This window comes from Gekko japonicus, unplaced genomic scaffold (assembly GCF_001447785.1).
Source record: "Gekko japonicus isolate JY-2015 unplaced genomic scaffold, Gekko_japonicus_V1.1 scaffold339, whole genome shotgun sequence".
NCBI lineage: Eukaryota > Metazoa > Chordata > Lepidosauria > Squamata > Gekkonidae > Gekko > Gekko japonicus.
The window spans coordinates 754,249-825,870 of record NW_015169182.1 but is presented as its reverse complement, the minus strand read 5'-3'; the positions used below and the strand labels follow the sequence as shown (position 1 = coordinate 825,870).

The window sequence follows — 71,622 nt, the reverse complement described above, 5'->3', positions numbered from 1 at the left end:
CTGTTTCATCTGGCGTTCCCTCACTGGTCCTTCTTCCTCTTTACGTGTTTTGTTTGATTGTTTATGTGTTTTGCATAACTGCTGTTCTTAACTATTTTTATAATGTTTATTTTTAAAAGCTTGTTATAATGTTTTTGATTGTTTAACACCTGAGAGGATTGTAAGTTGGGTGGAAAAATCACATTAAAATGTTTTAAATAAATAAATACTGTCAGAATGGACTGTCCATCTGTTAGAAGACTTGTGTGTGAATCTAATGCCATACAGGTCAGTCACCACCCTACATGCATGGGATGTGGCTCAGGGGTAAAGCACAAGCTTTGTGTATGGGAAACCCCAGGTTTATTTTCTGGTTAAGTGATACCAGGTAGCCAGGGGATGGGGAAAGTGTGCTTGGAGAGCTGCTGCTAGTCAAAGTAAGTAATAGTGAGCTAGATGGGTCAGTGGTCTGACTTGACATAAGGCAGCTTCGTACACACAGAGAGAACTTCCAGACAGTCTGCAAGGGCAGCCCCACATACAGCACATTGCAGCAATCTAATTTAGATGTTATCAGATCATTCACCCCACTAGCAAGATCTTTCCTACCCAGCGACAGATGCAGCTGACTCAGCAGCTGAAGCTTGTGACAGGTACCCTAAGACACTGCTGCTATTTATCCAACAGTAGTCCCAGGTCCAGCAGCACTCACAAGCTACAAATGTGCTCCATTAGTGGGACTGCAACCCTACCTACAACAGGAGATATCCCAATTCCTGGGTCAAATCTTCCCCACACCAGTAGCATCTGCATTTTGTCAGGATTAAGTTTCAGTTTGTTCATCCTCATCCATTCCTAAACTGCCTCCAGACACCTGTTCATATTTTCCACAGACTCCCTGGTAAGGTTGCCAGCCCCCAGGTCCCAGCAGACATTCCTCCACTTTCGGGGGCTCCAGTCCACCACTGGCCAGCTGGCCAGCAGGGGAAACCCCACCCTCAAACACGACATCACCTGGAAGTGACATCATCACATTGCTGACATCAGGAGATGACGCTCTAGTTTCTGTGCAGACTCTATGGTTTTGAAGGCAAAAAACCATGAAGTTTTGCCCAAAAACTAGAGGGTCACCCCCCACATAGGCGACGTGATGATGTCACTTCTGGGTGACATCATCGCACCAGAAGATCTCAGGAAGGGGCTGGGAGCCCCCTGCTAGATGCAAGGTAGTACCCAGCAACCCTGCTCCCTGGAATCTGCTGGAAGTGTGCGATAGAGCTGAATGTGGTTCTCATATTGGTGGCAACTCAGCTCAGATTTTTGGAGGAGGATGACCTCTCCCAATAGCTTTATGTCAGTGTTGAAAAATAATTGGGGGACAAGATGGACTCCATAGACCAGAGGCCAAGGGGAGGCACAACAGTCCACCAGCACCACACTCTGAAAACTACCTTCAATGTAGTTCCGAAACCACTCCGAAGCCTGAAAGGTCATGCAAAAGAATGCCGTGATTAATGGTATCAAAAGCCATGTAGAGGTGTCCAGGAGAATTAACAGGGGCACATTTTCCCTGGCCATCTCCCAGTGTAGATCATCCACTACAGTGACCAAGGTTATTTCAGTCCCATAACGAGGCCTGAAACTAGACTGGAATGGACCCAAACATTATATGTATGTATGTACACACACACATGCATATAACGCATGCACACACACCATTTGCAAATCCAAACCAATGTTATCCAATGAGTTCACAAACAACGGCTTAGAATGTGTGAACTACTGTCCCATTTATTTATTTTGGAAAATGATCACATTGTTTTTATAGTATACCATTCCCAAATTGATTTACAATAAATGAGATAACCCAGTTAAACTGATCTTGAATTTAAATCAATTTAATCCCATTGATTGCAATCATATTATATTGGTTTATTAAATTGAAATTCTCCTTCATAAACCAACTTCAGATATAGACCCATTTACTTTTTCAATGGTAGCATCCTCCTTTTTCAGAGCTCTTAGTAAGGATGCTCTACTTATCACCTTTGCTATATTTCTTATTATTTATTCTCTAATGCCTTTTGCGGCCACCGGTGCTATTTAGGATTGAACAGGCAATACCAGACAATGCTTGTAATTTTATTCTGCTATACAGATTTTTCTTGCTGGTTTAAGTGGGGCTTTGAAAGGATTGTTTTTAGTTTTAACTTGTATGCTGCTTGAGTATGCCAGTGAAAGTGTTGCAAAAGTGACTCATTAATTTCTTAAATTAAAAAAAACAACCCACTTTCCCGTAAAGTTTCCAGAAACTGGTTCAGATTTCCTTTTTTCCCTTTCTTTTTTTTAAAGGGTCTTTCTCTTTCACCTTATGTTAATTGGTTTCTCTGCTATTGTTCCATCAGGGACAATGCTGAACTTTATCTGTAGAATCAGTCTCCAGAAAAATTGCTGACGGGTCTGTTTACTTGAACACAGTGATGCTGTCCCGGGAGGCATCAAAATAAAGCTGCGAATGGAGAAGGGCTTGTGTAGCTGATACCTTGGGGGCCTGTTGTAATAAATGCTCGGCTCTCTTGGGAATCAGGAAAGACAAAGCAAGCCTGCAGTTGAGGCATCTGTGTGTGAATTTTCTCAGTGTACCTAAAGTCCATTGCAGTCATGTGGCCTTTGTTCCCTGTCCCTTTTCTCTTTTCAGTTGTCAATATTAGCACCAGAAGTGACTTCTGACTTCATGGGAACCAGGAGGGGAAGGGGTGAGTCATTGCTTTTTAAGCCACATAAACGGTCTCTCATGGCATGGTTTTTAAAAGCAACACAAAGAATTGGATCTATATGGGTTCATACCAGTCAGGTACTGAATCTCCCTTGTGGGAGAAACTGAACTTACTTTGTTCCCACAGAAATCCCAATGTGAACTGATTTCCCAGTGGGCTCTGGGTCCAAAACCCTGCAGAACATATTTGGCTAAAGTGTTCATGAAGGAATGTTACTATACAGAAATGTTGTTACAAATTTTGGTTTTGTGACATTTGCAAATGATATAAAACCACTTTTGCAAAAATTCTGTGATGTAAATTTTTCCTGCAAGGTATGTTTTACTTTTCCCTCAAACACAATTTCTTAAAAGAAAAGCTAATTTTAAAAAGTTGCCCCTTGCATTAAGATACAATAGTACATGAGCAAGAATGGTACATGCAAGTAGAGAAAGAGAAAATATACTGTCACTAAAGGGTAATGGGAATTGATGCAGCTTTAGTTAGTAGATGTACAATTTGCTGTAACAGGTAAGAGCTGACATGTTTAGCAAGACTGGATACTTTCTGGGTATCATTGCAGGTTGCCACAATACACACTCTAGAACTACCAAAAAGAACACAACCTTAGCTTGACGGAGGAAGATACTGCTTAAGAACACACAGTACTATTGCATCATGAATTACATTGTTACTTACTCTCCACTTCCCTGAACAGTGGAAAATTCCAGGGGCAGAACTACAGGATTTAGTTTCCTTTGGACAAGACAGCACTGGAGATGTCTTTGTAATATTTGCTTTATATACAGACTGACAAGAAAAGCATATTGGAAGCACTCTTTTTCTTTCTTTCTATTTGTGTGTGTGTGTTTGTGTGTACTTGAAAGACTGGAAGAGCGATGAGGATGATCAGGGGTCTGGAGACTGAGCCCTACGAGGAAAGGCTAAGGGCCTTGGGAATGTTTAGTTAGGAGAAGAGGAGATTGAGGGAGAGCATGATTGCTCTCTTTAAATATTTGAAAGGCTGTCATTTGGAGGAGGGCAAGGAGCTGTTCCAGTTGGCAGCAGAGGATAGGACCTGAAGCAACGGGTTTAAATTACATGCAGAAAGGTATCTGCTGGCTATTAGGAAAAACTTTTCCACGGTCAGAGTGGTTCAAAGGTGGAATCAGTTGCCTTGGGAGGTGGTTAGCTCCCCTTCACTAACAGCTTTCAAGAAGAGGCTGGACGAATATTTTTCAGAGATGCTTTAGGCTGATCCTGCATTGGGCAGGGGGTTGGACTAGATGGTCTGTATGGCCCCTTCCAACTCTATGATTCTATGTGACTTCTGGAAACCTTTAGTGGGGCCTGGACATTTCAGAGAGGTGGCTTTGATATTTCCTGCCTCTGAGTCCCAGCCCTGGTATTCCTTGGAGGTCTCCCTTTCAAGTACTTGCCAGGGTCAGCCTTGCTCGGCTTCCGAGATCTTATCCGGCTTGCCTGGGCTATCCAGATCAGGGCCAGAAGCACACTCATCTCTGAAGAACAGCAAACCCCCACAGAGAACTCCAGGACACCAGGATGCTTCTGCTCCAGCCAACTCACACCATTAAACACAATGTCTCTCATTCTCTCCAAATTCAGGAGGTCGTCTTTCACATGCACCTCTGTCAATCCCTTTGCACAAACCGCTTTCCTGCAGGTGAACTGCCCATTGAGGGAACCATTCACAGTAACTGAGAAACATTGGAATTCTTTTGTCATTTTCCTGCTCACTCATTTATAGGTTCTTTCCACTCAGAGCTCTTGCTCTGCATCCCCCCAGCTGCAGTCATTCGGGAAGGCTGCTTCTGCATGACATCATTATGCACTCAACCCGTCTCCTAGGGGTTTTCCCTGACTCTGCTCCACAGTTTCCCAAAACTTCCTTGAAGATGGTACTCAGAGTGAATTTGGAGAGTGTAGTCAAGAAGATACAGTTTTCTGCACCTCTCCACCCAAATCCAATGCCATTTCCACTCCATTTCCCCTTGTGCCTATCATTCTGCCCACCCCACCCCCAATCACTATTTGCTTTTTGCCCTTAAAAATTTTGGTATACCTATTAACAATTTTTTAAAAACTTGCAAAAACCCCACTGGTGAGGGGGAGTGGGCATGAGATAAAGGCTCAGAGAAAATCCCATGTGGGGCACTGCATTGTTGTTGTAAGTGCTTTTGCATGATTTGTAGTGACAATGAGAGTAAAAAGGGGAATTGCCCCCATGTGGGAGCGGTTACAGTCAGAAACCCCACGGACTGGGAACAAAATTCCAGGACACTCTGGTCACTCTGAGGCACATGGCACCCTGCAAGTCATGTGATTTATTATCATATGACATTTAAGTGGGACCCGGGTAGGGGAGGAGCAAAGGGAAACTTTGTATAAGGGCCTGTGGTGATCAGATTGGTTGTGATGTTTCACTATTCTAGCCCAATCTTAAATAGTTTTATGCAATGTTTAGCCTGGTTCTACTGGGGATGGTGGTTAATAAATTCAATAAATAAATAATAACCAAGCCAGCCAAACTTACAACAGTATCAGCAATATCAGAAAGGGGGGGAAGGCAGCAATGTAGTATTGTATGTCCAGATACAGTAGTATGTATGTGTGTGTCATTAGATGGAGAGAGAGGTAGGAAGATACCAGAGATATGATATTATTAGCATTGGATTCTACAGGATGTGTGTCTGTGTGTGTGCTCTACACCGACCCCCCGGGGGGTTTTGGAGTGAAGATGTTCTCAGCACACACAATACCACACCTGTCATAATGACAGGCAGTTTGCTTGTCATCACATAAACCCTATTAAGAAAAGTGGGAGGTTTGGCACATGGAACTCCTTGGAGAAAAAATTGGTTGGGAATCTTGCCACATATGTAGATCTGACAAAGACGCTCATCTAGATTATATTTATTCATTACACCATTAAGCTGTAATTCAGCTAATGTCTTTCTAGGAACCTACTAGTGTGATTGCTCTCATGTACAGTTTGTTGCCAATGCTTGCCGCTTCTACCTGGGGTAGGCTTACTTCTCTCATCCTAGGAAGCTTTGCCTATAATCAGCTAGTCTCGCAGCAGAGACTCAACTTCCCTCCAGTTGCCTATTGTGGCAGCTTGTCCTTCCAGGAGTCCTTACATTTTAAGGGAGGGTATTCAAGGGACAAGAGATGGGGCAAGGAATTGTATTTGGGGATGGAAATGTCAGGAGAGGTAAAGCTTGAGGCAAAATCCTTTAGTCCTAAAGAATATTGCCCCATACAGAGAGTAAGGAAAGCTCAACAGTAGCCTTCCTCTTGAGGCAATAAGATGAATGTAGACCCAACAATCTCTTGCAGCCTGATTAGCCAATCTGATTGGCCATTCATGATATAAATACTGCAGGCTACTTAGTTATCAGATAACCTGTCTAAGTGTAGTTCAGGCTGTTCTTTTTTAAAAAGCACAGTTTCCCTTTCAATTATTATAACAATCAAGGGCAACACCTGTGTGGATGTTGTAGGTGAAAGCTAGAGTAGCATCAAGTTTTCCATATTCCTCACAATTATCATCCTCAAACTAATCAAACTTTAGCAGTATCTTTGGAGAGTGGTGTACTCTTAATACATTCTGTAGTGTGAGTCCATGCCTTAAGTCAAGGGTTAAGTCAATATAGACTGAGTTACGTTAATACAGACTGAGGTATTATTTTTGCTGGCCCTCACTTGTTGTGCTGACAGACTTCAGAATGACTTGTTCCAAAATCCTAACCTGCTGAAACCAATGGAGCTTACTTCTGAGTATCCTGGGTTATAGGATTGGGCTGAAAGACCATACACGCACACACCATCTCAGTGGATAAGAGAAAACAGAAATACGAAGGTAATTCCTTTACTTGGTGGGATAAAACAGGCCTGCAGGTACCTCTTTTAACCAGGGGGAATTTGGAATTTACTCCCAGTGGTCCAGGTCTCAGGCTGACAGACCTCAGAGAGTTCACCTCTCTAGCAGCTCCCTACCACAACTAGAATTACTCTTCACTGCCACCACCAGGCCAATAGTCAGAGGTGCATTTGGTAACCTGGACTCCAGACCAGGGCCTGCCCACCGTTTTGGGTACCTTACGCTAGGGCACCCAAGGCACCACCCCACTGCAAGGAGACGGGAAGACAGTGCCCACTCTCCTTACCTCCCATGCTGCAGACTGAAAGGAAGACAACGGTTGTCCTGTTTGCCTCCTCACCTGCCCCCTGCTGCACTGAAGCCAGAAGATGCTCCTCTTGCCTCTTCACGTGGTGTGGCAAGGTGTGGGGGAGGGGAGATGCACATTACTGCCCGCCTCCTCACTCACCTGCAGCATGGCGTGAAAATAAGTTGTTGCCCACCTCCTTGCCCCCCCCCCAATGAGTCGAGGTACCAAGGTGTGGTGGAGGGCAGGAGGGGAAAGGCCTGCTACCTGCTTCCCCAACAGAGGGAGGAAGGATGGAGCAAGTTCCCTGTCGTCTGCCCACCCATGCTGAGGGCATCTCCCAGGGGCAGTGCCTAATGATGCAGGTGGATGGCCAGCAGGGGGGCAGGAAGAAACATGATTGGTTGGCACTCCTCCACCTCTGGTACCCTGGGCAATCACCTAGGACTGCTTACTGGACAGGCTGTCCCTCCCTACCTACCCATCCATCTTTGAAGAGACGTTTCTCCAAATTAAGAATCAGTCTTCTATTCCAAACCACCCTGGAAGTAGGAAAACCTTGGGATCTTCACACTGTACTGACCATTACAGCCAAGCCACTGAGGTGAACATGATCATTCCACATCATAGAAGACAACACTTCAGTACATATTGTGGTACATTCCCTGTTGACATTTTGTTACAAACCGGGACAATCGATCCAAGGATTTTCCTGCACTGTTTTGATATTGCAGAAGTTTCTGTATTTGGCTAATCTTTATCCTGTTCCTTTCAAGACAGATTTGGTAGCCCTGGATATTGTTTCCAGAACCTGCAAAACCTATTTGACCTTTGGGACAAAAGGAATGCACGTGTCCACTGTGGGAAGCGAAGCCTCTCTCAAAGCCCTTTCAGTTCCATTAAAACTATTTTGTCTTCAGGCCAAGGAGCACCTCCCTCCCTCCCTCCCTCCCTCCCTTCCCCCAGTTGGCCATGATCAATACTGGCATGGGAGACCAACAAAGACTGGAATTGCTATGTGGAGAAAGGCAGTGGCAAACCAGATCTGCTCATCTCTTGCCTGGAATGCCCCATGGATGGGGTTGTCTGGTTGCCGTGAGTCAGCTGTGACTCCACAGGACAGTGTGGTGTAGTGATTAAGAGTGGAGGACTGCAATCTGAAGAAGTGGTTTGAGTCTTTACTCCTCCTCCTCCTCATGAAGCCTGCTAGCGCTGGGTGACCTTGGGCCACAGTTCTCTCCGAACTCTCTCAACCCCACCTACCTCACAAGATGACTGTTGTGGGGAGAGGAAGGGAGACTCCTGCTCTTCTTCCTCCCCAAAGGGACCAGAAGAAGCCTGCAAAGGAAAAGCAATAATAAACTCAATTAACAACAATCTGTGTCTTGGGCCAGACTTATTGGCTGGCTTGTCTGATGGCAGAGGCTAAGGAGCCAAAGGACCCCAAGGGCTCACACACTGGCCATACCCAAGATCTCTAAAGTACTTGAGCCAGGTTTAAGCATGTGTGTTCTATGGCTTGTTGCCGTAATAAATGCCTGACTGAGTACTTGAGACAGGAAGGGAAGAGAAAATCCTCAGCAAGATGTAGCTGGTGCAGATGTTCCTGCCCTTCATTCCCTCCCTACCAGGCAGCCTTTTTGCCACCAGAGTCAAAGCAACAGAAGAGTTCAGCAAAACATAACTGTCCAGGAGTTCTGTTCAAGTTCTTTATCACTTCTGGCTTTTTACCGATCTGTTCTGAACTTCTGTTCTGAACTAATAACTGTCACCCACTGGTTTCCAAACGGTACCCAAGCAACTCATGTGGATTCGAATCCTATGGCCAAAGCATGTAAAGGGTGAGAAAAATCCCAGCCCTTTTCATCACACAGATTGCAAAGCACAACCGGATAAGTTGACGTTTTAAGGAGTGTGCAGCCTCCGGCACTGAGCAGGAAGGGGTGGCGGAGATTCCGCTTAGCCCCAAGACTGTCGTGCTTCTCTGAGGGGAAACTGCGGAGAGGACGCCAGGTGCTGTGCAAGCTCGCCCGCCCGCTCGCTTCCCGTTCCCTCCCGAACCCGACGGCGCTGCTCTCTGACACCAGCGGGGATTGTCCAGCCTCCTCCCCGGGGCTCCTTTGACTGGCGCTGCTGGCCTTTTCTCTACCTGCGGGGTGGAGTCACGCCTGCCATTGGCGCCTCGAGCCGGGACGCCGGCGGGAGGGAGAGACGGCCCCCAGGCGCGGGCTTGGGAGCAACAGCAGGCAAGTGGCGGGAAGTCCCAGCGGCCACGAGACCAGGGTCATGTTGCCCTCCCGCCCAGCGGAGGCCCCACTTTCTCAGGAGGATGCCGAGGGAGCGCTCGGAGTCGCTCCTCATGCCGGCTCCTGAGTCCTGCCAAGCCAGCCTTCCCCCGGCCCCTTTTTGGTTATAGGGGGCAGTGGTCCTGCTCAGGGAAGCCGGCCTGGAAAGGAGGGGGGGCTGAGGTAGCAAAGTTGAGGCAAAGCCAAGCGAGGGAAGCGACGGGCATGGTTTAAAACGGGGGGCAAGGACGGCAGGGAAGGTCTCCGGGCAAGGCTTCTTTCTCAAGGAGCGTGCGAGGTTCTGCTCGGTGGCGGGCTTAGGAGGGTCTTTGGAGGCGAATAGGGGGGGGGGGGGTGCCAGCCTCCGGAACCAGGCGCCTCGAAGGATCCCGAGAGGGCGCTTTGGGGTCGAAAGGGGAAGCTGCAGCTTGGGGGTGAGATGGCGCAAGGCTGGGCGGTTTCAGGTGCGGGAAGGGACGGGAAATTCCAGTGGGGGAAGCCGCGCTCAGCTGCTTCACCCCAGTCTTGCGGCCACGCAACTCCGCCTTGGGGGGCGGGGGGGGGAGGAGACGGGCTGAGACGGAAGGCGGCGACTGGCCATCGGCCGCTTGCAAAGGCGGGGGGGGGAGGCGGGGGGTGGTGGTAGAGTACGCAGGTCCTGCTGAGGCTCGGAAGGCAGAGAGAACCCAACCCGCTCACAGCATCGCTGGCCTGGCCGCTGGGCGGGGTGGAGCAGCAGCCTCAAGCAAGAGACTTCGGGCTCTGCCAGAAAGCCCGTGCCGGTTTTTTAATCTCTTCTGAAACGCTGGAAGAGAGGGGGTGTAACTTTTGCAATACCATCCTAAGCAAAGTTTATTTATTTGATGTATTCCCCACTTTTCTCCCCAGTGGGGGACCAAAAGCATTTACATCACTCTCATCTCCTCCATTTTAACCTCACAACAACCCTGTGAGGTAGGTTAGGCTGTTAGTGTGTAAGTGGTCCAAGGCCACCCAGCAAGGTTCTATAGCAGAGTGGGGATTCGAACCTGGGTCGCCCAGATCCTAGTCAGACACTCTAATCTCTATACTACACTGGCTCAGTCCATTAATTTCAATGGACTTAAATGGGTATAATAATTCTGCTGAGAATGGCACTGCTGGAACTCTTCCCTTCGCATATCAAAATGCCTAAGCAGGCCTCGCTTGGTCGTATTATTGAGGTGACTATTATTTATTTAGACAAAAACGTGTATCCTGCTGTCTGGCCTAATAGTATGAAGAATGATTTATATTTATAGCCAAAGGGGGGGAGGAGATAGCAAAGCTGTGGCAAAGGCAAGTTTTTCTTTAAAAACCTGACATACTTTATGGACAAGTTCAAAAAAGCCAAAAGAGCTTTATACTTGGTGCCAAGTATGGGTGGAGTGCCGGGGTGGCAGTGGCTGATACGTATGAGATTAGGAAAGGTTCTCTTTTAGTGGTTAGTGTGGTTTGTTTAATAGGAAAAATTTGGGGTTAAGGACAGTGTTTCTCAGATTTTAGGAAACTGCACCCACTCTTTCTAGACTTAGTAGATCTTTGACAGCCTTCTTCCAGCCCAGACACTTTGTTTGCTGTGATCATCATGATTCTCTCGTTAATACTGATGGGCCAGTCTAGTGCCTAATCGAAGGGCAGTGAAAGGGGGGGGCTATTCAGGGATGAGTTGATGCATACTCGGTGGGGGGTCTGACCTGTTGAGGGCCGTTGAGCATTAGTTAAAGGTTGGGGAAGGAAAAAAGAGGGATGAGGAGAAATTTGGCTTGCTGATCCCCCTTACAGTATTCTTCTGGGGGGAGATCTGGATCTTGGGGCGGTTTCCACGTCCTTTATTCCCTCTCCCCACTATGGTGATTCCTTGGCTCCTGACTTGTGCCCCCTATTGCTGGTGGTTGTTAGGCCCAAACTAGACAATATGCTCTTGCATGAGTCAGGGTTCTCCTGACCTTACCCCACCGCCAGACAGCAGCTGTGGAGAATGCCTCCCTCCCATGTGCCGCGGGGCCTAACCCCCCCCCGCCCCGTGCTGCAGTCCCAATTGGGGGGGGGGGGCATAAACAGAAGACAACACCAGCCCTGACACTTTGTAAGAAGAATACGCCATTGAGTCACAATCGACTTGCATTCCAGATAAGAGATGAGCAGAGGTGGTTTGCCATTGCCCTCCTCTGCTTAGCAACCCCCAGTCTTCCTGGGTAGTCTCCCATCCAAATACTGACCATGGCCAATCCTGACAAACTCCCCAACTCTGACACGCCCAGGCTAAGCTGTCAGTTGCTTTGATGGTTCATAAACCTCTTGCTAGACATCCATAACTGTGCCATCTTCCCCGCTGGTGCCTCCCATTGAGAAGCTCAGGCCTAAGGCATCATTATCCTTTTTTACATTTGCATCTTGGCCATCCCCCAGACCAGCCTCATAACAACCCACTGTTGTAGTTTAGGCTGTGGAACAGTAGCGTACCCAAGGACAACCGCTGAGTGAGGATTTGAACCAGGATTTCCTTGCATCACCATGGATCTTAGGTCAGATGAGTTATGGCAAGACACATGCGCACAGTTTGGGAAGTTTAGAAGTTAGTACACATTGTGGTGGAATGTAAAATTGTGGGAACTGTGTTTGAATCCTTGAAAAGGTTTGATGGTGTGTTGGATGCAGTGGGTATGTGACAGAATACTGTATATTCTGTTTGTGAGAGGACTGAGTGAGGACAGTGGGGGTAGTTTGTGGGAGTAGGCCTGCAGTAAGGAGGCCTGCAGTAAGTGATTAAGGAGGGTTGGTGTGGTAGGGACAGGAAGTGGTGTGCGCAACTTTGTGCTCAGCTTTCTAAAATGAAAAGTGCTTGTGCCAGGGTTTGAAAGACCTGTAGAAGGTACAGGTGGAACAACTTGGGTATGTGTTTGGTGATGGTTCAAGTCTCTAAAAGTGGAGTAATATGGAAGGCTGTTGTGGACACAGGAGGGCACATTAGGCCCCACCACAGACTCCACAGTATGCTTAGGTCAGATTGGTATGCACGGGAGCAGACTATGTGCCTGACAAGTAGACATGGGATAACAGGTGGGTTTGAGGTGTTGATGGCATGAATGACTGTAGAACAAAGACTTGCAAGGGAGCACATGTATGTGTGTGTGGGGGGGTAAATGGGGAAAGAATGGGGGGATTTGAGAGTGGGTAAACTGAGTTTGGAAATGAATGTTGTGGCCAGAGAGGAAGCAATCTGTGGCTGGGGACAGCAGAAGAACAGGGTGGATGGGCTGATGAGTGTGGGAATGGCTGTAGGGAGACTGGACCACAGAAGGTAACATACATTTCCCAGCGCTGTGATTTGTGGATGAGGGAATGGGTGTGGCTGCTCCCTGTGAAGGGGGTGCAGGGTTTTGTGGTGGGGATGCTAAGTGAGAAGGGGGTGCAGGCTGGCCTTCTGAGGTGAGAGGGGAATGTTGCCTGTTGCTGAAAGTGCAGCTGTGCAACTGACAAGGTGCATTCTGGCCCAGGAAGGCGCTCCCATATGTTGCCAGTCTGCCCCGGGAATTCCAGAGACAGCCGAGTCCCTTTGTAGCTTTGCTGCTTCCGTGTTGGTTTGGAGTGTGGCTGGTCAGACCACGACCGAGCTCAGAGCGCCGGCGGCAGAGACGCTTTCTGTGTCATAATAATAATAAGCAGCCCCACGGCGGTGTCTCCAGGAAGCTCCTGGGGACAGCGGGCGGGCGGGCGCAGGGCTGTGGCAGGCTGGTGCATGTGTGTGCGCGGCTCTTTTTCTCGGCTGAGTTTGTAAACAGTGTCCTCGCGTTGCGGTGGGCGGAGCGGGGCCGCCCCTGGCGCGCTCGGATTGGCTTCTCCATGCGCGGCGGGGAGGGCTCCTTCTCCCGGGCTCCGAGGCCAGGCTGCAGAGAGCGAGCGGGCGAGCGCCGTGCTGCAGTGTGAGCGGTGTGTGTGCGCGGCGGCAGGTTCGGCAGCCGCGGAGCCAGCGGAGAGCGCGCCAGGCGCGCGCGCGCGTGGCTCTCTGCCTGCGTCTGTGCGGCGGGGTCAGTCCGGGGGAAGTTTCGGGGCTGCCTCGGGCGCCCGAACGCGTAAGTGGCGGCCCGGGGGATGGGCTTGCGGGCCGGGGGTCTCTCGGTGTGTGCCTCTGTCTCCTCCCCCCTCCTTCCCCCCTCCCCCTCCGAGTGTGTGTCTCGGTCTGTTATTCTCCTGCCTCCTCTCGCTCTCCCTTTGTTGGCTGCCCGTGAAAAGGGATTCTCGGTCTTCCACGCTCCTGCGCCCCCGGCTCCCACGCTGTGTCGCTTGGGCAGCGCTCTTCAGAGGCGAGCGGAGTGGCTCGGAGGGACTCGCAATTGATTTGTTTTCAAGTCGCGCGACACGGGAGCCGCGCGGGGAGGGAGGGAGGGAGGGGGATCTCTCCACTCCCTCCCCCTCCAACCCTTCCCGGGCATTTGCTAGACATGACTCTTTGCTTTTTGTTCTTTACTTGTGATGATTTTTGCTAACTTGGTGCGTGTGAAAGTTGGCATTTAAAAAGAACCCTCTTGTCGCTCGTGTGTATTAACCCGGCTGCGATCGAGCTGTTTGCTTAGTCAAGCCGCATTATAAATTTAAAATAAAGTAAATAAAGGTGAGTGTGTGAGAGAGAGATTGTCTCCTGTATCGCTCTTCCCGTGGTCCGCTTCTTGACTGTCGCCTTTCCCCCTCTGGCTTTGCCGTCAAAACAAACCTCGCTCGGGCTTCATGCCTCCCCCCCCCCCCCCCCGTGTAGCAAGGAGAAGGATTTGGTGGCGAGGCAGCCTTAAAAGGATGAGGGGAGGAGGAGTGAACTGAGGAGCACTTTGCAGTGTACAAACTCTATTGTGACGCACTTTACTACAACCGATTGCTCTTGCCAAACCTTCCAGACTTGCTGTGATCAGCATATTCGGCAGAACAATGGAGCGAGAGCCCGGCCAAGTTCCCTGTCCTGCACAATCACGGCATCGACTCCTTCAGTTAACATTTCAGCACTGTATCCGATCCTCCTTTCTAATGACTTGGAGAGGGAGAATCCGAGTTTAATGCCTGCTGGCTCTCTCCCGTCCTCTCTCTGCCTTTTAAAAAAAACAAGTGGACCAATAGTTGTTTTGTTTTTTCCCCCTTCCCCCCCCCTAAATATGGTCATACTTGGAACAGACCTGAGTTGGCTAGCAAGTTTTGTTACAACTTTTCTCCCTTTTCAGCAGCTTTTCTTGAGTGCTGTTGGACTGGATAGCACTTGACACCTTTAGCAGTGCTTGATTGGGGGGGAAACAGTACTTGAAATCCTAAGGGGATGTAAAATGCAAAGTGATTTGCACTGTTAACAGCCTAGTGAGTTCTTAATGACTCCCTTTCAAGTCATCATTGTTAATACAGCCTGACTAGACCTTATAATGTAATTTGTGTTTCTCTCTCTTTTTTTTCCAGGGAGAAAGACAGACCAAATGGCAAAACAATATTCGGATTTGAATTCTGAGTGCGATAGAGAAGGCAGACAGTTGCAACCTGCTGAAAGGCCCTCTCAGCCTCAGCATCTTCGACCTGGGGCCCCTACCTCCTTACAAACTGAGTATCAAGGTAATCATTCAGGCGAGCGGGACGGCGCTTCACCCAGTAGCCCTCAGGGATCGTTGGCACCACCCTCCAGCCCCAGCCCGTTTGCTACCAGATCCCCGTTGTTCATGTTTGTAAGAAGATCCCCACTGCTGTCCAGATCCTCCAGTGGGTATTTCTCTTTTGACATCGACAGGAGTCCTGTACCTATGAGTTGCGACAGGGCCACGCAGACTCCAAGTCCCCCCTGCCAAGCCTTCACTCATTATTTGAGCGCAATGGGTAAGCAAGATCATGATGGTAAGAGAATTTCCCTCTCGTGTTCTGAATACACGTTTCACCCCCTGTGAAAACAGGCGTTCCTTTTTTGGGAATCGGTATTACATGGTGATATGTCCATGCCAACCTAGCAGTTGGAAAGCAAGAAATTGCAAGTAGATAAATAGGTACCAAATAGGGAAGGTAACAGTGTTCCGTGTGCCTTGGTGTTTAGTCATGCCGGCCACAGGACCATGGAAACGCCTTCGGACAGCGCTGGCTCTTCGGCTTTGAAACGGCGATGAGCACCGCAACCCTAGAGTTGGACTTGACTGGCTTTCAAGCAAGGGAACCTTTACCTTTATGTCCATGGTGAAGGAGTTTATTGGTGTAGTGTGTGGCTGAAAGATGGGAGTGAACTATGAGACCCCTTAGTTCAAGCCTTGGCTTCTACCATGAATTTGCTGGGTTGGTAATCTTATGCAAGCCACTTGCATAGCTTCATCTTTGACACAGGGGCATTTAATATCGATCTGCCTAATGGGCTGTAGTGCAGATTGTTGGAATAACATATAGGGAGGATTTTGAACACTGAAGTGCTACATAAATGCTTGGTATTATTAGTCTTGGTATGCTTTAACAGCAAAAAAAAAAATGCCATGTGCATTATAAGAATATGGCTGCGTGTCCAAAAGGGAGTGCTGCTGTCTGGTCATATAATGATAGAGGCTGTAATAGGTGTGTCCTCCTACTTAGAATATTTCTATCAGTGGTAGTGGGACTATTATGGAGGAAGCAAGTTGAAGATTGTCGCCAAAACATCTAATTTGCTTCTGAGGCTGTTTCCAGACATTGCTTAGGAGTGCGGGAAGACAGCCTGTGGCTGCGGTCACACGGAGCATTAGGCACGCTAGAGGGGACGGAAGATAGGCGGATTTTCCGGGCGCGATCTCACCGCCACATCTGGGAAGTGTAGCGCTCCCATGGCGAACCCGAGGCTTCCCGCCGAAGATGCGGGGTAAAAAACTAGTACCTCGGAGGTACTAGTTTCCGGAAACCGCGGGGCAAGGGCAGGCGTCTGATCGCGTTTCCGGTGGTAGTTCCGGCGCCCGCCCATGCCCCCTCATATAAAGGTTTTTTTTTTCAACTGTCCATGGGATGCACACAAACACCCAACGGGGCATGCGCACACTTTGGTGTCCGAGAAAAAAACACCCGTTTGCCGCGGCGCTTCTTTGCCGCGGCGCAGGATTGTGGTGTGCTCGGCACCTCCCCCCTACCACGGGACCTCCATGGGATCTCCACGGTATGTCTGCTGGTACAACCGCACGTTATTTTGTCCCGGGGCAAATAGCCACCCCCCCCCCCCCCCCCCCGCATTTTCCTGCCCGTGTGACCCAGGCCTATGATGCAGAAAGTGCCCCTTTGAAGGGTTACTGCTGCAATGTTTTCAGTAGGAGTCCTGCAACTCAGGTGTGTCCATGCACTTGCACTTATTTGTATTGGGAATGCCCTCCTTTCCCCTGTGTGGTTTGATCAAAGTCTCCTTGAGAGTGCAAAGCACCCACAGGTTACAAGCTCTGGAAACACTCTTTAGGTTTTCATACCAGACTGATCTACCATTGTTCAGTCTGATATATACAGCTAATGTGAATACTGTCTTGGTAAAAGGGGATCCTGGCAATGTGATGTTGAACCGAGTTAAGACCATGTTGTGTTAGGCTCCAGCATAGGAGCTGTTATAAGCTGTTGCATGCATCTTACTCCACACCTGAGGTGCTTTGCATGACTGGCTTCTTGCTTTGAGTGTTCAGGGGGGGAAAGGGTATTTTCTTGTCTTGGGATTCTTCTGCAATGCTTAATTATGGTATATTGCACTGAACTAGGAACATAGGAAAACTGCTAGATGAGCATACTGTTATGCTAGTTTACTCCCAACTGCATATGCATGCTTTTAAAGTGGATCTTGATGTAATATTGCAGACATGTTTATCTTCCTGTTTTTGCCATGGAAACTGAAGACACTTCTTGAAAATTCCACCAATCAGAATCTAGAAAGAAATCCATTGGATTGTTTTCATAGGCTCTGCATTGATGTTTTAAAATAGCCTGTAGAATTTATTGAGGATTTCACAAGGTGGGGATTTTTTTTTTTTTTTTTTGCATAGCTCAAAAGACATTTGGGGAAATATCTGTGCAACTTATTTATTCGATTAGGGAACAGATTGTAATGAAGTATCAAAAAAAGAAACACACATTGTGGCTTACCTGCACATTCCTGTTTGTAGGATTATTGCTAAAATATGTACAGATTAGTTGTCACTTCTTTTCCTTAGGAAGGTTTCATGTGATATTACAGACAGAAATTCAACAGCTTTCCCTGGCATGGAGAAGACTGGAGAAAACTGCACCTCTCTGACACGGACCTTTTAAAAGCACAGTCTGGGAGGGGTTGGGGACTATGTAGCAATCCCAGCAAAGAATTTTCTTACCGAGTGAAAAGCCTTTGTATATTATTGGAAGTAAGGCATGTTGCGTGTGTGTGTGTGTTTAATTGGTTAAGGAAACAGCTTGATCAGAAATTACTCTACCCTTGGAATTTGTTTATTTTGGTTTATTTCTGCCCTGTTCCATGGAATGCAACTACATCTTATGAGATGGTAATAAAACATTACATACATAAAACAAAAATACATTTTGTTTGCTTAAATTCTGCTACTAAATACCTATCCAGGTGAATATTCTAACATTCTTATGGCAGATGGTCAGGAGGTTATAGTCAGCCTCCTGTGAGAAAAAGAATTACACAGTACTGGAGCAGTGACCAAAGATGCCTTTCTTAAGTGCCTTTAGGTTGAATGACTTGACTGATCTTTGGTTACAATGTGAGTTTGCTCAAAATACGTTTTATGATGGTGTTACCGCATGCATGGAAGGAGATCTCACAGGGTGAGACTTGTTCCAAGGTAAGTATGCATAGGACTGCGGTTTTGCATAGGACTGTGGGCTTAACAAATACACTCCTAAGCAGAGATGCAGCCTTTTGTGTCCATTGAAGTCAGGTGAGTAGCTGTGTTGGCCTGCAGTAGAGGAGCTAGATTTGAGTCCAGTTGCACCTTAAAGACCAAAACGTTTTCCACGGCATAAGCTTTTGAGAGTCAGAGCTCCCCTTGTCAGATACTAGATGTCTTGTATCTGATGAAGGGACATCTTGTATCTGACAAAGGGTGTTTTGATTCTTGAAAGCTTATACACTGGAAGTCTTGTTGATCTTCAAGGTGGTGCTGCTCGACTCAAATCTAGCTCACTGAAGTCAACTCTTCCTAGATTTGTGCTGTTAGTCCATTTGGCATCCCTGCACTTTTTACCCAATGGAAGAGTTCTGCTGCTGGTTCAGCCCCATTATGCTGTTGCTTTAATTATTCTTCCTTCTCAGAAGCTTTGTTTTTTATGTTTCTCATAATCTCTTCTTTTTATTCCTTTTAATTCACTTTTTAAGATCTTGTGGCTTTTTACTGCTTTATAGTTCATTGTCTAGAGAAAATGTGCTTCTGGGGAAAGTTAAATTAAGGAGTGGGGGCAGCGTGTTAGGTGGGCCTCTGTAGGTAGGTGCTGTCAAGGTATGAACTTCTGTGCAGTGCCGCTCCCATCTTCTGCATGTATGCTTAGAACAAAACAAGAGGCTATATTTTCAGTGGAATTTGTTCTGGGGCTCAGTATACCAAACTCTTCCCCCCGCCCCGCAAGATTGGCCTGCGCACTGCCAGGTGAGCCCTTTGTCAGTGGTACGTGTTAATACACTCTGGGTTGCTTACTGTGAATTTGAACATTGAGGTACCATTTTGGGAAAATCTGGCAGTCATAAACTAGTTTCTGGCAACATACGTCTGCATAAGGTTCCCAGAGGTACTTTTATGTGGCCTGCAGCGTCTGGTTAGAATCCAGGGAATCCAATATCTGACTTTTATTTTTTATTTTCTTAATGTAGGTTTTTGGCTGTAATGATTGCAGGGAAGAGAATAAAGACTTGGATTCACACTAACGTTCTTGAGGGCAGAAGGATTTCCACTCACCAAGTGTGACTCTCTTGCTTCCCCACTTCCATAGCAGCCTGAAATGCTACCTGTAATGCTGAGTTTGGGGAGTGTTTCAGGCTGCATAGGAGGTGGGAAATCGTGGTGGGTGGGTGGAAGTCCTTGTGCCTATAATAATATTAGTCTGGAACCAGCCCCCCCCCCCCCCCCCCCCCCCCGGTAAATAAAGAAAACTGAGAAATCTGTTTAAGGTTTTTCAATGTAGTTATAATTTTTAAGTTTTAAGAACATATTGTATGAAGGTAATACTTTAACAATGCTGTAGAGCATGTGTTTTATTTATTCCTTTATTTTCCCCATATATATATATTAGGGCTGCCAAGTGGGGGCGGGTGTGGGTAAACCCCTGCTTCGGAGGCCCGATTCCCGCCGCCACGGAATCGGGCCCCGGGGGATCTCTGCCCTCCGAAGCGCAGCATGGCTGCGTCACCAGAGGTGACGCAACCACATCAATTACGGTGGGGGCGTGGCTCCGATCGTCGGAGGGAAAACTCTATGGTTTTCCCTCCGACGATTGGGGCCACGCCTTCAACGTGATCGACGTCGCGTGTCCCTTCCGGTCATGTGCTGGCGGCGCGCGCGCGACGCACCGCGCGCCTCGCGGCGCTGGCGGCGCCCCCCCCGCCGGTAAGAAAAATTGACTTGGCAACCCTAATATATATATATAATTTCTTCACATGTCCACATAAACTCCATAAGGCAGTTTGGATTTGCCTGGGTTTCTGAAAATGATGCACAGTAAGACTCATTCTGGGGATTTGCTTTCGAGTAGACATCGAGTAGCTGCGGTGGCTCAAGTGGTTAAGACGCTGAACTGCAGGCTGTGAAAGGTCAGTGCTGTAGTTCAGCAGTTCGAGACCCGGGTGCCGCATGACGGAGTGAGCTCCCGTCTCTAGTTCCAGCTCCTGCCAACCTAGCAGTTCGAAAGCAAGAAATTGCAAGTAGATAAATAGGTACCACTTCGGTGGGAAGGTAACAGTTCTGTGCTCCTTGGTGTTTAGTCATGCTGGTCACATGACCACGGAAACGTCTTCAGACAGCGCTGGCTCTTCGGCTTTGAAATGGAGATGAGCACCGCAACCCTAGAGTCGGATTCGACTGGCTTTCGAGCAAGGGAACCTTTACATTTTAGACATCTACATGATTGGTCTGTACTATGTGCAAACCAGCTGTCACTTTGTGGTTTGTTATAAATGTCAAGTTTTACAAAGCAGTATAGAAAGTGGTCTTGGAAGCACAAGGCGATTTTGACTTCTGCTCTGGCCATAGTGGGTGATATTTTTGTCCATTTGCTTATGAAAAGTCTCATGTTCCCTTTGTGGATACCTTTTGCAAGCAGTGCTACTCTTAACAGTAAAAGTTGCTCACAATTGTTGTTTACCATCTATGCATGACAGATCATGCAGAATGAACCATTCAGAATTAAGTAGGCAAGTGAGCCACAAAGCTGCTATCAGAAGTAGTGGCGTTTATGCAGCTTAGTTTAGTGGTCATTTGTGATGACTGTAGCCATAGCAGAGATTTTACTTAATTGCTTTTAAGGGTGGCTTGCCCTCTTCAGGACAAACTTGAGGGTTTCTCTTTTTCCCATGTAGCTTCAGGCAGAGTTTAAATCTGAGTTTACAGTGAGAGAGTGGAAGTTTTCTGCATTGAGCAGTTTGTATGACCACTTCCCTTTCTTCATATTCCAGGTGAAAGTTGATTTTAAGTTTGACTTGTTTTCAGCACAAGTCCACTTGTTTACATATCTATGCTTAAATGAAAAATAGTATAATGTGCATGAAAATGGGATATTGGAACGGTCCCTTCAAATAATGACAAGAATGAGGGTTACAGTACAAATATATGTACACAACAGCTGCAAAGCTACAAATTTTTTTGATAGAATGCCCCCATAGAAACATTTTTTCCTGGAATTTCAATATTTTTGAGAGATTAATGCAAGTTTCCCAAGTTCACTGGGCAAATGCTGACTTTAGACAAGAGATGCTGAGACAGAGGATGCTCTCTCCACAGAACTTGAAGTTAAAATGTCAAATAATTCTTATGAAACCACCAAGAGCTATTGATATTCCATGGTCAGTACTAACAGTTTTATTGCGGCATATGTTTTCAAGAACCAGAGCCCATTTAATCAGATGGAAGATAATGCATGTACAAAATTATATATTTGTACACAACATACTGTGCATTTGAAAGGGGGGAAGTCTGTGTTGTCATCTTGTTTTTGATTAAAAAAATAATAATTTGGGGAGGGGGGCAGCTGGTTGGCTCCAGACTAAATTTTTCAGTGGCAGAATGGAACTTTCCTGCCTCCTGCTTCTCACGGCAGCCCATTGATCTCCCCAAAATGCTGCTGCTGCTGCTGAGGAATAGGGGACACTGAGGATTGACATGGGGGGAATCTGCAGTGGGCAGGTGGAGTCAGTGGAAATTGCCACTTTAGTCTGGATCCAGCCCAGCTTTTTGAACATGTTCTCCTCTTCCTATAATACGAATTATTGCTTGATGCTAGAGGTTCTAACACATGGCTGCATTGTCAGAATGATTACGTAGAGACCTTTCAAGTAAAGCACTTCCTTTTGTCATAACAGTGACATTATTAAGATCTTGCAGGGAAAGCAGAAGTGCAAGTGGCTCCTGCATCCTCTTTTTGCAATTCTGGTGTAACATGCAAAGAGGGAACTCGCGCATCTCCCCACGATGCGATGCATGCTCTGTACTCACATCTGACACCCACACCTAACTGGGAAACAGACGTGTGGTTTTCTTTGGATGTTACCCTTCATTATTGTAAGGTCTGAAGCCACATAGTGATTGAATTAAAGATTACTAGGTAGAGGCCCAAAATTATGTTTGAATTCCACCTCCTCAGAAATGTGATTTATTTAGATTGGAATCCATCAGAAGGTAATTGGGGAGAGACAGTGTGAGGGAACTTAGTAAAAAAATTTAAGATACTTTACCATGGCGTAATAGCTCTATGATATACTTTTGTAAAATGGAATGACAGAAGACTTGTTCTCTCTGAAGTGTTAAACTTGTTAGTGGACTGTACCACTTAAGACTGCAGCGGGTGGGTGGTGGGGTCAGTTAACTAAATGCTCCTTCATTTTTTTTCCATTGTGTAAATATTCATTAATGTGAGGTTCCACAGGCAGCCTAAAATGGTATATCCTTGGACCAATGTTCCCTCTAAGCTGTGGAGTCCTGTGAGCACAAATTCTACTTTCTGAGCTACTGGCATTAAAGTTGTGAGCAGGTGATTTGGCTACTGCATAAATTAGTCTGCTCTGGAGCCGTCCCTTCCTGGACAAAAATGGGTGAGCCGGAGGCTAAAAAACTGTGAGCTAGCTCACACTAACTCAGCTTAGAGGGAACACTGCCTTGGACACAGGTTTACCCTCTCATTGGTAATTAGGTCTAAATGCTTTGTTTGTCAAAAACTATTCTAAACAAAATGTATGTTTATATGGACTGTTAAATAACTTCTGTACGTATTTATGGAACTTAACTTGCATCTAATACAGCTGGAGAAGTGTTTTCCTGTCCCAGTGGTGAGCTGCTGCTGCTACACTTCCTGGAGTTCACTAGAGGTCCTTCTGACTCCAGTCCAACATGTGCCGGCAGTTGGAAGCAGCCACGGTTGTGCTCGCTCTGTAGGCAGCTAAGCGGGCCTCTCTGCCAACTCTCTCGCTGTTTCTTGCTCCTTCTGCTGCCTTGTGCTGTGGAGAACAGGGAAGAGTCAGCATGAGACAGAGAGCTGGTTACTCCCTATGGGCGGCTGGCTCAGCTGCCTGCACATTCACCCCTCAGCACACAAAGAAAAGACATTTATCCTTCTATCACTGGCATGTTCATACTCTAAAATCTATTGGTTCTTTACGACACAAGCTTGGGATGGGGCAAAACTGTAATGTGTGACTGATGTTTACTAGTGCTGGGTTATTTGAAAAATGGAAGTATGTGTGTTTTTGGTTTTGGAAATTAAAAAATATGGGTCATGTCTGGGATCTGAGTTTGTATTCTGAAACATAGTGAAACTGAAAAATACATTGTAGCTCTAGAAAGGCAAACAGAATGCATTAGACCAATATTATAGTTAAGCAAACATAGTATGTGTTGAAGTATCTGCACTGCTAGAAAGTGGTGCACAGTATATTGCAAACATTCTGGCCGTGATGTCAGAATTAATGTATGTTAAATTCTATGGGGAAATCATATGGCGGTCCTACCTTGATCTATGGGGGGAAATGAGCATTTTTTAAAGAACTTGTGTGTTGTTTTGAAATGTTGATGACATTGAATGTTTGAATGGGGTTTTTAATCCTGCAGGCTGAGTAGTTTTCCATAGCAAAATAATTTTTTAAGGAGAGGAAGGGAAAACTCTTGCTTCTAGAAAATAGCATTTGGTTGTTGTGTCGATTTAGAACCATCTTATGCTATCCTTGTCCTTCAAGTGGTGAAGGGAGTTCTTCAGGCCACTTCAAGTAGTGCTTGCAGAGGATGTCAAGCGGTCTCTGAAGCATTGAACAAGAAGGGGTGGGCTCTTACTTCCCACAGTCTGTTGAATTTAGTAACTGATAGCTACTTACAGAAGCATCTGGAGCCAGATTGTGGACCTGGTACCACTGTGAGGAGGTGTAAGCAATGGTAGCTGTTTGTGGCAAACAAGAATCCTTTTTGGTCTTCTTTAATGTGACCACAGACCAGGCTGACTTGAATACATTACTTACTTCTAGCAAAACAGGCAAAGTTCTGAGCTACTTTCAAAAAGGCTTTCATAGATTTGTATTTGATGTTAACATCTTTGGTGCTTCTTTGCCAAAAAGGAAGACCAGCATACATCTGATCATTTCTCAGCCAAACATAGATATTTGTCAGAATTCTGTTTAAGCATTTGTTTATTTCAAACTACAGTTTTGTATGGTATGCAAGGTTTTCCAGTATGGGCTAGTTTCATACCGATACTGTGCTGTCAACCTCAAATTTTCAGAAACTATGAGTCAGGCACACTACGAAGAATGAGATTATATTTGGTTTCTGTGTTGCTGAAGGCACTCTATGGTCTCTTACAGTAATTGCATGATTTAAAACTTTTTTGTTTAAGTGTAAGTTGAGATTCTCTTACTTTCCAATCAGGGATTTTGAAAGTACCAAATATTGCAGTCATTGTGATGGCAATGTTGTGAGATTCTGTAAATGCTGCCAAATAATATTTTGTGAACCTGAGAATGTTTACTTACTTCACGTCTCCTCTGCTTTTATTTTGCCACTAGTTCTGTGAGATTAAACTAGGAAACTGATGGAAGTAATTTGAAGTATTAGTAAATGCAAGTAAGCAATTCATTCTGGAAGCATAAAGGGCTCGGCTGCATTACTCAGGATTTATTACCTATGGCATCATATTCCAGCAGCTGTTCTGTGTGCTGCTGTCTTAAATTAATGTGACTGATTGAATTGTCATGTACTCATGTACAAGTACACTGAGAATGTTACAGGCTTCCTGACATCTCTTTATTTTTCTTCCAAGAATCAAAAGCTCCAATATCCAGCTGGAGTTTTTTGGTGGGGTTTTTGGTGTGTTTTTCTAATCTGATTAGGAGCAAGTCTCGTTGCAGCAACAATACAATGAGCTCTTCCGGGGGGGGGGGTGCTGAGGGGAAAGCCGCTCTCTACCTGCTCCTCAGACCTGGGGGGGTGGCGTGGTGAGGGGACGCCCCGGCAGCGGCTCCCTGCCTGGGCCGTCTCCAAGCACACAGAGGCCCGGCCCCGCGTTTCCTCCCCCCTCACAAGACCTTGGTGTCGAGGGGCAACTGCACGGGCCGCCAGTGGCTCCCTGCCTGACTGCGTCCAGCGACCTGCGAAGCGTCTCTCCCACGGTCTGCCCCTGAGCCCGCGGACCCTTTTCTCTCCAGTTTCTCCCCTTGGGCCCGCAACCCTCTCCCTTCCCCTCAGCACCGCCTGGCCGTTCTGCTGGGCTGTTCCCCTTGGTGGCGTCCCTGATTGGCATGCGATGTTCCTGGGGTGGGGGCAGCGCTGCCACTGGCCCCCTCCCTCCCTCCTGGCTGTCTGCCGCTCCTCCCTCCCTTCCCTCCTCTCAGCGGGCCATGCCGGCAGAGAGGCGCTCGCACCAAGGTAGGCCATGGCGCTTTCGGCTCGTCTCCCTCGTCCCCCTCCCTCCGACTGGGGCCCAGCTCACCACCACCCTTGCTTAATCGGCTGCGGGAGGGAGGCGCAAGGAGGCCGTGTCCAGAGTCTGGCGAGGAAGAAGGTGGTGGCGCAGGCCCGGGGCTGGAGGGTGGCAGCAGGCCGTGGCGAGGGCAGCTGGGCCAGTCCTCCTGTCTCCCTGCCGCCATTGGGCGCATAGGGAGTAAAGACCTGTGTGTCTCACTGCCTCCGCCTGCCGGAGGGTCCATCCCGTCCGGCATCTCCCTGTAGACTGAGGGCGAGACGCTAGCCAGGGCTTCTGTGGGCAGGACCTCGCCACGCACCCAGCCAATGCTGGCAGCGCCTTCTGAGTGGCGGTTCAGGCTGCCAACTGATTTTGGCGTGCATAGAACATTGCCATTCCAGAACGCTTTTATATATAAGGAGAGATTCCACCCCCCCTCCCCATGGGAGTTGAGTTGAGTCCATGCTCTTTTGTTTTGCCACTATCCTAATGGGAACTCCCATGATATGTGGACAGTGTCTTGAGGATTTCTTTCACAAGTTCCATTTTATTTAGGAATTTTAAAAAATCGCACTACATCTTACAACCCATTTAGAAAGTTCTGCCTCAGTCTGAAGTTTACAGAACTTCCCCAAATTTGCCATTATTAAAAAAGACCTTTACTGTCTAGCTTGTATTCTTCAGTTTAAGTCTTTTACAACCACATTCCAAACATATGTGATGATGTGTCTGGTTGCAATGTGAGAGTAATGTCTTTGTATCACTAGTGTACTATCTTTCATTTTGCCAGTAAATTGTTCATTTGTGTTGGCACAGCAGGTTGTAGGATTGGAGAATTAAGCTGTTTTGAGTTCTGTTGCACACAAATGACATTTCTTTTTAAATGGGAGTTAAGATGTGAGGGGTTTTGTCATTTAATAGGGAAAAAATCTAGTAGTTATTGCAAGACTGCTTGATATTAAGAATTGGCATTATTGAATATGTTTATAAAACATTGCTCCATAGCACAAGTTAAGCTTTCTGATCATATAAAGGTGAAGGCTTCCCTTGCTCGAAAGCTAGTGGAATCTGACTCTAGGGGGCAGTACTCATCTCCGTTTCCAAACCTAAGAGCCAGCACTGTCCGAAGACATTTCCGTGGTCGTGTGGCTGGGATGACTAAATGCTGAGGCGCACAGAACACTGTTACCTTCCCACCAAAGCGGTACCTATTTATCTACTTGCAATTTCTTGCTTTTGAACTGCTAGGTTGGCAGGAGCTGGGGCCAGAGACGGGAGCTCACTCCGTCACGCAGCACTATGGTCTCGAACTGCCGAGCTACAGACCTCTTGGTCTGCAGCTCAGCATCTTAACCTCTAAGCCACCATGGCCCTTATTCTGATCATATGGTGTTGCACAAATAATTATTTAACTACCAGCAAGTCTGAGCACAAGGCGCCTCTGGTGGGAAGGTACAAAATAAATGAAGGATATAGAAAGAAAACCCTTCATAAGGGTGTAAAGGTCTGAGCAGGGCAGTCCAGCATTCTGTTTCCAACAGTGGTCAGGCAAATGTAGTCTGATCTAGCAGGGCTTTTTTTGTGTTTGTATGTCTAAGCCATGTGCACTTACTCAACCAAGTCACATCGGTTGCTCTAAAGTGTTACTTGAAACCTGTAATTTGTTGCAGATTTGAAAATTAACAAGGAGATCAACAGAAGTAAATATGATCTAGAAAGCATTCTGACTGGGAAGGTACTAGAGTTGATAAGGTGGTGTATGTCTTATGAGGAAAGGATGAAAGAGTTGGTTATGTTTAGCCTGGGAAAGAGAAGGCTTAGAGGGGACATGATTGCAGTCTTCAAGTATTTGAAGGGCTGTCATGTAGAAGATGGAGCAGATCTATTCTCTCTTGCTCTGGATTGCAAGACTAGATTTAATGGATGGAAATTACAAGGGAGTCGTTACCGGCTAAATATCAGGAGAAACTTCCTGACTGTAAGAGTGGTTGAGCAGTGGAACAGTCTGCCTCAGGAGGTGGTGGATGCTCCTTCGCTGGAAGTTTTCAAGCAGAGGCTGGACGACCATCTTTCGGGTATGTTGTAGGGCTATCTTTCGGCTATGCTCCTGCAGAGTGCAGGGGGTTGGACTAGATGACCTGCAAGATCCCTTCCAACTCTAACATTCTATGATTCTATGACTTGAAACTATTTCAGTTATGCTTTTTTAAAAAAAGGTTAATGAATTGATGATACCTTAATTGGGTAATTGGGGAGGCTAATACTTCAATTTTCTAATAAGCCGTCTCCCCTAGAGATGTAAAATTTCCGGAAATTTTGAAGCTCAGGAAAAAACCCGTTTTTTCCCCGGGTTTTTCAGAAAAAAAACGGAAATTTTCGGAAAAATTGAAAAAAATGCTACATTAGCATTTCTTTTGTCTTTTCTAGATTGAAAGTCATTCTGTTACTTTAGGAACATAAAAAATGACTATGGACATTTTTACTTGGCATGAAATTATCACAACTAGCATATTAAAAATATAGTGTACCCAAACAATTATTACAAACAGAATACCCACCCACATGCAAAAACAAAACTGAAACCTTTTTATTTTCTTCTGACAATCGCACCTCCTAAAGGAAGAAATGCATCTTGTTCTTGCATTGGAGAGTTCAGTTTGTAACCTAGGACTTGCTTGTCCTCAGTGCACAGAAATTAGATCAATCTGATATCATTATATATTTTAGAAATGATTTGGAAAATATTTGAACACCTTGTCTTAAAATATTTTATTTATCATGTTAAAATAAAACATTCCATAATCAATTTCTTTTCTTTTCTTTTCTTTTTTCAATTTTTCCAATTTTTCGGAAAAAAACAAAAAAGCTTCAGGGAAAAAAATGGGGGAAAAAAACGTTTCCCCCCCGAATTTTTCCGTTTTTTTTCCGGGCCTTCACATCTCTACCTCTACCTAGAAGTTAGAACTGCATTTTGTAGTTACTTATCTAGCCAATCTTGACTTATTACCTGATGTAGCATTTTAATTTTTTTTTTCTAATTCTGTCCCTGATTTGATGGAAGTTGTAGTTTGTGATTAATATGTTGGGTGGGTCAGGCTTAACTGTGTGACTACCCTTGAAATGTTTTACAGAGTATTTTACCTGTGTGATTGAGGCTGTGTATGTTTCTTATTTTTGCACTTGCATTTATTGAGAAGCCCTGCTTGCACTTCTTGGTTGATGGTAGTTAGAGGATATAGTGACATTTGCAAGGAAAGCTTCTTTCTGTAGGGAGGCTGAAATTTCTGTAGTCTAATTGGAAATCTCCCCAGATTTGTTGCCCTTCTCTTGACTTGTAGAATTGCTCACTGTTTCCTGTGTAGATTCAGGTGGGTAGCTGTGTTAGTGTGAAGCAATAGAACAAAGTTTGAGTCCCGTGGCATCCTTAAGACCAACATTTAATTCTGGAGATAAGCTTTTGTGTGCATGCACAGGAAAGTTTATACCCAGAATTAAACATTGTTGGTCTTAAAAGGTGTCACTATAAGTAGTACTTTATACTGGCCTTGCTCACTGCAAAAGATACCAGTACTTCACTCTGAAAGATATAGATCAAGGGTGGGCTGATTTCACTCCACTTCTTGTGATTTGACAGTGTGGATCATATTCTTCCAAATAAGAAGGCATACTTAAGAAACCCTTAACAATTAAGACAGAGCTAATCTGTGTAATTTTGAACACATGCTCCTGTTTAAGAATACAAATCCCTCTCCAGATCGGATCAAAGTTCCCTTAGTTCAGCAATTCTTTACAAAGATCAGCAGGCTCACCAGAAAATAAATGGTGATCCATCAGTGGACCTCAGTAAGACACCTAGTACCTCTTAAGGGCTTGCTGAGAAATGACTGAGCAGTTTTTGAATGCTTACAATGGGAGCTATGACTGTGGAAGGATATTTGTGGCTCCTTTTGTTTGAGTGGTGCTAAGGCTCAGGGCTGGTAATATGTTCAAAGGCTGGTGAAAAAAATACTGCAAACTCCATTAGAAGTAATGGGAGCTGTACTAGAGCAATGTCATGTTAGCTATATTTACTGGCCCTTTTAAGTCTCTTTGGTCACACTTCAACATTCTTTTAAATTTTAGAAGACTAGTATCTAGTAATTTGAAGATTAGTAACTAGTAACTTAGTGTCTAAAAGCGAATGAGATTTTCAGGGTTCTGCCTAAGAGACAAAGTGCTGTATGGGGTGGATGTTCAACATTTTTAATCAGCACCAACAACCATGTTTAAAAAGCTTTTGTTTAATAATAACAGTGAGGAGGGATTACAGCGTGATGAGTATTATTTGGACAGAGCTGAAATTGTTGATGTTTGGAATACAGAAGATGTGAAATACAAATGTTGAAAATATATCTCCGCTTTGCATAACTAAGTTACTTGATGCTCCTGATCTTTTTGATCTTAACAGTACCACAGAAAGTCCTTTCTGAAAGCCTCAGATTGATTTCACTATTAACCACATGAAACAATATTTTAATTTCTTGACTCGCAAAATTTGTCATTTGAAATCAGTGTAAGTTTTTACGTATGCAGTCCCATAGGTCCCATTAGAAGTTTATATGTTTTGGTAGCTAGTTGCACAGTTCTGCTTTTGGGTGCATATGTGAAACTAACATCTTGTTCAGCTTTGAACAAAACTTGTGCAGGTGGTTCCTTGATAGAAGAGAGAATGTCTTCATGAGGCTTTTTAGTATTTTGTGATATCCATGTACTATGCAAAAAAAAATTAAAAATCCCACTTGCTAGAATTCCCTGATATAGAATTTAATTAGGAGGAAAAGAGCATTTCTTGAACAAGACTGTAAACATTGATTATCCTCAGTCTTGTCAACTCTGTACTTTTGCAAAAAAAACAGGAGTTGTTTTGAAGGATTTGAGATTTCTTATAACGAATGGGGCTTCCAGTTATATATGCAAAACATAAAATACCAGTATGCATGAGCCAACACATGTCAAGTTTTATGAGATTTCAGTGTAGAAAACTTACTTTCTGTTGACGTGGTCTCCGATCAATGAAATAGCATTTTGCAATCTTTGGTGTAAAAAGGCAATGTTTCCTTGTCCTAATTAGTAAGACGTTAGTCAGAAACTTTTTGGTTAATCCTAAATAGATCATGGGAGAAGCTAGTCTCAGTCCTTTATTTGCCAGGCTTGAGAGGCACCATCCATGTGTGAGGACGTTTCCATTGGCAGAAGTAGTTTTCTTCTCGGCTAGGTTGCTATATGATATAGTTCTGCATGGTCCCCTGGAGGGAAGCACTAATGATAGTTTGAAGTCCCTTTTCACCACATTTGTGGCTATGTAGGGCCTATCAGCCCTGCCATTTCACTTTTGTCCCTTGGGCAGGAAAACGTTTTGGGCTGGCACCAATATAGTGTATGTAAGTTGCATGCTGCATTGGATGTCAGGGTTTACTGGAGTGGCATTTGTGGTCTTTCTCTTTTCTGCTTTTTTCGAGATGGGCTTTGCCCTGCTATTGAGAGAAATGGGTCTGTTGAGTGGGCGTGGGTTTGAGTATGGGTTTTTTTTTAGTCTTAATTGGTACAAGTGTGGTTTTTGTGCTAGATTATTGTATTCTCCTCTTGCCTCCTCTCTATACAAAGCTGTACAGGGGTGTCTAGTGCTATATTCCCCGACCCCTGCATATTTCTGGAGAGTTGCCTGGTCAGATATGCCTTGTGGTGGTGTAACATGTAGTGATCAAATTAGGGTAAGTGGGAGAAGAAATTCTTTAGCTTTGCAAGGTGCTGTTGTGGGGAGCTCTTTCTGAGATACACCATCGCATAGTCAATTCTGTTGGTTGGTTTCCCGCTCCCGCTCTTACAATAATCAGAAGATTAGTAATAGAGCAAGCCAAGTATTGAAAGGACTTTGCTGAATGAAATTCAGCAGCTAACCAAGTGACTAAAATTGGGCCTGATACAAACTGTGTTTTGAAAACTGATAGGGCCTTTCACTACTATAATGTGAAAACAATACATTTGTAAGCCAAGCGAATGTGAGTTTGGCTCTGAAATAAATTTTCCATCCAGATTGGAGCCAGGCACATTTGCTTAACATTTTCACTGCTCAGCTAGCTTTTGACTGTTGTGAGATTGGAAGCTGTATGTATTCCCCTGTGATTCCTTTGCGTTTTAATGCCAAGTTTGTGGAATACTCTGGGTAAGAAGTGCTGTCATGCTTGCTTACATTCTCAGCTCATGTTTGTTGAAGAGGAAAAAAGTCAGCTCAGTATCATAAGAACTGAAAAGCACTTAAAAGTAATCTTGTTAGGCCCCCTGCAGTGGTAGTGTTGTGTAGACTGAAATAATCTCTGATAGGTGTCATACAGTCTCTTCAGAATCTCCAGGAGAATGTTGACATTTAGAAGTCAAAAGTTCTTCATTGCACTCTCCCAACTGTGCAGTGTAGCTCTGCACTGGCTTATATTAGCAGCAAACCTTGCTTCTTAAACTGGATCGTGATTTTTTGAGTGTAAAATATCCACTAGAATCCATTCTTTTTATAAACCAATAGGGTTGCCAGGCCTAGCAACCATCGGGAGATTGGGGGGGGGACATGGAGGAGCAGCCATTAGCAGTGGTGTGATGTCACTTCTTGGTTTTCATGGAAGTGCCATTGCATGTCTCTAAGAATGGTCAGAAATACTGTTTTTACCATAGAGTTTCCCATTTTTCCTAGAGGGGCAAGGCATCACTTTCAGGGAAAACCCAGAAGTGATGTCATGCCATCACTGATGGTGTTTTTTATTTTTATTTTTTCCACTGGCCACTTGGAGTGCTAGTGAGCAAGGCTCACTGGGGGGTGGGAGATTCCAGCCTTCAGCAGACATATGGCGACTGTACATTATTTTGCTGGAGTAAAGATTATTTTCATCCCACATTAACTACAGACAAACTATAATTCCAGTACTAAGAGATCACCTAACCTGGTGGCCATCCCAGCTAATAGAATTCTGTTGGAACCAAATTAGATGTGACAGGAGCGGACACATTTGTTTGTTTAATTGTCTGCTCTCTTAATTTATAAAGTGGGTGGAGGGTTAATATTTATGAACAATGTGTGTGGAGAAACTGAACTCTGCCACCTCCCATGCCTTCTGCAATGCTTTATAGCTTTACATAGTGTGGTGCTGAATACCAAAGGGACAATCCTGTGTAAACTCAAGCAGCATGGTGCTGCTTTTCTTTTTGAGTAAACATACTTGTGTAGACACAGCAATACACTGCTTGAAGCAGCACACTGGTGTGCATTCTTCGTAATAGATCAGCTTGAGAAGCAGCAGCAACACACTGCTTAACAGTCACGTTACAACACCTTGGAGATTACTAGTAGAAAGATGCAAGATATGGTAAAAAAGTGAGTATCAATCTTTTGATGTACCAACTTTTCAAAAAGGAAACCTGGCAGTGAAACACTAAGCTGGGCTAAAAAGCAGGATGAAGTACTGAATGCACTGGCTGTTCGTTGTACAGTAGATTTGTGGGTCTACCATGCCAGAAAGAAAGACAGAAAGGCAGTCTGGTGCACTTATAAACATTATGTAATCCAGAGAATTAGTTGACACTTTATTATACATTGTTTTGATACCACTGGATCTGAACCATCAATGGACCCACCCACCCCCGCTACTGTGGTACTGTTGGTTCTGATAAAGTTAACAGAAGTTCTTTTTCAATTGCTTAGCCCTCAGTGGTGAAACTTCTTGGTGAAGCAACAAACCTACCTATGGTAGTCAAAGCTTCCCCTTTTGAGGAGATGATTCATTTACCAATATTATTTTCATCCATTTGGGGTCTGTCTTAGACTACAGATTTGTAACAGCAGACCTACAACTCTCAGTTTGTTTCAGTACCTAACACTGTTTAAATCTTGCTTAGTTATTAATTGAGCATTTTAATACTGTGTTTATATCAATGTTGTCAGGATAGTTTATACTTAAAAAACTAAAGCAAAAAATGAAGAATAAAACAATGAAATACTGATGTTTTCTTAGGTAATCTCTTCAGGATGTACTCCATGACTCTGGATGTTAGGAGTAGATGTGAGAAACCAGATTCAGATGTCTGTTTGGCTATGAAATTTGCTAGGTGGCCTTGAACATCTCATCTTAATTTTCCTAGCTGCATTGTTACTCATCAGATACAGTAAAGACAAGATGCAAATGTAACTAATAAAAGTTTTGTATGTGGGTCAGACTAGACGTTACTATAAACACACATCTGTCACCAAACATAGCAGAGGCATGTCTAGTTCCTCCTCCTCTATAACATCTACTACACTTTTCTTGTGTCCAAGTGTCATGATGTTCTGTGGGTCCCCTGCCCATTTCCATGACTGCAAGTGCTGTTGGCTGGCGAGGGAATGTCGTGACATAGAGGCACTTGGAGATGCTTGCTTGCTGCATCTTCAACTCAACTTTATCCGTCATAATTTCTTTTGTAGGATATGATCCTCTAGTATTTTCATTTATCCTTTTGAGTGTTTACAAGTTACAAGTCATAAATATTCTTGTCCAGTTAGCTTCTTTTGGAAGTTAGATCTTCTGTGCAGCTGATGTGAAGGTCTGGGGTGGTTCGGAAAGCAGCAGTTATACTTTGCCAGGGGCGAATGGCTAACACAGGCAGGCCGAATAGCTCTCCAGTTGCTGCTACCCACGGGCAAAATTATAACCTTAAGAGAATGACAGATCCACTAATGTTACATTCAGAAAGCTTAAATCTGAGAAGTAGATTTAATAAGCAAAGAATTAGGAGTAAATCCTAAAACTATCTCAGGTTCCTTGATGATTTTTTCCAATGGGAAAAAAACCTGTTTATGTTTTATTATGAGTTGTCATTCTTATTTGTTTAATTTGGACAGAAAAATATAGGCCTATAGTAGGAGGTAGGGGTGGGGAGGGAGAGATTCTTTTTGGGAACTTAATTTTTTAATGTTGCTTTGTTTCAGCTTCCAGGCAGCAGTCACAATCCATCCCTGAAGATACACGGCCAGAAATATGGATCGCCCAAGAATTACGGCGCATTGGAGATGAATTTAATGCTTCCTACTGTCCAAGAAGGGTAAGTTTTAATATTTTTATTTTTCCTTTTTTGACTGTACCCAAACAAGGGGCTCTTTCCTTCTGGGTTCTGCAAGGTCCTCTTAGCCTTTTTTGTAAGCTCAGACCTTATCTGAGTGTGTTAGGTTTCAAGAGAGCAACCTGTCCCACCCACTTAAATTGCTCATTCTTTGTACAGCATTGTAAAAAACTCAGGGAAAGTTCTAGGTAGATTGCCATGTCACAGGGTCAAAGGAAGAAGAAGAGTTGGTTTTATACCCTGCTCTTCATTACCCGAAGGAGTCTTGGAGCGGCTTACAATCATCTTCCCTTCCTTTCCTCACAACAGATACCCTTTGAGGTAGGTGGGGCTGAGAGAGCTGTGACTGACCCAGGGTCACCCAGCTGGCTCCATGTGGAGGAGTGGGGATTCAAACCCGGGTCTCCAGATTAGAGTCCTGCGGCTCTTAACCACTACACCAGATTGGCTTGCAATATGCAATAAGTGGCACAACAATGCATTTCGGGTATATGCTGCAGGAAGTGTAAATCATGTTAATCTCTTTGGCCCTCGCTAAGGCCTGATTTATGCATTTTGTGAGCCTCAAAATCTACAAGTGGTCCAGGCCTCTCTGGGCCTCTGAGAAGGCCTGCCTTCTTGCTCTCATTCAAAGCTTCATCCCTGGAATAAGAATTAGTCTTGCTGACATTTATATTTTTTACAGGTTTATATTGATTCAAAACTTTTTTATCATTGTGGTTTTATTGTTGGGTTCTTTTAATTAGTTTTAAGATATGTGTTTGTTTACATTACTATTTTGATGTATATTGTCTTGAACATATTGTGGAAAGGTTATTTATAAACAGCACCTGTATATAAAAGTATTAAATTTGCCTTCAGTTGGTCTGATCAGAATTCTCGCACTGATCCTCTTTCTGTCCAGTTCCTGCCCCCTTTGCTGTTGCACTGACCTCTGTAAATGCCTTATTGATTTATTTTCACACATGTTAAACCTGACCACTTTGTGTTTCTAGAATCTGCTTACTTCCCAACATGGTTTGATGTTTCTACTCACACCGCAATTTTTGCAGCACACTGCAGTCAATGTGTGTAGAGAAGCATACGGATGCAATAGCCACAAATTCAGTGTCATTTAGATAAAAATAAGTACCAGGCTTTTTGGGAAGAGAAGTCGCATGTTTACAGGAAACACGTGAAGATAATACTAGGACAGTGGGTGACAAAACTGAAATAAAATGTGAACAAATGCTGGACTGTCCAGTATGCATTTTATCATTTGCTTCTAGACACCTTTTCTCAGATATGCAACATGCAGAACATGGAAGAGAAAATGTAACTTAGCAAGAAAGAAAGTACTTTCCATTTTGCCTCCTCTGATTTTAATACCTTTTACATAAACATCAAGCCATTAAGTATTACCATATTCATAATCATAAAGTATTTCATACTTTATACTCTTTCTCTTTATACTCTTCAGCCCATAGTAATGTTTTTAGTTACTTAGACATTTTAGGACCAGCCTGAAGATTCATTTCATCAGCATTTCCCTTTCCCCTCAATTATTCTTTCTTTGCATTTAGTCAGTGGTAAGAAGTACATTCAGTCTTAGAACTGTTTAAAATGGGGTGGCTCAGAAGATTAGCGTCTGATTTCAGTGGAGTTAATTCCTGTTGGGAATTATGAATTGAACGTAGTAGCCTCAGACTTGGCAGGAAGTAATGCAGCAGTCAGCTCAGGCTATTGGGCCAGGTGAGTTCACAGCCTAAGGCTCCAGTGTATATGGGGATTAACATGCGTTATGATCAGGGGAAGAGTGGAACAGGAAATTAAAATAGGGCTGAATCTCAGTAATGCATGCAAATGGGAAGTATGAGGGTCTCTCAAAGGAAAGAACACAGTCTGATGATGAAATGACTTCTTTTTTGGTTTAAGATTAAAAAAAAATACATTCAGAATGTTTTGAAAATCATGTGTTATTATACAGTTGAACATTATTGCCAGTTAACCAGAGAAGGTTTAAACTAAGGTCCCGTTCACACGAGGGAATTTGGGCCGGCAGCAGGACAGTTCGGGGGCGGTTCAAACGGCCGCGATCACACCACAACATCTGGGAAGCGTGGTGCTTCCGTCCCCGAACTGTCCCATCCATGCGATAAGGCGCATCAAGTTGAACCACCTACCGAGGTGGTTCATCTCCTTGGTGCGCCTCAACCCGGAAGTCTGATCGCCGGCGCGTCCTTGCGCCGGCGCATCCCGGGCTCCCAGCTGAACTGCGCATGCTCCGACATGCGCAGTTCGGCTGGCCTGCCGTCAGCTCTGTGTTTATTCCCCGGCGTCTGATCGTGCCGGGGAGAAATGGCGGCGCGGCCGGGGGATCCGTGGGATCCCGCCGCGCCGTGTCAACGTTGGCGCGGCTTTTAAAAGCCGCGCCTTCAAGCGCCTTTTCCCATGCCGTATGGCAGGGGCCTTTGATGACTAAATTTATTTCCAACCATTTTTAAGGGACAAAACGATTAGTGCAAGATTAGAGTTACAATGTTGAAGTTCCCCTCTATTTCACTTGATGTTTTTTAAGGCTTACACATTGTGGCGATGTGTAAATAAATTGAATCATAATGTAGAAAAACCTCAGTCATGGCCCTAAAGGAGGAAAATTATCTGTGCTCTAGAACTATGTGCCAGAGCATTTTTGGGCCAAACTAAATATTACAATGGAGTATCTGTGCATGTGGAGCTGCAAAACTGCGGTTTTCACCCAGAAAAAATGCCTTGGGGGTGGAGGAGTCCCCCAGCACCGCCCAAAGCCCCTTTGACTCCCCCTTTAGAAGCTGTTCTCTGTAGCTGCTGGGTGGCTGTGGGAAACACAAGTTGAGTCTGGGAACCTGAAACCCACCTCTAAAAACTGTAATGTTTGTTTTGGCCCTCTGCCAGCTGCCATTCAGAACCTTTCTGAAAGAATCTTTCAAACTGAATTTCAAAAGCTGTTTAGGGTCAAAGTGGATGTGATATGGGCAGACTGGCCTTTTGTCCCCTGCCATTTAAATTTTTTAAAGAAATAATCTCTGCATAGGGCTACAAATTTGATTGGAGCAGTGGTGAAACAGAACATACATCCTAGAACTTCTGGATCAGTTTCATCTGCAGCTGCACTATTTCCAAACTTCTAAAGGCCAATCTAAACCATTCTTGTGAGCAGTCTCCCAATGTTGGGCCCATTCCCCCTCCCCAAGATGAATCTAGAGGGATCCGCGAGTTTGGCTGGTACACTGGCAAGAGGAAAGGGTGGTTAACACTTTCCCATGGGCTGTTTTTCTGATCAAGCTTCCCCCCCTGTTTCTTTTTCAAACTAATTCTCCTATATTGTCCCCCTTGGTGGGCAAGAAGTTGAAGGGAGGGGATTTTATTAAGAAAAATAGCCCATAGGGAAATGGTGAAGCCCTCCCCCCCTAGCCCTGCCCAGTCTGTAGCTGACATTTATGCTGCAATTGCTACTATGAGACTCTTGCCATCCAGCACTGCAGTCCCGGGGGGGGGGCAGCACAGTTCCCCAGTACAGGGCATGAGGCAGTTACCCCAGTTGCCCCATGGCTAAGACTGGAGCTGGCCAGTGCACCAATCAGACTTGCAGATCCATTTGGATGCATTTTGGGGGTGGGGCTGAGTGCTGAGAGATTGCTCACACTTCTCAGATAAATTTTGTTTAATCTTTAGGGGTTTGGTATAAGCATAGCTGAAATGAGCATAGTTTCTAGGGTGAATGTGTGTGTGTGTGTAGTTAATGCATGATGCATCACTGGAACTGGAACACTTCAGAAAAAGTTTCCAATATCTCTGTCAGATAGTGGCATCTGCAAAGGAGAGAATTTGTGGTGGCCAGCCACCAACATAATAGCAGTTGTGCTGGTTAGATTCTTATGAACACTCCACAGGGGGGGGGGGGGAATCAGGTACCTCCAGACAAGGTGAAGGCCACAGAATGAGGATGCCAGCATTTATAACAACCCCGGCAACACCCACCAATCACACAGCAGCCAGTAACCACCTTGCTGATGCAGCCACTGCCCTTCAACATCACCCCCCTGTGCAAGCACTAGATAACATGGAGGAAAGACCCAGCAACAGTGCAACCCCCCACAGAAACACGTGGCTTAAGTGTCATCCCCCCCATAGTCCACGAAATAAGAGTGCCTATGCAGTGGACAGGATTTCTTCCCATCCTCCTAGCAAGGGTCTGTCTGGCAGCAGAAATGCTGCCCACACTCCCCTTCCCCAGAAAAAGGGGAGCACGTCCCTGCTCTGAGCCACAACCCCCTTTCCCCACCCAAAAAAGTGAATAAAAGGTAGAAGCTAGCTCAAACTCTCAGTCTTCATGTCCACGTCCAACAGCCTAACCACTAGCCCAGAAGGGCAAATGCGAAGGAGGTATTAGAGACTTCATTGCAGCCCTGGTGTCGCCACCAGCCATACGGGACCAGACCAACAACATTGCACAGACAGGCGTGGCTCAGTGGAAAGGCACTGGGACAGCCTGTCCAGGACTTCTGATCTCTAAATGGGGAGAGCCCAGAGGCAGACAAAGGTTTTGCAGCATGGCTTATCAGATTCCCGCAGCGCTGTGGGGAAGTGTGAGACCCTGAGACCTTCCCCCCACTACAGCAGACATATCTCCCCCTCGGACCACCCCTAGCTTGACTCCCTGTGTGGGCTGCACACAGCAACCAGCGGTCTGTGAGTGGAATGGTGGTGGGGACTACAGAGGGGTGACCATGTCAGCCTGTTGAAGAGACTAGCTGCAATGCACGAAAGCTCATCTTGAACTATGTTTCATCGGACTTTAAGGTGCCACTGGCTAAACAAAGGAGAGGTCCAGTGGCATCAAGACAAATTGACAACACAGATCCCACCATGACCTTCCCTGAGTCAGAGCCCACCCCCTTAGATGATTAAGATAGATCATTCCAGGAGGCGCTATGGGGAAATAACAGAAGGGGACAGAGAACGGTGTGCTGTGAACTGAGGGGAGGGGAGCAAACCCCATTGGCTCCACAGTGAACAGACACGGACTGCGTTGTAGATCACTCCAGACCAATGTTCCCTCTAAGCTGTGGAGTCTTGTGAGAAAAAATTCTACTTTGTGAGCTACTGGCATTAAAGTTGTGAGTGAGCGATTTGGCTGCTGCATAAATGAGTTTACTTTGGAGCCCTCCTTCCTGAGCGAAGGCAAAAATGTGTGAGCCGGAGGCTAAAAATCTGTGAGCTAGCTCACACCAACTCAGCTTAGAGGGAACTATGCTCCAGACTTTATTGAACAGCAGCAGGGAAATATGATGAGGTGTCCAGTATGGACCCCCTGCCTTTGCAAGCTGCTCTAGGAAGCCGTGGGTAGATAGTGTGAGCCCTCCCTATCACAGCATGCCTGTGAGCAGGGTGGACTTGCCCGGTGGGTGGCTGCCTGAGCTGGAATACTGCAGGGGCTGGGCTGGAACCAGTGAGATGGTAGCACCATGACAGAGCCATGGGATCCACACTGGTCAGTGCAGGCATCCCATGTGGCACTGGGAATGTCATCCTCTCAGGTCTCCTCCCTGTTGAATCACCACCTTCACAGATGCCAAACAGAGACATGCAATGATGAAAACCGGCAACAGGGGCCATCATCACTACAGCCATACCAGTGGGGCCCCAGTAGGTTCTGTGTTCCCCTCCCCTTGAGGGGTGTGTGTTTCCATTTGTCTGGATACCCCCTGAAGCTCATGCATAGCCATCCAAGCAACACTTACTCTTCTGGCATGTTAGCTGCACCTCAGCTGTGTGTACTCGATATGCTTCTGCTGCTGCACAAGGCTCCAGTCCTGTGAGGCAGTAAGTGCCATGGTTGCTCATTGGGGCAGCTGCCAGACACTGCCCAGACTCCAGTGGTGCCCACTCTCTCTACTTGGTGGCAGGGGGCACCCTGGCAAGATATCATTGCCAGCGCTCATGGTGCACTTTTCTGAAAGTGTGTTCCGTTGCATGACATGGGGCATCCAGCTCAAGCTGCATCTGGTTGCCCTCATATACATGCACTACTAGCCTCAGCTGTGGGAGCCTGTCGTGGTACCCCCCGGATGTGTACGAGGGGAAAGGGGTAGGTGGGTACTGAGACTCCTGGGCCGAGTCTGCTGGATGCCCACTGCTGCTTACCTGTCAGTGACTGGTTAAATTAGATCACTGCTAGTTTTAAGGTCACACACACCTGAAGTTCAGGAGTTCTGAAGACCTGAAGCGAATCAGTCGAAAAATTTAAAACGGCAATCTTTGGAAGATTCATTTGATAAAGGTTTTCTGTTCACATTATTCCTCAGGCTGGAGCTAACATCTTTACAACAACAAAAAATGCAAAATGTACTCCAATATGCAACACATACAAACAAGCTCAAGGTTTTGAAATGACAAACAAATTTAGTGAGGTTTGGAAAGGTATATCTTTGTTATTCAAAGAAATAGCAGGCAGAACTAAAGTGTATATCTCTTTCCAAAAAAAGAATTTTTTTCATCTTTAATAGGCTGCCGTTAAGCAGAAGAGCAGGGCCAGTAGCAAAGCTGGCAAAAAACCAGGCATCTAGGTAGTTAGCAAAAGTACTCTTGTTTTTACTCAAAGGGGAGGACAATATCAAATCTCATGAAGCTGGCTGTGACTTACAGTGGCTTCAAGTATGTGAATTCTCTGTCTTACTGATACAGTGGTCTGGGGTTAATAATTCTGTGTAATTGTTGGGGGGGGGGATTAAGAGTCCAGGAGCTTTTCCTAGGACTCCCATCCCCACCAGGTTCAATAAGAGAGGGGGATGGAACTAGCAGGACCCTGTAGTTCCAGAGAGAGAGAGAGAGAGAGACAACTGTATCACAAAGGCTAAAGCACTATCTGAGCCGTAAAGCATTTGGGAAACCAAAGATTCAGCTATAGAAATAAATACAAAATGGTTTTGCAAGGGACTGAGGCTCAGTTGTAGCCCCAATTCTGCAACAGTAATTAAGGGCAAAAAGTTCTTTTTAAGACTAAACTGGAAACCAGTGCTTGGATCCAGAGAGCCACAAGGAATACACTGCTGACAGAACAGATCCTTCATACCTCCCCACAATCCACCTTAAAAACCCTGCTCCCGAGGGTCAGGGAGGGCCTTGGAGATGGTGTGGGGTGCCATAAGTGGGCTGTGTGGAAATTCCAGGAAAACCACAAGAGTGAAAGTGCCTTCTGTTCATGGAAGAGTACCTTTGAATCCACCCCCAAGTCTTTTGTACTGTTCACTGTCTTGTGCGTTAGCACTGTCTCTCTCCAGAAAGGCTACAGCTCCTGCTGCTGTGCTGGACATGTACAGACATGTACACCCTGGTTCTTTCTGTGTTGCAAATAGTGAACCTATTGCACTGTGGTTCCTTTTTGCAGAAAAGATAAAAAAATTTTAAAAAAGTTTAAGCTCTAAGAGTTATTTCCCCCCTTTTTTAAAAAAAGAAGAAAAAAAAAAGAGTATACTGTAAAATTATCTCAGGGCCCCATAAAACTCTCTCTTTTGCTTTAGTGTTCCTCTGGTCTTGTGTTTTTGTGTTGGTCTGTCTTAGGCAGTGCTGCCAGACATCGTAATAACTGATAATGGAAGTGACAGTGACACTCTCTCTCTCTCTCTCTCTCTCTCTCTCTCTCTCTCTCTCTCTCTCACTCACCCCCCACCCCCAGGTTTTTCCTAGTCTCAATGTCTGGCTCAGAGAAAAATGGGAGATGGGGGGGGGGTTGCTTGAGGCAAGTGGTAGGTTGGGGGAAGGGGCTAAACTCCCCTCTGCTGCTGCTTCCCTACAGGTGCCCCCACATTATTCGCTTCATTGGTTAAACCTTTTTGAGTTAAAGCGCTCCCTCTCTTTTTTTTTTCCTGGGCTACAATTTTCAGCTTAAGAAATATTTCCTCAATACTGTTTTGCTTCCCGTTAGCTATTTGTTTTGGCTAAACCTCTCTGGCTGTTTGGCTTGTTTTATATTTAGCTCTTTCCCGTTTTTCACGCCTTTATTTTGGACTATGTGACTTTTCTGCTCAGCTGGCAAAGCATCACACACCTGATTTGTCACACAGCAGAGTAACGTGCAAAAGGGTTGTTCTGTAGTGAAATGTTGTGATGAGTCATTTAGTTTATGTATGAATTGGGTTTTAGACAGCTTTTTGGTTTCATCATTCATATCTGGAAAGTTAAGTAGAAAGCGCAGTGAAATGTTACTACTATAACAATAGTAAATTCACAAGAGACTTCAGAAAGGGCAAGCTGCTTGTCAAGGTCTGTTTTGTTTCCTATGCACCTGCTTCCCTGGATTGAACTCACAGATTGTTTTGATTTGGGCATTTCTTCATTCCACTGTTGTGGCAGTCCAGATGCTTGTGTCCGTTCATGTATCGTAATGATAATTAATGTACAGAAATAATTAACCCATGGGAGGCCACTTACTTAAAAAGCATTAAAACTATTCTAGTGTGGAGTATGCGTGTATTTGGGCGCCCCTACAGCATCTTTAAAATGCCTATGTCTCCATGCAAATTCTGTATAGTCTGCGTCACCTGAGATTGCCAGGAGTTGTTATATCAGCATAGGTATGTAGGATGTGGCATGCCAACAGCAACACCATTGTAATGTCTCAAATACATGGTGTTATGCTTTGGAGAGACATTGCAGTAGTGTCTAACCAGACGTGACATTTTACACATGAATATTACAGGTTAAGTGATCTGATTTGATCCACTGCTGTTAGTGAATGTTAGAAACTAGGAGGGCAAATGCATATTTGCTGAGTACTTCCACTGCCACTGTTCTACCCTCAGCTTCCTTCCTGTCCTCCCCCCCCCTCCCCTTAATGCTGTAAAGTAGCCATAGAGGTCTGGGCTGGTACATGGGGCAAGGGGAAGGAAAAGGAGGAGGGCAGCAAGAGAAATCACCAGAGCTCCTTTAGTTGGGGCTGAGAAAGGTGGAGAGGGGCATTCCTTGTGCCTCATACCCCACTGCAGGCTAACTATCAAACAACACTGGGATTTCTTGTGAGCCTTGGGAGGAGATCAAAGCATGTCTTGGAGCTGAGGGTTGTAGTAAAGGGGTAGCAGTGTGACCCCCCTCAGCCCACACCCTGCAGAAAGTATCATAGACCAAGCAGGGAGCTGGGTGGTGGGAAACTGAAGGGGGCCCCCACCAGCTGAGGAAAGCAGGCACTGGCAGTGGTAGTTTGCCCTCTTGGATCCTAAAGGCAGGGGGAGTCTGTTATTTCTTTAGAAAATTCATATGATCCCTTTCTAGAGGTCTGCTCAAGGCAGGTAACAATGTAAAAAACCATACAATAGAAGCATACAAACGACACAATAACTTATGAATAATTAGAACAAGCCATAAAACCCAAGACTGGGATATAAAAACAGCAAAAAAACCCTTTCAAAATCCTTAAATGATACTCATAAACCAGTCTTCAGGCTAGAAGCAGACCATAAAAATGGCTTTAAAAATGGGACCCCTCAGTCAAAAGCAGGGTAAAAAGAAAGTTTGGGGTCTGATACCTAAAGGTCAGTAATCTAGGCACCAGATGAGCCTCAAGGGAAACGGTGCTTGTAAGGAGGATTTTAATGGTGCATCAGACACTATGGGAGGAGGCAGTCCTTCAGGTATCCTGTTCCCAAGTCATTTATGGCTTTAAAGGTAAAAACCACCTAATCTGGCACAGGTCTTTTCAGTGTTAAAAGCAGGGCTTTTTTGTAGAAAAAGACCAGCAGGAACTCATTAGCATATTAGGCCACACACCCCATGCCTTCCTTTGGCTTGCCCAGGCACCCCCCGGCTGTGGGGAGCCCAGGCAAGCTGGCCCTGGGACAGGCCGGGAAAGGCACGAGGAGGCATTTAAATGATACTTCCAGGGGCCCCCCCCGGCCGGCCGGCCTTGGAGTCGCTGGGGGGGGGTGGGTCGTTGCTCTCCAGGCCTTCCCTCTGTAGCCACGCAGACGCAGAGGTTTTGGCTGTAGTGGGCGTGGCCAACTCTGAAGCAAGCCGGAACTCAGTTCCTGCCCCCAAATAGCCCTGGTTAAAAGTGTTCTTATGGTCAGTGTGTATGTGTCACCAGTGATTGCTTAACCAAGGTTAAGTAATCAGAAGTGGGGTGTAGGATCATCTGCTCTCTCACACACCCCTTCTGGAGTTTGAATTCCTCTACCAGGATTAACCATGGTTAATGGTTGTGCTGACAATGTTAATTGTGGTTTGGACTCCCACTTAACCCAGGATATGAAAACTCAGTCTGCCAATAATACTAGAATCCCTAATCTAAGATCTGGTGAGGAGAATTAAAGTTGCAGCATCCAGAATTATCTCCCATAGTTTTCTCATTCTCTGGCCTAGAACCTGGATGATAGCTCTCTTGTCTGTTTGACTGCATTCAAATGCCATAACAACTCTCACTGGGAATAAGGGCCGCTTGTTGCTGTGTTTCAGGATCCAGGCTTTTGTGGAGCAAACAAACTCCATTGTGGTGCCTGCATTTGGAAGTCACAGTGAATTTGGAGCTTGATCAGCTGGGAAGCTTTGTATCGAGTTGTGCATATAAAGGGAGGAAGCAGAACCAATGTTTCTGCCCCACTGGAATATAGTTGCAGCTTGTCATGATGTGTGAATGCAGCCTCAGTTGCATGGTTTAATAGAAATATTCCCAAGCGTGTACCAAATTCAGATTACTGTTTCATTTTCTATTGCAGTAGAAGAGAGTCCAATAGCACCTTAAAGACTAACAACATTTGTGGTAGGGTACAGACAGACTTAACACGGCTACCCACCTTCATTTTCCACTGCCGAAATGAAACTGTTTCTTGGGATTGTTTGAAGCAGAATACTTAAATACAACTGCTGCACTTTCCACAACTTAACTTTGATATAATGAAGATGTTTTGATTTTGTTTTGCACTTACAATTGCATTCCTAGATTGCATTCAGATTGTATATGAGCTTGGCTTATGTCAGGCTTTATTTGTGGAGATCTATCAGTGGCTACTAGCTATGCTGGTCTTAAGACCGCAATAATAAAAAACTAAAAAACTAGCTATGGTGTGACATTCAGAGACAGTAAACCTCTGAATCCCAGAGCCAGGAGGCAACATCAGGGGAAGGCCTTGACCTCTGTGCCCTATTGTTGGCTCTCCAGAGTAACTGGTTGGCCACTATGTGAGACAGGATGTTGTTCTAGATGGATGACTGGTCTGATCCAGCTGGGCTCTTCCTAGACTTACTTCCATGTCAGCTCATTCCCTCTCCTCCCCCTCCCTTTTTGCACAAGGAATGATGCTGTAAAACCAACTTTGGTTATGTATGACATGAATGCAAACACACATGGGGCTTAACCAGAATTAGTACCTCACACACACAAACATACAAAAATGGGATTCTTGCCCAGCATGTAATCCTGGGTTTAGGATCCCAGTTAGCATGAGGAAAATTGTCAAGAACTCATGTGCTTCATTCATGTAATATGGGCAACTGGGATTAGTCCTAAACCTCTGTTCCTTCATCCTGTTTTATATGAGAAGGGAGGAGGGAAGACAGAGGAGCCAGGCATATGTAGGAGCCCAGCACACACTAGGGTAATGTACAGTTTTTAACTGTAGTTAAATTGGATGGATGAATGCAACCCTTGCTTTGATGATCCAGGACAGACTGGAAGTCGAAGGCCATATGTTGTTGTTGTTCAGTCGCACAGTCGAGACTGACTCTTCGCGACCCCATGGACCAGATCCCGCCAGGCCCTCCTGTCTTCCGCTGTCCTCTGAAGTTGGCTCAATTTCATGTTCGTTGCGTCGATGACACTGTCCAACCATCTCATCCTTTGCCGTCCCCGTCTTCTTTGACCTTCAATCTTTCCCAGCATCAGGGTCTTCTCCAGTGAGGGCTCCCTTCTCATTTGGTGGCCAAAGTATTTGCGCTTCAGCTTCAGTATCTGGCCTTCCAGGGAACAGTCAGGGTTGATTTCTTTTAGGATTGACTGGTTTGATCTTCTTGCAGTCCAAGGGACTCTCAAGAGTCTTCTCCAGCACCATAGTTCAAAAGAATCTATTCTTCGGCGCTCGGCCTTCCTTATAGTCCAACTCTTGCAGCCATACATGACTACTGGGAATACCATTGCTTTGACCATACGGACTTTTGTTGGCAGGGCGATGTCTCTACTTTTTATCATGCTGTTTAGGTTCGCCCTCGCTTTCCTCCCAAGGAGCAGGCGTCTTTTAATTTCATGGCTGCTGTCACAGTCTGCGGTGATCTGGGATCCCAGGAACGTGAAGTCTGTCACCACTTCCACGACTTCCCCTTCTATTTGCCAAGGAGTGATGGGGCCGGATGCCATGATCTTAGTTTTTTTGATGTTGAGCCATCTGAAGCTGCCATCTAAAGCTGCCCCCCCTAGATTCTCAGGTGGAGCTTGTACTTGTTTGATTTTTTTTCCTCTTGCATTTTATTTATTTTTATTTTATTTTGTTAAATTTTTATCCCGCCCTCCCCGACGTAGCATACTCAGGGCAGCTTACCGAACATACATATAGATGTATACATTAAAACTCCAAAATATGCTAAGAACGGAATTTTGTACCAGATAAGTCAGATTATTAACTAGAACATTTCCCATTTTCCTTTTTATTCCTCTTTGCATCAGTTTTTGGTGGCATCCCATCAAAATTCCCCAAACGTGAAGAACAAACTGTGAATTAATGATCCTATTTAGTCTTTTTGCTCCCTTTGATCTTCCTGTTAGGTTTGCTTTGAATAGCAATGCAGCCTCCTCCGTTTTTTTTAAAGGCAAAACTTGAAATAAAACTTTTACTGTTTTTAAAGTAAACTTATGAAAGGCTAATTTTGGAACAATCCCATACATCCAAGATAAAAATCACAGGCTGTTGTTAGAGTGCCTGTACAGGAATTGCAAGCATGAAACTGATTTCCTCCCAACTTGTTATGTAAAGATGGAGGGGAAGTGTCCCAGTCTTATCACAGTCCCAGGTGAATTGGGGCAAGGGCTTGGCTAGACAAACTCTACAGCAGCTGCTGCTATAGCTGCCTTCTCTGTCTCTGAAAGTCTCAACTGCATTCTCTGTGCAGCCAAACCATTGCTTTGCTTGAGAACTATAGGAGTAAGGGTCTTGTGGCTTGTAACTGTTTGCCTATAAATGAGTTGCCCCTTCTCCTACTGGCTCTTTCCAGCTGAAGCAAGGACCAGTGCAATACTGTAGTAGCTGTAAATCATCTGTCCTGGGTGGGCCAGTTTGGTGTAGTGGACTCTAATCTGGGAGAACCGGGCTTGATTCCCCACTCCTCCACTTGCACCTGCTGATGTGACCTTGCATCACTCACAAGCTCTGGCACAGCTGTTCCTGAAAGAGCAGATTGTGTCAGAGTTCTCTCAGCCCCACCCACCTCACAGGGTGTCTGTTGTGGGGAGGGGAAGGGAAAGGAGTTTGTAAGCCGCTCTGAGACTCCCAAGTGAAGGGCGGGGTATAAATCCAATCTCTTCTCTTCTTCTTCTTCTTCTTCTGCACTAGCCGCTTTACCAACGTTATACACCCTGCCTCTCTTTACCTTTTAAAGCTCCCTGTTAGCTGTACCTGTATGATGTATACATGTAAAATATTGCAAAGCTAGACCTTGAAAACATACGAGTGAGGTAGACAGTAATCCTAAGTGGGAGTGTCACAATTGTCCATCTTGTTAACCTATCGGATCTCTGCATATGAACATTGCTTAAAATTGAGAGTAGCTAGTATGTTAAAATGTTAATGTCATGCTTTGCATTAGATAGCTCTTTCCTGTCTAATTCATCTGTGTGCATGATTTATCTAATAGCAAAGAGTAGCTCTGCAGTGTGGATTTTTTTAAAAAAAATCTGCAAGGGGTAATCCACCCAGGGCTAGGGCTCTTTCTTTCTGCAAACTTGGAGTAACCCCCAGGTTTGGACAGAAATATTTTATGAACATTAAAAATAACTGGGGCTTAAGGCTCTCCTCCCTCCCACCAGTGGCTAGCAGTGCAGGCAGTTGCACAGATGGTGCAAAATCTCCAGCTGCCATGTGAAAAAGTTTTTTAAAAACCCTAAACAAACTCTAAATTAAATATTGGCTAAAGGAGTAGTCAGAAATCAGCTGATTATGTAGATTGGGGGCCATACAGGTGGTTAGGCAGGTTGAAGAAGACTGGGCAAGTTTAAAAAGGAAGCAGAAAATGGGCAGTTGGGGAGAGAGAGAAGACTACTGATGATTGGCCAGGTGGGCAAGGGGTGAAACAACAAGAGGCGGAGGCAATGGGGTCAGCAGCAGGGGAATGGGGTTTCCCTCCCAAGCAAGCCCTTGTGGGCCCTCATCTTGTGTGTAAGTAATACCAAAATGAACCAATGAGTGTTTACACAGGTGGAGTCACTTGAGAATATTGTAGAGGTTCAGTAGTTCATTAGCTTTGGCACAGATTGTCTATAGCTTTATTTAGGTTCTTAACACAAATTACACCAAATCACTGGTTTCTCAGATAAATTATAGCTACCAAATTTCATCCTTTGGGAATCGCTAACATTTGTGAAAGTCAACAATTTAGACAATGATACAATTATACTTTGCGAATACCATCCTGTTTTTGGCTTCTCCTATTTCCCCCCCTCTGTCTTCTATACCAGATCTCATAAATTATATGCCATTTGTTTGTTGTAGTAAACCTCATGTTAAACTCAGCAACAGTGAATTAAGCAGTGTAAAACAACATTAAATGTAATGCCAACTGCTCTAGAGCCAGTGTTAAAGTGCCTAACCATTCCCCTTTTTAAAAGTGTTTCTTCTAGTTACCCACAGGTATGGTTAGTTGTTGTAGGTGGGTGGAGGGGGCCAGTAGAACAGAGACACTGGTAGTGAATGAAACTGTGAATGTAAAATAAGTTCTGTTTAGGTTAGAGCTTGGCTATTAGCATCCCACAGGCAGACCAGTCTTATGAAGAAGGACAGCTGGCTATGGAGGTGATGTTACGATAGCATAGAATTGTTGCCATCGTAGTAACCACTTAGGAGTGTGCACACACAAAAATGGCATTTTTCAGGTTCAGGTGTATTGAACTCGAAAAATATGAGTATATCCCAACGTTCCCGAATCCCAATATGATTTTGAGATTCGGTAAAGAATCAAGATTGCCGAATTTTTCGGCTTAGCATTTAAAGGGTCCATCCCGTTAAATGAGTTTTGCAAGCCGCGGCACGAGTGAACCCAGGAGGTTCACCCTTCTGGGTTCACTTGCCCCTTGGCTTGCAAAGAGCATTTGAAGGGACCATCCCTCCAAGTTGTGTGCAGATTGGCTTTGGGGGTGGAGATCCTAGGGTCGGTCAAATGTGCAAAAGGGGCGAGGGAGTGTGTCGAATGGCCCCCCTGCAAGCAAGAAGCATCAAACTGACAGCAACCTCCCTGAGATGCCCCTCTGTCTGCCCTCCAAGATGTGTGCAGATTGGCTTTGGGGGAGGATGGATGCAGGAGACCTCTGGGGAAGAGCTGACAGTTAATATGGAAATATTTTAAGTATTTTATCTGTTTTGTCTTGTTCAGCACATCTTACCCCACCGGCAGGCAGCCCAGCAGAGCCCCAGCCGCGCCTGCGGGGAGAGTTCTCCCCATAGGATCGGCTCCTTCGCAGGCTCTGTTGGGCAAGTTTGAGACAAGCAGCCCAGCAGAACCCCCATCGAGGCTGCAGGCAAGGAAGGATCAGCTAGGGCAGTGTGGAGCTGTCAGCTCCCACCGCCCCAGCTCATCCTGGGCTGCCTCCTCTCAGCAGATTCTCTCTTGTAGCTCGGAGCTGCAAAAGAGGATCAGCTGGGGCAGCACAGAGCTGACAGCTCTGTGCCGCTTCAACTGAAGCTGGACTGCCCAAATAAAAGCCCAAAAAGCTTTATTGGGGCTGAGCCATATCGGTAGCTGAATACAAAACTCTGTATTTGGCTTAATAAATACCCAAATAATACCAATAAGGAATTTTGGGAGTATTTATTCAGTTTGGTTTTTATCAGTCATGCACCCCCTAGTAACCACTTCAAACAGTTCTAAGGAATGGCAGGAACAACTGAGACACTCACTAGCCTAGTTACCCAGGAACCACTTGCACGATTCTTCCTGAAATGCCAGGAGCCCTACTGCTATAGATGCCCTCTCAGGTCCTGTTGCATTCCATGCTGCCTTGGACTGGGGAGGAAAGGTAGTAGTAGGCCTTGCAGCAGCAGGGTGGCCAAACTGCTTATCTAGAGAATGTGCAGTGAAGCATGCAGATCTGTATCTTGAAATAAATAGCTGCTTACAATGGTGACTGCTGTTTTAATAATAATACTTGCATCTTGTAGTAATTCCCCCTTCAACAGTTATCTCAGTAAAGCTTACAGAAGTCCTGTGAGGGAGGCCAGTGTGATTATCTTCCTTATTACAGAAAGAGCAAGAGGAGGGTGACGTGGAGGCACAGGGGCTTACCTGAGGCCATCTATGAGTTCAGGGCTGTGATTTGAACTTTTGGGGGCTCTAGCTCAGAGCTCAGGATCTTAAAGAGCCTGTAGTGGTCAATCTCCCTGGTTCAAACGTGCATAGACATTTCATTCCTGTGACTGTTTAGCAAGGTGTAAATACCACTTAAAAATTAGGTTTGAGATTAGATAAAAACCATGTTGTCATCTGTGCAAGTTGATCAGTTGATGTGGCAGCCATCAAATGAACCTGTGTGAATCTGGGTTAAGGGAGAAGATGTAATGTATGTTATCCTAACTGTAAGCCAAGTGCTAACACTGGGTGCTTACATCAGAAAGAACATAGCCAGCCATGGGAAAGGGGACTCTCCAGATCAAGAGAAAATGTATTTTCTTGTTCATGTTTTCATTTTAAAGAAGAAGAAGAGATTGGATTTATACCCTTCCCTTCACTTGGAGTCCCAGAGCGGCTTACAAACTCCTTTCCCCTTCCCCTCCCCTCCCCTCCCCACAACAGACACCCTGTGAGGTGGGTGGGGCTGAGAGAACTGTGACACAAACGGCTCTTTTTCAAGGACAGCTGTGCCAGAGCTTGTGACCTACCCAAGGTCACATCAGCAGGTGCAAGTGGAGGAGTGGGGAATCAAACCCGGTTCTCCCAGATTAGAGTCCGCACACTTAACCACTACACCAAACAAATAGTTATCTTGCTCATGGATGTGTGGAGATCTTCATTTCACATGTATTGACCTCATGCAGCTTTAGAGTGTGTAGCCTACTTGTGATCACATGGACACATGCGTTTATATTTTCCTCAATAGAAAGTTAACTCTTATGTATGCAGCAGGCCATCTGAAGTGTGTCAGATCTGTAAAAAATCTGGAATGCAAACATCAGAAATCAGTTCATTTTATAATCACAATGTGTAACATATCAAATCTATGCACTTGTTCCACCGCTACATCTGTCTATGATGCTGTCAAAGCAGTGCCATTCTAACCTCTTGTTTTGCAGCGTGGCACCAACATGGCTGTTGCTGTTTCCCATCCTAAGTATTTGTATGCTAGCCCAGCAAATCCTAGCACTGGCCTATAAATTTGGTAACTGTTACTGCCAGACAGGAAAGTTGCATGAATGAAAATAACCTCTCGTTTCCTCTTACAGGGTTTCTTGGATTACCTAGCAGTAAACCACCCAATTGTAATTTTGCGCCTGTTGCATTACTTTGTCCGCCTCATATGGAGAATGCAGTGACTAATGGCTAGAGAGACAACTGGGATTATTTACTCATTTCCAGCAACGGCAGCCATGAACAATGTCTCTGTTTGCAGCTAGCAGGTCCTTCCTGACTTCAAAAGACATCCAGCAAATGCAAGGAGCAAGAGGACTCCGCATCAGACCGTTTTTGCCCTTTTCTGAGGAAAAGTGAGTTTTTTAAATGGAAGTTCATTGTTATAAAAAACATACACCAAACTTTCAAGAAGCAGGATTTTACCTTTTTTAAAAAATCCTGCTACGTAAAGCTTTCAAGAAAATAATTGGATCATGTGGAATTCTTTTGGAAACTTGTACATTGCTCTTGGTTATATTCTTCAGTGGAATTGACTGAGCCAGCTGTTTTGGTAAAGCTGCCTTAGTTTTTATATTAAAGATTTACTGTACAGCTTTTTTCTTCTTCTGAAGCAGCAAGAGGCTGGACTCTGGTAACAGGCACTCTATTCATTGCAGATCACTTTCATGCACAGGGGACATAATCATAAGTGAAGCTGGTGGAAGCAAGAAGGGAAGGTTTTGAGCTGATACTTGTGGTTGCTCTGGAAAAAGAATCCCATGCCACCTGGAATGCAGATGTCCTCGTGTGTCTGATACACAAACAAGTTTGCAAGAAATAACACACTCGTCTGCTGTTTACGTACCTTTTGGATCTTCCATTGCTTCCTCCTCTTGCATCCCAGAGGGAGAAATCTTGAATTTGCTTTGAAACTGTGAAAATGTTAATACCCCAAATATTGACACCAGGTTGCCTTTTACAGTCTTCTTCCTATGTGTACAGATAAATGTGTGTATTCTAGAACGTGTACTGAATGGGGGTGGAGTGGCAATGAAGCAATAAGTCATTGCATGTGGGTGAAAGCAGTTCCTACATCTGTGCAATATTGCCCCATTGTTATAATGGAGACCTACTGCATACCTTCAGGCACTGTTTTGATCCTTGATTTGGTTATTTTACTGTTGTTTAAATCCAGTTTGTTTGGGGGTTTTTCCTAACAAAAAAAGAGGAAAACACTCTGGATTTGGTTATTGCTGCCTTTCTTAAAATCTGTTATAATGAGAGGTGACCTGACAACCATAATGTGGAATGTATAAGGACTACTAACTTGCTGCATGGGTTTAAGGTCAACAACAGCACAGTATTCAGATTAGTTGCAGAGGGTCAAAAGATAAAGCAGGAACAAATTTCCTACCAGTGTGAAAGATGGTGAGATCTTTTAACTGTGGAATATGCTTTTTCTCCTAGTGGTGCGAACTTCATACAAGCAGTGCAAGTAACTGGCTATGTTGATCCAGTATGGGCTCTTGAGGTCTTGCGATATTCTTTTGTGCTTTAAAAACAAAACAAAATAGAATTCTGAACCAAGGAGGACCCAAACTGGATTGTGCAACTGGAATAAATTATGCAAATTAAGGACAATGATTCTGTAAATCACAGGGAGAAGTAAGGATGTCAATTCTCAAACAAAACATATCCTGAGAAATGAAACCTCCGTATAGAATGCCTATTAGACCAAGGAAGACCCAGGCATAGAACAATTTCCCCATATGCTTCTCTGCCAGTATCTAGGCTGTGGCTTTGTGAGGGAAGGATTAAGGGTGTACTGTGTTCCCTGACACAGCCCATGCAGTTGCAGAGGAAACTCAGAAGGAGCAGCATTGCCCGGAAAGCGTGGCCCAATCCCTGATTTGGCAGAGGAGCAGGGCAGGAAGCAATGTTTACTGTGCAGTTCTGTAGTTGGAATGAGGGTGTCCACCCACTGATCTTGGAGTTGATTTGAGAATGAATATAGAGATACTGTAAAGTGGTATGTGCCTCCGGAAAATAACCTGTGCCACAGAGTTCCAAAGTTTGGGAAGCACTAGGTGTTGAGTTCTGCAGGTCCCTGAAATTCCACACCTTGTCCCTTGGAAATTTGGCCCAACCTTCCCTTGGCCTTCATAAGCTTGCCACATGGGTTTGAGGTAGCACATCTGACATGGTGAAGACATTTCCAGGCTTTTCTTTGCAGTTGCAAGGGCTAGAAAAATTACTTCTATTTCATTTTCTTAAATTCTCAGGAGAATTCTGTGCCCAATGCCAAATTTGAGGCTTGTGCAGAATCATGGATTTGACACAACCCTGATGGTAAAGTGAACCCCCCCCCCAAATCAAGTAACATTCCACTAAAGCAGATTGAAGCAGGCATCTAGCACAGGTGGGCATCTAGCACAGGGGACTTCCTTTTTCCACAGACAAAAAACCCATTGCTTCTGTGAAATCCCTCATCGTCAAACTTCCTGATTCATTGGTATTATACTAAATTTCTTCAATCTTCAACTTTCCAAACTAGTAATAGTTCTGAATAATTTAATGGGCCAATGTATTTAGGGAAAACCTGAACCAGGAAGTGCAGTAATTTTATAGGATTAAAAATCCTAACCTACCAAGCTGTGCTGCACCACATTATGGTTAAGTAGTTGGTTTATGGATTTGAATAGACTTTTTACTTTGCCATGGGAAGCAACTGTGAGGCTAGCTCTGTGGAAGTGCATTGTTGCTTAAAATAGTGTGTATGCAAGTGCCCCTTATTCCGTATTCTGCCCACACCATTTTATCTGGCCATTTTTAAGTTCTATATAATGGTGCAGAGACTTTGCATAAAACAGTGGTTCGTTTGAATCTTATTTGAAACATCTTTCTAAATGCTAAAGCTCCTATTTCTGGTTTCACCAGCACCACTGAAAATGTAACCTCTTTAAAAAAAATGTGCAGCCTGGTTTGAGCTGTATCTAAACCTTCCTAAGTGCTATTACAGAATTTCTGAATTTTGTCAATTACAATTTCATAATCTCTCCATATTGCATCATATATTACACTGGACATCAGTGCCTGCCTGGGATACGTGGAACATTTTCTCATTTAGTCCAGACAACCTCCATACTACCCTGCCCTACCCTTCTGTAGAGACTGAGGGCCAAACTGCACACTTCGTACTTTAATCTTAAAAAGCAGCCAGGGTGTGTAGGTGTCTGTGTGAGTGAGAGAGAATGATCAGGGCCACATTACTGGAGCAGCTGGGTTTAACCCTTTCCCCCTTGTGCCCCCCCTTTCCTTTGTCCTACATCCAGTTGAAGTTAGCTGCAGTAGGAGGAGAAGATATATTGTGCTTATATTTTTTCCACCCTTGCTGGGGCTAACAACAACTAAGGGGATTTTGTTCCCCATGGAAAACAGCCTGGTGGGAAAGGGTTAATACCCCTATCTCAGCCCTGGAGTCCCATTCTCCACAACTCTTTTTCATCATTAAGGTACATGTTAGGAGATCTGATCTTGAATTCCTAACACACAGTGTGGCTTGGTCCTTACTTCCAGATGATTAGAATACACCAGGGAGCCCTGACCCAGAAAGATGCATGTGTAAGGTTGAACTCCTCACACACATCTGCATACTTTTAGGGGACAAGTAGGCAGTTGCAATTTGCTTCTTTGATAGCAGGAATTGCTTTCAGACGACGAGGGAGGATGGAAAGTTGTGCTGGATTCAGTTTCCTGCCCTTCCAAACAGAGAGATGGAACTATCAGAGTTAACTGCATGCATAGTTTCCCTTTCACTGCTGGGAAATGCACATATATCCTCAAGAGAACTAAGTGCCAGAAATTGTGCATACAGTATTATTGTATAGTTGCAATTTCAGATCCAGCCGAGGAGGCATAGAGCTGTAACCCAGGATAGGCTTACAAGGACATGTTTTCCTTTCCTCCTTGAAGTTTCAAGCATAAACTTCAACAGTGCTAATAGGAATTTGGTCCTTCTGATTGCATGTTTGCATATTACCCACATAAAACTAGTTTTATTGAAAACAGTGAGGAAGTGGGTTGTAACAGCTAACATTATACTGCTTAAATTGATACTGTGCAATAGGGACTTTTCGCTGCTTCTATAAAAACCTGGGACCTATAAAGACATCCTTTCTGTTCCAAGTTTAGCAATGTTGATGCACAGCTATTAAAAACAAATCTCTCCCCCCCACCACACCGCCCTAGGGGTTTGCCAGTGATCTTGTCTGTATGCCATAGGAACCTCAGTACTCCTTGTTACAAAGCTCATGTTAATGATCGAGAGAGCTCTTTGAAGGCCAAACTCTCATTCTTTCCGTGTTCAGAATTCCTTCTGAACTCACCAAAGCATTGTCTTCTGTTCATAATAGAACTCTTTGCTCACACTTCCACAGTTGGAGCACTTTAGTTTGATTCCTTTTAATATAAAAAGCCTCACGTAAGGCACACTATCACAAAGCCTCACATAAGACACACTATCAATGGTTGGGAATCCAGAGAGCTCCACCCATGCTCCTAAAGCGGGATGGCTTCCTACTTTTCACTTATAAGGTGATAGATGTCCTTCCACAGGATCTCCTGATCTTCATGAGTGGGGTTTTTTTTGGGGGGGGGGGCGTTTTTGCTGGGAATGTTAGAGGAAATGAGCTGCTGTGGAAATGGGGAGAGGGAGAGAGTCTAATCCCAGTGCATGAATGACAGTTTGTGAGTATGACCCACTGGGCAACCCCCCACACCCCAGTGCTTTCTCCTCCTCCCATTTGAAGGCTTGGCTGGTCCAGTGCCTTGAAATGTGTACACATTTTTATGTGTTAACGGCTCACATGGGATTACAACCATTTTGCTGCCATGACTTCAAGCAAACTTATTGTAAGTCTAAATTTTAAAAAAAAAATTCTGTGAATTATAATGTAAACAGAAAAAAAGACTAGGTATTGGCACTGTGTGGCCCAAATCCAAGCTCTCTTGTTTATCAAGAAATCTCTGCCAGACATTTATTCAAAGTATATATACCATTTTTGTTTTTTAAAAAAAGCTAAACAAAGCAAGGCTCATTTGGTTTCTCATAATTCAGTGCAGGTTTTGTGCCTTGACTACCCCACTGTGTCCGCAATATGGGGTTTTAAAAAAAACTTTTGCCAGCTAATGGATCTAACATTTTGTCTACTGGAGAGATTTTTTTTTTTAAAAAAAACTTTTCTAGAAAAACTTACTTTTAAAAAGAAAAATCCTGATAAAATGTTTTATGAAGAATTTTCTTTGGTAGTGGAGAAACCAGATTTACATTTCTTTCTAGAGGAATTGCATCTATTGACTTTCTATGCTTTTTTCTTCAATGATTGTAAATATTGACTATTTATTAGAATAGAGCCGTTGTTCTTTTCATCTGAGCCAAATGTTACTTGTGTGCAATGTTTCCTCTCTTTTCTATGTCATGTAAGATATTTTTGTATAGCTGCAGAAGTAAAACTGATTCTCAAAACATTTTTTTGTAGAATTGACCTTGTTAAATACTGTAGAATCCTTTTCTTTGTAATTAATGCATTCTACTGTTCCATAATGCTGTAACTTGTAGAAATGGTGTATATTTATTTTCTGCTTATTTAAGTTCCTGTAAAGTCTTTTTTTTTCCTTTTATGTTTTCTTAGTATATATGGAAATAGTGATTGATCAGTTTAGAGCACTGTCTACTAATCCAGGGTAGTTGATGCTATTTTAGATATTGTTTTAACCCCTTGTTTTCTACCAGAGTCTCTTGCCACCTGCCCTATCTTATTAGGATGTTCAAATATGAAATGAAGGCAAGCATTAGTATTTCAGTATGTAATTGGGGACAAACCATACATGCTCAAAAACCATACCACTGTAGCTTTTGTTATAAATTTGTAACAAATAACTTTGTGGACTGAGGGTGATGTACAAAGGCATTTATACAGATTGACATGCAGAGTTCTGAGCTAGTTTTTAAGAATGATAAATGCCGTGAAATTTGTCTTTCTTTTATGCGCACGCGTACACACACACACCTGCCATCTATCCATCCATAGAAAACCAAACTGCCTCCAGCATCCCATCTCAAAATTAGACATGTTTGGAAAATTCATTCGATGTGAGTTCAAAATCTTGTTGGTGCTTCGTATTTCTTCCTTCAGTAGTGCTTGTATTAAGGGCTATTAAGACCTTATCCCTTGACCTCAGTTTACATAGAAAAGGAAATGACTGTTACCTCATGAACAAGAAGCACCAGTAGGTTGTTCAAGAACTACTAAATTTTTAGGGGAAGAATGAAATTTTGCACCCTGGTTTAAAGACCACTAGTTACTGTATGGCAGTGCCTCGTCATCAGGTACAGACATCAATGTAGCACTGATCTTGTACTGATTAATCACTAATGTGTTTCATAGAACCCAGCATATGTAGCATTTTTATTGCAGTTTCCCTGGCTTACTTGTGTTTTGCACTGATGAAATTTTGACAGGGTAATTGCCACTTTACTTGTGCAATACTGCTGTAAATAACTGCAGATCTTTTTTTAAGATGCAATCTTTTATGTTCTTAATAAATTTTATATGAATAAAAATTTCAACTATTTATCATGTGTTTTATTTTCTTTTGTTTAACAACAGTTTCATAAGGCTGTCTTGTTTTTACACTTATATAATACATAAACATACACAAAGCTATTTCCTTGAATATAGCTGGAGCGTGTCTCTGTAGAAATACCGCTCCCTTAATGCAAACCCAACACATGCCTACGATGGATGATTCAAATTGTAAGCAGTCTAGATATCCACCTCTAACACACCTAGTATTTTGCTGTTGCTGGAGAAATCCTGTTTTATTCTTAAAACAATAGCATTCATTGTTCTCTTTTTAAGAAAAATCTTTATTGTAATGCAATATTGTTACATAAAATACATTTCTGAATTATCACAAGGTGAGAACATCTTCTTTTACAAGAAAACGGAAGGCTTTTTAGTTTAGATAGCTGATGACTGAGGGGGGGGATAACAGAGGAGTACAGAATTATGGATAACATGGAGAGAATGGATAACTTTTTCTCCCAATTAATGGAACCCTAGGTCACCCTTGGCAGCAGTTTTAGGACAGGCAAAAGGATGTACTTCTAATGTAGACACTACCTAATTAAGGAATTCACAAGCATATGATGCAGTGGCTATGGTCTTTGATAGCTTTTTTTAATGGACCCATAAGCCAAGATAGCCAAGTGGAACCTCCACATTCAAAAAAACAATATACTTCTGATTACTGGGTGTTGGGGGAAACAAAAGGAGCTGGCTATCATTTTGATGCTCCTGCTTCTGAGTTTCCTAGAGACATCAGGCTACTGGAAACAACACTGAATGAGACAAATGTTGTGGTTGATCCAGGGGGGCATTTGTGTCCTTATGAGGTTCTTAGTACCTCAGGCACAAATGATCCCACTGTCTCATTTTCCATTTGCTTCATTTGTAACCTGACTGTCCCATTCACTCAAGGTGTCATTTTTCCTTTTATAAGGCATCCTACATATATAAAAGCCCAACGTATTGGCACTTTCCAGCTCTCCCATTGGCTGTGCTGTGCGTTCCATCAGCCACTGGCCCATCAACTGCCACTCAAGAGTACTTGCATGCCATTGGCTGGGTGCTGGGCCCGCTCCTTTCCCCCACCCACTGCAAGCCTGGCGACTTCCCTGACAATAAACTGCCAAAATGGCTGTCTTTCTTGACGAAGACACTGTTTCTGCTTGCCTCCTGTGGGGCTACCTTTTCCCTCAGTGACTGTTGCTAGGCAACTAAGGTTGGTTGTGTCAGTAAAAAGGCAAAGGCAGGAGGCCCATTCCAGGCCTACTTTGGCTTTGGTGGGGAACTCATTGGGGCCAGTCCTGAGCTAGGGTTGCCAGTTCCAGTTTGGGAAATTCTTGGAGATTTTGTGGTGGAGTCTACAGAAGCCAGAGTTTGGGGAGGGGTGGGACCTCAGACAGGTACAATGCCAAAGACTCCACCCTCCAAACCAGCCATTTCCTCCTGGGGAACCATTGCTGCCAATCTCCAGGTGAGTGCTGGAGATAACGCAGAACTACAACTGCTTTCCAGATGGCAGAGATCAGTTCTCCTGGAGAAAATGTCTGCTTTGCAGGGTGGACTCTGTATCATTATACTCTGCTGAGGTCACTTCCCTCTTGCTTGGGTCCCCACTGTGGAGGAAGACTACTTTTCCTAAGTAGAGACTGCAGGTGTGGAGGGAGATGGAAACCTGAAGTCAGAGGGGCAGATAAAGGTAGGTTGATGGTTGGCTGGGAAGGAGATAGGGTTGCCAACTCCAGGTTGGGAAATTCCTGGAGATTTGAGGTGTGGAGCCTGGAGAGGGTGGGGTTTGAGGAGGGACCTCAGACAGGTACAATGCCATAGACTCCACCCTTCAAGCCATCCATTTCCTCCTGGGAAACCATTGTTGCCAATCTCCAGGTGAGAGCTGGAGATCACTCAGAATTACAACTGCTCTTCAGATGGCAGAGATCAGTACCCTTGGAGAAAACGGTGGCCTCTGTGTCATTATACCCTGCTGAAGTCACCACAGCAAGTACAGTGTTAATAATTCACAAAGGGCTCCTAGGTGTTTCCCTAGGTCTCTAGTTTCTTCCCCAATAAAGTTCACTCTTCTTAATTGCAAGGTGCAGCAGATTTTTCAGTCCTCAATATTAATTTGGTCCAGCCACACTTTACTCTTGTCTCATACTCTAAGCCAGAGGTGGCAAACCTAAGGCCCAGGGCTGTCTTCACCCCTCCCCCACCTGCTGTCACCCTTCCGAGGGAGATTGGGGCTGCTGAACTTCCCAGCTGGCTGGGCCTTCTCTTCACTGGAGACTTAGGAGGTGTCAGTTATCAAAGACTGTTAAATAAAATATGGCAAGAGTGTTACCATTTTAAGCATGTTTGTATTTTAAGTTTTAAAAAATCCTTTAATTGTGTTTGTTGGTGTTAATATGTTTGCTACCTGGCATACATTTTATGACACACATGGGCTGGCTCGACAAAGTCCGATTTATGTCAGATCCGACCCTTGTAACAAATGAGTTTGACACCCCTGCTCTAAGTCATAATCATGCCCGCTACTGGTAGAATTTCTGGACAACACGTTCAGTTCTAAGTTGAGCTCAGAGGGGTTTCTTAAGGTGACTGCATTGTAGAAAACCAGCTAGAATGCCCCTGTCCTTACATTTCCTGCAGCAGTTTCTAGCTTAAACATAACTAGTAAGTCCATGGTAATGGAGGGAAAGGGGACATGCACAGTGTGTGGCATTGAGTATGGACTTTCAAAAATGAACTGATTCCATACTCTGTGTGTGTGTGTGTGTGTGTGTGTGTGTGAGAATATGAATATTCTGATGCAACTTTTGTATGTACATACATGGGTTCCACTAGCCAATTTAACAAGATTCTCCCAAAAAAATGATTAGACCCAGCCTTGAATTAAAGCAAACTACAGAGCACAAGATTCCATGGTTGCACAAGCAGACTTTGGGGACCTCTGGATTCACTAAAAAACATTAGATATGTCAATTTATAGCTCCTGTGAGGCTCATATCTGATGAAACTTGAGCAGGATTTCCAGTGGTGGTACTGGGAAGGGCTTCAGAGTCATACATACCTCCTTCTCCCTCCCTGTTACTAGCAGAATGATATGCATGTTGACTGAATTTGTGAAATGTATACAAATCACAGAATTCAGCACTATTAATGTTACATTCACTTTATGCAGATTTTTTAAAAGCACAAGGTACATAAGCTTACTGTTTGATTTGTGGCAAATAAAAAGGTTTTAAAAGCCTTTTCTCCAGCAGTGGAAGTGCTGTTAGGCTTATAGGAGAGGTGGAAAGGCCACATCCAACAATGGAGTAATGTGTGCAAACTTATTTGAGTCTCTCCATAATTACAAGCTGGGGGGCAGATGTGTAGCTATCTCCCCTACCTTGCTTTCTAAGCAAGGATGAAATAGTGCAGTCTCCTGCACATTTAGTTACAAGGGAAATTAAAAAAAAACAAACTAATTTCATATTACAGAATTAAAAGAGACTGGCATGTATCCAAATCTAGGGTGGAGGAAGTTCCTCAATCCCAAGTGCATCAAATTCAGAGAGCTTGGAGATTAAAGGGTTAATACCTCACTGTAAAGCAGAGAAATGCCACAGGAGAGTTCAGGATCCAATCCATTCGAACTACTGTTCAGAACACAGGTGAGAGGGCCAATGGATCTCCTGAAGGAAGCGTGGTCAGGAAAACTGCAAGAGCTGAGATGTCATCTCATATCTTGGAAGAACTTCAAGAAAACTTACGTAAACTTGAAGAGGCTCAAGAAGGACCTTTCTGAGTTGCTCACAGAGTTTCTGATATAAATTATATGGTAACTATAAATGCTGATGTGGGGCAATGCAAACTACCATATTAATATGTAAAAACCATATTATGACAGAAACAATCTGGTCCTTATGACCAGAGGTGGGAAGACAGATGGTATTAATTTGTCGGGTTGGGGAAGAATTACTAAGGGAAGCACCATTAATGAAGTTATTTTAGCCTCTTCCCTTTCAAAAGACCAACAAGGGCAAGTAAAAGCAGTCTTAACCAAGTTCCCTAGGAGAACCAAATTGGCACAACACAGACTTGACATTGGGGATTCAAGGCCTGTCGCATACCCACCATACTGAGTGACTGGCCCAAACGCTACCAATATAAAGGAGGAGGTGGAGGAAATGTTAAGCCTTGGACTGATAGTACCTTCCGAAAGCCCATGCCCCCCCCCGTTATCTTAGTGCCCAAATCAGATAATTCCATAATGTTCTGTGTGGAATATTGGCAGGTAAACAAAATAACCATCCTTGAGGTGTATCCTAGGCCAAGGACAATTTGGTGGGAACAACTGGTCTGCACACAGCATAAAATCCAAAATAAAAATAAAAGGAGACACAGAAATAAAATGTGCTGCAGAAATAAAACAGATCACTCACCATTATGGTGGCTAAATCAAGTAAAGAGCGCCAATAGCAAGTTGGTACGATGGACTCTACAACTCCAGGATTATAATTTTGATATTGTGGACAGCAGAGGTAAAGAAAATATCATTGCTCATGCACTTTCTAGGACCACCTAGAGTTCAAGGCTTATATACCAAGTGTACATGTATATATACTGTTGCCTGATTTCTTTTATAAATTGTAGAATATTATTTGTTAAGGATATAAATGTAGGAATAATATGCATAGCTTTGATGATGCAAACCTTTGTATGGTATTATTCTTTCACATGCTTCACCCATTACTACAGAGAGGTTTGAACCTCACCTTACGTAATGATCTAAAAAGGTGGGGCATGTGATGTACTAACCTTCAAAAGCAGGATGCTTAGTGCATCAAATTCAGAGAGCTAGGACATTAAAGGGTTAATGCTTCACTGTACAGCAGTTTGATTAACAGGCTGCTGCCTGCATGCACCCCCTTCTCTCTGATTGGTCAGCGCCAACTGAGGAGAGATTTAAAAAGTCATGTCAGTCTTGTCAGAGGAGTCAGTCATCGTTTGGACTTTGGCTTGGCAGTTGCCAATCAGGAGGAGTGTGTGTGTCAGTCTCAGGGAAACCGATAAGTTCACTTGGGAAGTGAAGGAACACAACTTCTTGCCCTTACTGTGTACCGAAACATTTGAGGAAAAGTTCAGAAATTAGAACTTAAAAGTCTTAAGTGTCAGCCCTAGCTGAATACTGTTTATTCACAGGTTCCAGAACTGGGGTTTAGGTTTGACAGAAGAGGCTGGACAGTAGGTTGAAACTGCCAGTCTAGCCAAACAGAAAAGGATTATTGTTCCTAGAAGGAGGAGGATATTTTTTACCCAGTTATTCAGTGGGTTCAACTCAGAAGGGACCCCTGCTTTGTGTGAAAAGAGAAACGGTCTTAGATTCCTCAAGAGTCAAAAGGAAAGTTGTAATCTCACAAGGGAGGTATTTAAATACAGGAAGAAAGTGTTGACTTCCAGGAAACTAAGATAGTTATATGAAACTTTATTGAGACACATAGTTGTTGAAAGAAATCTCCAAGAAAAACCTTTCACAGTTAAGAACTGAGTCTCTAAGAAAATAAGCTAAACTCCTTCCTTAGGAGAATTACTGGAACGCCACGGTGTGTTGCTGGGACTGTCCTTCGTATGGAACTGGTTCAATCTTCGCTTGAAGCACGTGCTTGGAAGAGGGCATTCAAGTTGAGATTTAAGTTATCTGACCCAAGTCATCACCCCCAGGCCGGCTTTCTTCGTTCCATCTTAAAGGACACGACATCCAACCCTTGGTTGTCCCTTCTTGCTGGTAAACTCAGGACATTGGGAGTGCCGATGTCCTCACCTAACGAAGAGCTGATGCCCTCTCAGCTTGAGGAAACCTTGAAGAAACTTAAACAGTTGGATTGGGCCAGCACCGTGGCCAGGGCAAGACGCACCTGCTCTCCGTTGGCTTTGGGGTTGTCCCCTCCAGAGAGATTTCCTGACTTTTATTCAACGTTATCAATTCCATCTCACCGCCGCGCCTTTATGCTGGCCCGCTTAAATGTATTTCCAACAATGGTAACTCTGGGAAGATTTGGAGGCCTTTCTTACTCAGATCGCCTTTGTCTGTGCAATTCTGGCGAAATTGAAACCTTAGATCACCTGATATTTCGCTGTCCCCACTGGACTCAAGTTAGAGGCACTTATATCTCTCCTATTCTCACGAAGATGAATCTTCCCGCGCAACCTTGGGTGCTCTCAGTACTGTTATCTGACTCAAATGCCGATGGACTGATAACAGCTAACGTGGCGCGGTTCTTGGCTAAGGTGGCTGCTCTCAAGAAGCATTGAAAAGTCCAGCACTTCTGAAAACTTCGACACCGATTTTTAATCTTCGGATGATTTTAGTTAGTTGGCTCCGCCCCAAGTGTAGTTAGGTAATTTTTAATCTCTGGGCTCAGCCTGGGTTTTATGTGACTGTTATTATGTACCTTGACATATTTATGTCTATTTTATGTACCTATTTTACCCCCCTTTGGTATCCTCTTGGTCAAGACTTCGGTCATAAAGACCTGTAATAAATTGAATTGAAATTGAAAATAAGCTTCAACTATACTCTGTTCAAAAAATTATGATAATTTGCATAAACAACAAAATTTACCTCAGTTTCTTATCCCCTGCCTATTCCTAACCCAACTGTGCCTGTTCAATAAAACCAACATTCCTGTTTGAACTTTACTTCATGTCAAATGCCATTTCCAAAGAGATTTATAAGGACTCTTGCTTAGCTACAATAAATCTCTGCCCTGGGCAAAAGCCAAATAACTTATCTATCACAGGGTGGGACATGCAGAAAGTTATAATTCTATAATTGTAATATGCTGCTAAGGGTGGGGAACAGTGTTTTGGCGGGAAAATCTGCCTCACAATAAATAAGAACTGGGGGTTCGTCATAGAAGCCTTCAACTTTTGCTCAGTAAGAGTGAAAGGATACAGGCTGGTGACTCCCTATGCTCATACACCACACTTCTCTAAATTGAAAAATATCAATAAAGTCATCATTACCTCTTCTTTGTGCCAGACCTGAAGGATAGCTGGGCTTGGAGAAGTCCAATTAAACCAGTGTTCAGAGGGAGGGAATCAGTGACCAGGTGGATGCTTTTCAAAAACTGCAGCCTGCGAGAGACAATGCATATGTTTATTTTACTATGACCACAGCTAGCCCCATAGTGGCTTAAGAAACTGAGCTCCTTTTGTTGCTTTGCCCACTTTTTCTAAATTGAATGATTATGGTGTCAAGGCTAAAAGCTATTTGGACACATGCAGGCCCATAGCCAGAACATTTTTTGGGGGGGGGGATGAGTACAGTGGTGGTCAGCCCATCATCATTTATTTACTTTATTATTTATTTATTTATTTATACTTTATTAGTTATTTACCAATTCTCTACTTGAGACTCAAGGTGGAGTACAAGGTATGGAACATTGTAATCAAACAGCACGAGATATAATAAACAATGCAATAGGACTTGGCTTACAAAAATTACAAAAATGCAAGAAAAAGTATCAAACATGCTATGTCAAGCAATGCAGAAAATGGAATTACAAAAAATGAAAACAATGCTGTAAGAGCATCATAGAACATACAACAAATTAATAATATAAAGCATACACTGTGGCATAGGCTACAGTCCTGTTCTGTATAAGCTTTATAAAAATGCCCTCCCAAGCAACTGTTTTACATAGTTTGCAGAATTAAAGAAGTGTGAGAACCTTCTTCCAGTTACTGAAACCTGAAACTGTAAATTCAACCATCTTTTCTCTGTAAATCGCTAATTCAAGGCTTCTTCCCCCCCCACACACACACACGGGAAATCTACCATCAATTGGCCCAGGTGGAACATTGCAAAGCTAGAACATGCACAGTCCTTTTATAAGTAATTACGCGTAGAAGGACAACAGCCAGTGGTTCTAATGAAGGCAGGGTATCTTCTTGTCAGAGGGAAGGGAATGGGAGAATGAGGGAACATTTCCAAGAAGGATATTGCAGCATTGCTTCTTGGTGTTGAGAGTTCTCAGCCAAACCCATTTGGCACTTCAGATCATTCCTCAGTAAGGCTGCAGAGACTGCAATTTGCATATCTGAAAGGAGGAATGTGGAGTGCTTTGAAACTAAGAAGCCTGTAGCAGCAAGCAAGGAGTCCACAGAAGAGCAGAACACTCTGTTGCACACAGGGTTTAGGAATGGGATGAAATTAACTGCCTGTACCAAATTTAGAACTGGACTATAAGGGATTGTGAGGAGAAAAGACTTGCTGCAAGATACTGATGAGGATTCTGTGACATCATAGCAGGCTGACCTCTACTTGAGATAACCAGGAAGCATCAGTCACCTATGGACTTGAGCAAATTCTTTTTGTAGTCAAAGAGAGTCCTGGTAGAAACATGGGTCTCCCAAGTGTACAGCAGTCCTCTTATAGTAGTAGTAGTACAGCACAGCCACCAGTCTTTGGAACACAAAGAGGGCCTGCAGTCCTTCTGTCCACACAAAGTAGTTGGAATTTCTCCAGCAGAGGTTCATAACCCAGATGTGGAAGAATATGCTCAAAGCAAGGTATGGGGCTGAGAGGACAATAGTTCCTTTAAATTTGTGGAAGAGAGGATTAACCAGGCCAGCCTGGAAGATGAAGGTATTGAAGAACATGAGGAACATTATGATACCGTTGAGGAGGGTGGCAATATTCTGAATGATAAACAGCACAAGCTGGATGATGGGCTATGTGCAGCAGTTCCGAGAAGGAGTTGACAAAGAGGTCATAGAACAAAGAGGTCATAGAACGGCAGTAAGAACCAGGCTATAGCTACTAGTCTGTAGCATCTGCTTTGCCTGCAGTTGTGGGACCTCAGTGTTTGCATCCCAGACAACAGTGCCAGCTCATACTCAGCAGGGGAACATAACACTGGCTCCCTGACTTGAGTTCTCAAACAGAACTTTGAAGTAAAAGCTGATGACACAAGGCCAGGGACTTATTGCCATCCAATTTGTATTCGCTCCCACGCATCAAGCAAGCCACACACTGGATCTTATTTTGGGGGTGGGGATAAATGTGGAGCTGATGGCCACAGACGCAGTGCCATGGTCAGTCCACTTTCCCCTGAAGGCCCAGCTGAGCACCCCAACCCCCCTGTTTAGGCGGTGAGCTAATTTATGCTTATCCATAGAGACTAATGGAGTCTATTGATTTCCAGAATACTCTGCAGGATCCAGTGCCGCCCGGCAATTCGTTGGAAGAGTTGGTGGAGGGCTGGCATACCCTTCTCTCGGAAGCCGTCAATGAAATAGCTCCCCAGCGCCCTCTCTGCCCCCAAACAAGCCCTGTGGTATACTTTGGAACTTTGAAGGATGAAGCGGAAGCTAAGATGGCTAAAGCGAGGGTGGTGGTGTACTCGTGACCAATGTTCCCTCTAAGCTGTAGAGTCTTGTGAGCAAAAATTCTACTTTGTGAGCCACTGGCATTAAAGTTGTCAGTGAGCAATTTGGCTACTGCATAAATTAGTTTGCTCTGGAGCCCTCCTCCCTGAGCTAAGACAAAAAGGTGTGAGCTGGAGGCTAAAAAACTGTGAGCTAGCTCACACTAACTCAGCTTAGAGGGAACACTGCGAGTCGTGACAAAGCTCCAAGAACATCTTTTAGGATGCTTAGCCTATGAGATGGCAGTAAAGGCTGCTAAGAAGGAATTCTATGCAGCCTTCATAGCATCCACTAGCTCTCACCCAGCCCACTTGTTTAAGATGATTAGGTAATTAACTTCCCTACCACAAGGGAACAAAATGATAAGGAACTGGCTATTGGCTGTGAGGCGTTTGTGAGCTATTTCACAGATATAATCTTGTTGCTCCGCCAGGACTTCTCTGTCATAGTTGAAACTGTATGTGAACTGGAAGCCCCTTATCCGTCTTCCAGTCCAGTGCTGGACTGATTTAGCTGACTCTCCCAGGAACAGGTTGACAAGACCCTGGCAGCTGTGAAGCCTTCAAGTTCTTCCTGGATCCATGCCCACAAGCCTGTGGGGATGGAATTCAGGCTCCCCTGGGTGATATTATCAACTTGTCCCTACTGTCAGGTACATTCCCAGGGTGCCTTAAGGAGGCGGTGGTGTGACTGCTCCTGAAAAAAACATAATTGGACCCTATGGTCCTAGCCAACTACTGCCCAGTATTGAACCTTCTGTTCCTGGGCAAAGTAGTTGAGAGAGCGGTAGCTGAGCAACTCCACATGTTCTCAGATGACTCTTCTATCCTGGATCCATTCCAGCCCGGCTTCCACCCTGGCCACAAGACAGAGACTGTGCTGGATGCCCTCATGGATGACCTCTGGAGACACTTGGATCAAGGCAGGTCGGTGCTCCTCTTCTGACCCACTGCCTCATCGACGTAGGGATATGGGGAACTGCCTTACAGTGGCTGTCCTCCTTTCTCCATGGTCGGGGAGAGGGTGGTGCTAGGGGAGAGGGTCTCACCACATTACTTTATGGTATGTGGCGTCCCAAAAGGGGCAATCCTCTCCTCAGTGTTATTTAACATCTACATGCACCCCCTTGCCCAGTTAATCTGGGGCGGGGGTAGGGGGGTTGTCACCAGTACACTGATGACACCCAGGTGTATCTGTTGATGGACAGACGGCTGGACTCTGCCCCTGATATTTTGGCTCTCCCCACCCCTGCAGGCTTTTAAAATCAGGACTCTTCAGCCCTGCTAACTGCTAATTCTGTTCTAGCCAATTGCATAGAGAATTCACCCTTGGAAGATTTATGACAAGAGTCACACTTTTTACCTCAACACCTTCCTTTTTTTTACAAAGAAAATGTACACCTGAAAGACTGACAGATTTCACACCAGCCCATAATGCTGATTGGAAGGGCATGCAGATGATTGATGGGGCACCACCCCTTTTTGCACCACCGTGGCTATGGGCCTGGACACGTGCAACCTGCCTGTCAAAAGTAGTTTAAACAAATGCTTCTGACTTGCCCAAATCAGCTATCCTGAGTAAACTATCCATTCATTTGCTTCAATTTCTGACCACTTACATGTTTGAGGGTTTAATCAGTGGTTGATAAAATGAAAGTAAGTGAAAGTGACTCTGGGCAATTAGGGACTCTCAAAACTCCGATTTCATCTTGGAATCAGCATCCATGTTAAGTTATCATCCTACATATGCACAATTGCATATGGAATTGTCACTGTATACACATAGCTAAAAGGTAAAGGTAAAGGTTCCCTTGCTCAAAAGCCAGTCGAATCCAACTCTAGGGTTGCAGTGCTCATCTCCGTTTCAAAGCCGAAGAGCCAGCGCTGTCCGAAGACGTTTCCGTGCTCATGTGGCCGGCATGACTAAACACCAAGGCACACGGAACGCTGTTACCTTCCCACCGAAGTGGTACCTATTTATCTACTTGCAATTTCTTGCTTTCGAACTGCTAGGTTGGCAGGAGCTGGAACTAGAGACGGGAGCTCACTCCGTCATGCGGCACACTCGGGTCTCGAACTGCTGAACTACCGACCTTCCACAGCCTGCAGTTCAGCGTCTTCACCACTTGAGCCACCGCAGCTCCATAGCTAGCCATGACCTAAGACTGTAACTTAGGGATGCGGCACAAATACCACTGGGTTCCCTTCCTCACAAACTGAGGAAACCAAATCTTGACTCGAGCACCCTAGTTATAAACCTTGCTAACCTTATTGTAAAATAAGTTTTATTTTGGGGGGGGGGGCTGAGCTCAAAATGTGCTCGTGTTACACATTGCAGGGTTTCCAGGTCTGCCCTGAATCCTGTCAAACCAGACATGTGCTTGGTGTCCCATGTTGAAATTTAATTCTCAGGCCCAATGGGGAGGGGGGGGGTCAGAGGAGGATCACAGTACCCAAAAGAGAGGGGCAGTGATGGCAGCTCTGGCTTGGGAAACTCTGGAGATGTGGGGGGCATGTATGCCTGGGGACAGAGCTTAATGGGGATGTGATGTCGTAGCGCTCGCCCTCCAAAGTTGCCATTTCCTCCAGGGGAACTGACGTCTGCAGTCTGGAAATCAGTTGTAATTCCAGGAGAACACAAGGCCACACCTGGATGATGGCAAACCTAGAGAGGGGGCTTAAGTCTTCTGTTCCACTGGTGCTGCTTTCCTGAGCTGAAATGGCCCTGGAGAGTCTGGCCAGTTGAGGAAATTTACACTTATTAGTGGGCTACGCGTGTGTTTCTGCAATGGAGCAAACAGTGACTCCCCAAGGCTGTTTCAGGTCATAAAAATGGCACAGGGAGAAAGCTTAAGCCCTGCCTCCCTCTTGCTGTGCACCATGGTGTCCACTCAAATCGGGCTCCCACACTGCTGAGAATTAAATTTCAAAAATTAGTGGGAGCTCCAATCACAGACCTCCCCATGTATTCTGGTTTGGCAGGTCCAAATGCAAACCTGGACAGTAAGGTCCTCACACTTTGATTTGAGGCTTTTGCTCACGAGATCCAAGATACTTATTCCAGTTCTCAGTGTTATGCAGCATTATAATATACATGTGTACAACTGCCAGGTGACCATCCATGTGCGGATTATGTGCTTTACTACACAGAAGTGCTTTTGAGGTGTGTGTGTGGGGAATCCTTAAACTGTTAAACAGTGCTTGGCCATATCTTTGTTTTCATTTATCAGTTTAATCTAGACCAAAATCATTTCCTCTCCCCATTCTCCAAATAGGAAATTAACCAGGCAATGTTGCTTTGATCCGAAACTAACAGGATGACCTCAGCAGAGGCCCACAGAGCACCTTTGCAAACTTGTTTTGGTCTGTTCCATACCACTCAGTGAGCAATTAGAGTTAAACAAAAAAACTTCAGTTTTCTTATACAGCCACAGATCTTCGGTATCAACCTCCAAAACACTCTGTTTTTATTAAGAAACTAGTAACTTGGGTAGGGAGAAAGTGTAAGATTGCTAGGGATTATGATTTGGTTTATCACCAATATATTTGCATTTATTTGATAATTTATTGTATACCTTTCCTTTCTACAGAGTACTCAGGAAGGTTTACAA

General features: G+C 44.6%; 1 protein-coding gene and 1 pseudogene across 3 annotated transcripts; one reads left to right on the top strand and one right to left on the bottom strand.

Moving 5' to 3' along the window:
• Positions 1-13,184: 13,184 nt before the first annotated feature.
• BCL2L11 (BCL2 like 11) lies at positions 13,185-52,381 on the top strand. Of its 3 annotated transcripts, none has more exons than XM_015416143.1 (4): positions 13,185-13,304; positions 14,665-14,814; positions 34,307-34,419; positions 52,083-52,381. In XM_015416143.1, exons 2-4 carry the CDS (start codon positions 14,682-14,684, stop codon positions 52,170-52,172), a joined length of 336 nt encoding a protein of 111 aa, XP_015271629.1. In that variant the 5' UTR covers positions 13,185-13,304; positions 14,665-14,681; the 3' UTR covers positions 52,173-52,381. The 3 variants fall into 3 exon arrangements, with proteins under 3 accessions (XP_015271629.1, XP_015271628.1, XP_015271627.1); XM_015416142.1 differs by having other exon boundaries at positions 14,665-15,072; XM_015416141.1 differs by having other exon boundaries at positions 14,665-15,090.
• A 14,548-nt stretch (positions 52,382-66,929) lies between these two features.
• Positions 66,930-67,418, bottom strand: LOC107114593 (annotated as a pseudogene).
• Between the last annotated feature and the right edge of the window lie 4,204 nt (positions 67,419-71,622).

What these genes read in the sequence shown, in the direction of transcription:
- BCL2L11 (XM_015416141.1), top strand. Translation starts at nt 14,682, where the DNA reads ATGGCAAAACAATATTCGGATTTGAATTCTGAGTGCGATAGAGAAGGC. An exon ending in GGGTAAGCAAGATCATGATG is followed by an intron (nt 15,091 to 34,306) that starts GTAAGAGAATTT and finishes GCTTTGTTTCAG; the next exon opens with CTTCCAGGCAGCAGTCACAA. An exon ending in CTTCCTACTGTCCAAGAAGG is followed by an intron (nt 34,420 to 52,082) that starts GTAAGTTTTAAT and finishes TTCCTCTTACAG; the next exon opens with GGTTTCTTGGATTACCTAGC.